The sequence below is a fragment of the Hydractinia symbiolongicarpus genome, chromosome 13, assembly GCF_029227915.1.
Source record: "Hydractinia symbiolongicarpus strain clone_291-10 chromosome 13, HSymV2.1, whole genome shotgun sequence".
Lineage (NCBI taxonomy): Eukaryota > Metazoa > Cnidaria > Hydrozoa > Anthoathecata > Hydractiniidae > Hydractinia > Hydractinia symbiolongicarpus.
Genome location: NC_079887.1, coordinates 3735582 through 3807670, shown reverse-complemented (window position 1 = coordinate 3807670; position 72089 = coordinate 3735582). Strand labels below are relative to the sequence as shown.

The window sequence follows — 72089 nt, the reverse complement described above, 5'->3', positions numbered from 1 at the left end:
TTACGGGAAATGGCGGGTTTTCGTTTGCCGGCGATTAAACTCCCTTTATTCAGCGTCTCATCAAAAATGAAAACATTTTTAAAAACTACAAGTCTCATGGGCTTTAGTGGTGAAATAATAATATAAAAAATCGTTCGGGAAATGAGTTTACTCCATGGGTACTTTCTTTGTGTACTTATGACTCTACGGGCCGAGTCCGAGATTTACGGGAAATCGCAGGTTTTCCTTTGCCGGCGATTAAACTCCTTTTATTTAGCGTCTCATCAAAAATGAAAACATTTTTAAAAACAACAAGTTTCATGGGCTTTAGTGGTGAAATAATAATTTAAAAAATCGTTCTGGAAATGAGTTTACTCACAGGGTACTTTCTTGGTTTGCATTCGACTATACGGGCCGAGTCCGGGATTTACGGGAAATCGCAGGCTTTCCTTTGCCGGCGATTAAACTTCTTTTATTCAGCGTCTCATCAAAAATGAAAACATTTGTAAAAACTACAAGTCTCATGGGCTTTAGTGGTGAAATAATAATAGAAAAAATCGTTCGGGAAATGAGTTTACTCCCTGGGTACTTTCTTTGTGTACTTATGACTATACGGGCCGAGTCCGGGATTTACGGGAAATCGCAGGTTTTCCTTTGCCGGCGATTAAACCTCTTTCATTAAGCGTCTCATCAAAAATGAAAACATTTTTGGAAACTACAAGTCTCATGCGTTTTAGTGGTGAAAAAATAATTTAAAAAATCGTTCGGGAAATGAGTTTCCTCCCTGGGTACTTTCTTTGTATACTTTTGACTATACGGGCCGAGTCCGGGATTTACGGGAAATCGCGGGTTTTCGTTTGCCGGCGATTAAACTCCTTTTATTTAGCGTCCCATCAAAAATGAAAACATTTTTAAAAACTACAAGTCTCATGGGCTTTAGTGGTGAAATAATAATATAAAAAATCGTTCGGGAAATGAGTTTACTCCCTGGGTACTTTCTTTGTGTACTTATGACTATACGGGCCGAGTCCGGGATTTACGGGAAACCGCAGGTTTTCCTATGCCGTCGATTAAACTTCTTTTATTCAGCGTCCCAACAAAAATGAAAACATTTTTGAAAACTACAAGTCTCATGCGTTTTAGTGGTGAAAAAATAATATAAAAAATCGTTCAGAAAATGAGTTTACTCCCTGGTTACTTTCTTTGTATACTTTTGACTATACGGGCCGAGTCCGGGATTTACGGGAAATTGCAGGTTTTCGTTTGCTGGCGATTAAACTTCTTTTATTCAGCGTCCCAACAAAAATGAAAACATTTTTGAAAACTACAAGTCTCATGCGTTTTAGTGGTGAAAAAATAATATAAAAAATCGTTCAGAAAATGAGTTTACTCCCTGGTTACTTTCTTTGTATACTTTTGACTATACGGGCCGAGTCCGGGATTTACGGGAAATCGCAGGTTTTCGTTTGCTGGCGATTAAACTTCTTTTATTCAGCGTCTCATCAAAAATGAAAACATTTTTGAAAACTGCCGGCGATTAAACCCCTTTCATTAAGCGTCTCATCAAAAATGAAAACATTTTTGAAAACTACAAGTCTCATGCGTTTTAGTGGTGAAGAAATAATTTAAAAAATCGTTCGGGAAATGAGTTTACTCCCTGGGTACTTTCTTTGTATACTTTTGACTATACGGACCGAGTCCGGGGTTTACGGGAAGTGGCGGGTTTTCGTTTGCCGGCGATTAAACTCCTTTTATTCAGCGTCTCATCAAAAATGAAAACATTTTTAAAAACTACAAGTCTCATGGGCTTTAGTGGTGAAATAATAATATAAAAAATCGTTCGGGAAATGAGTTTACTCCCTGGGTACTTTCTTTGTGTACTTATGACTATACGGGCCGAGTCCGGGATTTACGGGAAACCGCAGGTTTTCCTATGCCGGCGATTAAACTTCTTTTATTCAGCGTCTCATCAAAAATGAAAACATTTTTGAAAACTACAAGTCTTATGCGTTTTAGTGGTGAAAAGATAATTTAAAAAATCGTTCTGGAAATGAGTTTACTCCCTGGGTACTTTCTTTGTATACTTTTCACTATACGGACCGAGTCCGGGGTTTACGGGAAATGGCGGGTTTTCGTTTGCCCGCGATTAAACTTCTTTTATTCAGCGTCCCAGCAAAAATGAAAACATTTTTAAAAACTACAAGTCTCATGCGTTTTAGTGGTGAAAAAATAATATAAAAAATCGTTCGGGAAATGAGTTTACTCCCTGGGTACTTTCTTTGTATACTTTTGACTATACGGACCGAGTCCGGGGTTTACGGGAAATGGCGGGTTCTCGTTTGCCGGCGATTAAACTCCTTTTATTCAGCGTCTCATCAAAAATGAAAACATTTTTGGAAACTACAAGTCTCATGCGTTTTAGTGGTGAAAAAATAATTTAAAAAATCGTTCGGGAAATGAGTTTCCTCCCTGGGTACTTTCTTTGTATACTTTTGACTATACGGGCCGAGTCCGGGATTTACGGGAAATCGCGGGTTTTCGTTTGCCGGCGATTAAACTCCTTTTATTTAGCGTCCCATCAAAAATGAAAACATTTTTAAAAACTACAAGTCTCATGGGCTTTAGTGGTGAAATAATAATATAAAAAATCGTTCGGGAAATGAGTTTACTCCCTGGGTACTTTCTTTGTGTACTTATGACTATACGGGCCGAGTCCGGGATTTACGGGAAACCGCAGGTTTTCCTATGCCGTCGATTAAACTTCTTTTATTCAGCGTCCCAACAAAAATGAAAACATTTTTGAAAACTACAAGTCTCATGCGTTTTAGTGGTGAAAAAATAATATAAAAAATCGTTCAGAAAATGAGTTTACTCCCTGGTTACTTTCTTTGTATACTTTTGACTATACGGGCCGAGTCCGGGATTTACGGGAAATTGCAGGTTTTCGTTTGCTGGCGATTAAACTTCTTTTATTCAGCGTCCCAACAAAAATGAAAACATTTTTGAAAACTACAAGTCTCATGCGTTTTAGTGGTGAAAAAATAATATAAAAAATCGTTCAGAAAATGAGTTTACTCCCTGGTTACTTTCTTTGTATACTTTTGACTATACGGGCCGAGTCCGGGATTTACGGGAAATCGCAGGTTTTCGTTTGCTGGCGATTAAACTTCTTTTATTCAGCGTCTCATCAAAAATGAAAACATTTTTGAAAACTGCCGGCGATTAAACCCCTTTCATTAAGCGTCTCATCAAAAATGAAAACATTTTTGAAAACTACAAGTCTCATGCGTTTTAGTGGTGAAGAAATAATTTAAAAAATCGTTCGGGAAATGAGTTTACTCCCTGGGTACTTTCTTTGTATACTTTTGACTATACGGACCGAGTCCGGGGTTTACGGGAAGTGGCGGGTTTTCGTTTGCCGGCGATTAAACTCCTTTTATTCAGCGTCTCATCAAAAATGAAAACATTTTTAAAAACTACAAGTCTCATGGGCTTTAGTGGTGAAATAATAATATAAAAAATCGTTCGGGAAATGAGTTTACTCCCTGGGTACTTTCTTTGTGTACTTATGACTATACGGGCCGAGTCCGGGATTTACGGGAAACCGCAGGTTTTCCTATGCCGGCGATTAAACTTCTTTTATTCAGCGTCTCATCAAAAATGAAAACATTTTTGAAAACTACAAGTCTTATGCGTTTTAGTGGTGAAAAGATAATTTAAAAAATCGTTCTGGAAATGAGTTTACTCCCTGGGTACTTTCTTTGTATACTTTTCACTATACGGACCGAGTCCGGGGTTTACGGGAAATGGCGGGTTTTCGTTTGCCCGCGATTAAACTTCTTTTATTCAGCGTCCCAGCAAAAATGAAAACATTTTTAAAAACTACAAGTCTCATGCGTTTTAGTGGTGAAAAAATAATATAAAAAATCGTTCGGGAAATGAGTTTACTCCCTGGGTACTTTCTTTGTATACTTTTGACTATACGGACCGAGTCCGGGGTTTACGGGAAATGGCGGGTTCTCGTTTGCCGGCGATTAAACTCCTTTTATTCAGCGTCTCATCAAAAATGAAAACATTTTTAAAAACTACAAGTCTCATGGGCTTTAGTGGTGAAATAATAATATAAAAAATCGTTCGGGAAATGAGTTTACTCCCTGGGTACTTTCTTTGTGTACTTATGACTATACGGGCCGAGTCCGGGATTTACGGGAAATCACAGGTTTTCCTTTGCCGGCGATTAAACTTCTTTTATTCAGCGTCTCATCAAAAATGAAAACATTTTTGAAAGCTACAAGTCTCATGGGCTTTAGTGGTGAAATAATAATATAAAAAATCGTTCGGGAAATGAGTTTACTCCATGGGTACTTTCTTTGTGTACTTATGACTCTACGGGCCGAGTCCGAGATTTACGGGAAATCGCAGGTTTTCCTTTGCCGGCGATTAAACTCCTTTTATTTAGCGTCTCATCAAAAATGAAAACATTTTTAAAAACTACAAGTTTCATGGGCTTTAGTGGTGAAATAATAATTTAAAAAATCGTTCTGGAAATGAGTTTACTCACAGGGTACTTTCTTGGTTTGCATTCGACTATACGGGCCGAGTCCGGGATTTACGGGAAATCGCAGGTTTTCCTTTGCCGGCGATTAAACTTCTTTTATTCAGCGTCTCATCAAAAATGAAAACATTTGTAAAAACTACAAGTCTCATGGGCTTTAGTGGTGAAATAATAATATAAAAAATCGTTCGGGAAATGAGTTTACTCCCTGGGTACTTTCTTTGTGTACTTATGACTATACGGGCCGAGTCCGGGATTTACGGGAAATCGCAGGTTTTCCTTTGCCGGCGATTAAACCTCTTTCATTAAGCGTCTCATCAAAAATGAAAACATTTTTGGAAACTACAAGTCTCATGCGTTTTAGTGGTGAAAAAATAATTTAAAAAATCGTTCGGGAAATGAGTTTCCTCCCTGGGTACTTTCTTTGTATACTTTTGACTATACGGGCCGAGTCCGGGATTTACGGGAAATCGCGGGTTTTCGTTTGCCGGCGATTAAACTCCTTTTATTTAGCGTCCCATCAAAAATGAAAACATTTTTAAAAACTACAAGTCTCATGGGCTTTAGTGGTGAAATAATAATATAAAAAATCGTTCGGGAAATGAGTTTACTCCCTGGGTACTTTCTTTGTGTACTTATGACTATACGGGCCGAGTCCGGGATTTACGGGAAACCGCAGGTTTTCCTATGCCGTCGATTAAACTTCTTTTATTCAGCGTCCCAACAAAAATGAAAACATTTTTGAAAACTACAAGTCTCATGCGTTTTAGTGGTGAAAAAATAATATAAAAAATCGTTCAGAAAATGAGTTTACTCCCTGGTTACTTTCTTTGTATACTTTTGACTATACGGGCCGAGTCCGGGATTTACGGGAAATTGCAGGTTTTCGTTTGCTGGCGATTAAACTTCTTTTATTCAGCGTCCCAACAAAAATGAAAACATTTTTGAAAACTACAAGTCTCATGCGTTTTAGTGGTGAAAAAATAATATAAAAAATCGTTCAGAAAATGAGTTTACTCCCTGGTTACTTTCTTTGTATACTTTTGACTATACGGGCCGAGTCCGGGATTTACGGGAAATCGCAGGTTTTCGTTTGCTGGCGATTAAACTTCTTTTATTCAGCGTCTCATCAAAAATGAAAACATTTTTGAAAACTGCCGGCGATTAAACCTCTTTCATTAAGCGTCTCATCAAAAATGAAAACATTTTTGAAAACTACAAGTCTCATGCGTTTTAGTGGTGAAGAAATAATTTAAAAAATCGTTCGGGAAATGAGTTTACTCCCTGGGTACTTTCTTTGTATACTTTTGACTATACGGACCGAGTCCGGGGTTTACGGGAAGTGGCGGGTTTTCGTTTGCCGGCGATTAAACTCCTTTTATTCAGCGTCTCATCAAAAATGAAAACATTTTTAAAAACTACAAGTCTCATGGGCTTTAGTGGTGAAATAATAATATAAAAAATCGTTCGGGAAATGAGTTTACTCCCTGGGTACTTTCTTTGTATACTTTTCACTATACGGACCGAGTCCGGGGTTTACGGGAAATGGCGGGTTTTCGTTTGCCCGCGATTAAACTTCTTTTATTCAGCGTCCCAGCAAAAATGAAAACATTTTTAAAAACTACAAGTCTCATGCGTTTTAGTGGTGAAAAAATAATATAAAAAATCGTTCGGGAAATGAGTTTACTCCCTGGGTACTTTCTTTGTATACTTTTGACTATACGGACCGAGTCCGGGGTTTACGGGAAATGATGGGTTCTCGTTTGCCGGCGATTAAACTCCTTTTATTCAGCGTCTCATCAAAAATGAAAACATTTTTAAAAACTACAAGTCTCATGGGCTTTAGTGGTGAAATAATAATATAAAAAATCGTTCGGGAAATGAGTTTACTCCCTGGGTACTTTCTTTGTGTACTTATGACTATACGGGCCGAGTCCGGGATTTACGGGAAACCGCAGGTTTTCCTATGCCGGCGATTAAACTTCTTTTATTCAGCGTCTCATCAAAAATGAAAACATTTTTGAAAACTACAAGTCTTATGCGTTTTAGTGGTGAAAAGATAATTTAAAAAATCGTTCTGGAAATGAGTTTACTCCCTGGGTACTTTCTTTGTATACTTTTCACTATACGGACCGAGTCCGGGGTTTACGGGAAATGGCGGGTTTTCGTTTGCCCGCGATTAAACTTCTTTTATTCAGCGTCCCAGCAAAAATGAAAACATTTTTAAAAACTACAAGTCTCATGCGTTTTAGTGGTGAAAAAATAATATAAAAAATCGTTCGGGAAATGAGTTTACTCCCTGGGTACTTTCTTTGTATACTTTTGACTATACGGACCGAGTCCGGGGTTTACGGGAAATGGCGGGTTCTCGTTTGCCGGCGATTAAACTCCTTTTATTCAGCGTCTCATCAAAAATGAAAACATTTTTAAAAACTACAAGTCTCATGGGCTTTAGTGGTGAAATAATAATATAAAAAATCGTTCGGGAAATGAGTTTACTCCCTGGGTACTTTCTTTATGTACTTATGACTATACGGGCCGAGTCCGGGATTTACGGGAAATCACAGGTTTTCCTTTGCCGGCGATTAAACTTCTTTTATTCAGCGTCTCATCAAAAATGAAAACATTTTTGAAAGCTACAAGTCTCATGGGCTTTAGTGGTGAAATAATAATATAAAAAATCGTTCGGGAAATGAGTTTACTCCCTGGGTACTTTCTTTGTGTACTTATGACTATACGGGCCGAGTCCGGGATTTACGGGAAACCGCAGGTTTTCCTATGCCGGCGATTAAACTTCTTTTATTCAGCGTCTCATCAAAAATGAAAACATTTTTGAAAACTACAAGTCTTATGCGTTTTAGTGGTGAAAAGATAATTTAAAAAATCGTTCTGGAAATGAGTTTACTCCCTGGGTACTTTCTTTGTATACTTTTCACTATACGGACCGAGTCCGGGGTTTACGGGAAATGGCGGGTTTTCGTTTGCCCGCGATTAAACTTCTTTTATTCAGCGTCCCAGCAAAAATGAAAACATTTTTAAAAACTACAAGTCTCATGCGTTTTAGTGGTGAAAAAATAATATAAAAAATCGTTCGGGAAATGAGTTTACTCCCTGGGTACTTTCTTTGTATACTTTTGACTATACGGACCGAGTCCGGGGTTTACGGGAAATGATGGGTTCTCGTTTGCCGGCGATTAAACTCCTTTTATTCAGCGTCTCATCAAAAATGAAAACATTTTTAAAAACTACAAGTCTCATGGGCTTTAGTGGTGAAATAATAATATAAAAAATCGTTCGGGAAATGAGTTTACTCCCTGGGTACTTTCTTTGTGTACTTATGACTATACGGGCCGAGTCCGGGATTTACGGGAAACCGCAGGTTTTCCTATGCCGGCGATTAAACTTCTTTTATTCAGCGTCTCATCAAAAATGAAAACATTTTTGAAAACTACAAGTCTTATGCGTTTTAGTGGTGAAAAGATAATTTAAAAAATCGTTCTGGAAATGAGTTTACTCCCTGGGTACTTTCTTTGTATACTTTTCACTATACGGACCGAGTCCGGGGTTTACGGGAAATGGCGGGTTTTCGTTTGCCCGCGATTAAACTTCTTTTATTCAGCGTCCCAGCAAAAATGAAAACATTTTTAAAAACTACAAGTCTCATGCGTTTTAGTGGTGAAAAAATAATATAAAAAATCGTTCGGGAAATGAGTTTACTCCCTGGGTACTTTCTTTGTATACTTTTGACTATACGGACCGAGTCCGGGGTTTACGGGAAATGGCGGGTTCTCGTTTGCCGGCGATTAAACTCCTTTTATTCAGCGTCTCATCAAAAATGAAAACATTTTTAAAAACTACAAGTCTCATGGGCTTTAGTGGTGAAATAATAATATAGAAAATCGTTCGGGAAATGAGTTTACTCCCTGGGTACTTTCTTTGTGTACTTATGACTATACGGGCCGAGTCCCGGATTTACGGGAAACCGCAGGTTTTCCTATGCCGGCGATTAAACTTGTTTTATTCAGCGTCTCATCAAAAATGAAAACATTTTTGAAAACTACAAGTCTTATGCGTTTTAGTGGTGAAAAGATAATTTAAAAAATCGTTCTGGAAATGAGTTTACTCCCTGGGTACTTTCTTTGTATACTTTTCACTATACGGACCGAGTCCGGGGTTTACGGGAAATGGCGGGTTTTCGTTTGCCCGCGATTAAACTTCTTTTATTCAGCGTCTCATCAAAAATGAAAACATTTTTGAAAACTACAAGTCTCATGGGCTTTAGTGGTGAAATAATAATATAAAAAATCGTTCGGGAAATGAGTTTACTCCCTGGGTACTTTCTTTGTGTACTTATGACTATACGGGCCGAGTCCGGGATTTACGGGAAACCGCAGGTTTTCCTATGCCGGCGATTAAACTTCTTTTATTCAGCGTCCCATCAAAAATGAAAACATTTTTAAAAACTACAAGTCTCATGCGTTTTAGTGGTGAAAAAATAATATAAAAAATCGTTCGGGAAATGAGTTTACTCCCTGGGTACTTTCTTTGTATACTTTTGACTATACGGACCGAGTCCGGGGTTTACGGGAAATGGCGGGTTTTCGTTTGCCGGCGATTAAACTCCTTTTATTCAGCGTCTCATCAAAAATTAAAACATTTTTAAAAACTACAAGTCTCATGGGCTTTAGTGGTGAAATAATAATATAAAAAATCGTTCGGGAAATGAGTTTACTCCCTGGGTACCTTCTTTGTGTACTTATGACTATACGGGCCGAGTCCGGGATTTACGGGAAATCACAGGTTTTCCTTTGCCGGCGATTAAACTTCTTTTATTCAGCGTCTCATCAAAAATGAAAACATTTTTGAAAACTACAAGTCTCATGGGCTTTAGTGGTGAAATAATAATATAAAAAATCGTTCGGGAAATGAGTTTACTTCCTGGGTACTTTCTTTGTGTACTTATGACTATACGGGCCGAGTCCGGGATTTACGGGAAACCGCAGGTTTTTCTATGCCGGCGATTAAACTTCTTTTATTCAGCGTCTCATCAAAAATGAAAACATTTTTGAAAACTACAAGTCTCATGCGTGTTAGTGGTGAAAAGATAATTTAAAAAATCGTTCTGGAAATGAGTTTACTCCCTGGGTACTTTCTTTTTATACTTTTCACTATACCGACCGAGTCCGGGGTTTACGGGAAATGGCGGGTTTTCGTTTGCCGGCGATTAAACTTCTTTTATTCAGCGTCCCAACAAAAATGAAAACATTTTTGAAAACTACAAGTCTCATGCGTTTTAGTGGTGAAAAAATAATATAAAAAATCCTTTAGAAAATGAGTTTACTCCCTGGTTACTTTCTTTGTATACTTTTGACTATACGGGCCGAGTCCGGGATTTACGGGAAATCGCAGGTTTTCGTTTGCTGGCGATTAAACTTCTTTTATTCAGCGTCTCATCAAAAATGAAAACATTTTTGAAAACTGCCGGCGATTAAACCTCTTTCATTAAGCGTCTCATCAAAAATGAAAACATTTTTGGAAACTACAAGTCTCATGCGTTTTAGTGGTGAAAAGATAATTTAAAAAATCGTTCTGGAAATGAGTTTAATCCCTGGGTACTTTCTTTGTATCATTTTCACTATACGGACCGAGTCCAGGGTTTACGGGAAATGGCGGGTTTTCGTTTGCCGGCGATTAAACTTCTTTTATTCAGCGTCCCATCAAAAATGAAAACATTTTTAAAAACTACAAGTCTCATGCGTTTTAGTGGTGAAAAAATAATATAAAAAATCGTTCGGGAAATGAGTTTACTCCCTGGGTACTTTCTTTGTATACTTTTGACTATACGGACCGAGTCCGGGGTTTACGGGAAATGGCGGGTTTTCGTTTGCCGGCGATTAAACTCCTTTTATTTAGGGTCTCCTCAAAAATGAAAACATTTTTAAAAACTACAAGTCTCATGGGCTTTAGTGGTGAAATAATAATATAAAAAATCGTTCGGGAAATGAGTTTACTCCCTGGGTACTTTCTTTGTGTACTTATGACTATACGGGCCGAGTCCGGGATTTACGGGAAATCACAGGTTTTCCTTTGCCGGCGATTAAACTTCTTTTATTCAGCGTCTCATCAAAAATGAAAACATTTTTGAAAACTACAAGTCTCATGGGCTTTGGTGGTGAAATAATAATATAAAAAATCGTTCGGGAAATGAGTTTACTCCCTGGGTACTTTCTTTGTGTACTTATGACTATACGGGCCGAGTCCGGGATTTACGGGAAACCGCAGGTTTTCCTATGCCGGCGATTAAACTTCTTTTATTCAGCGTCTCATCAAAAATGAAAACATTTTTGAAAACTACAAGTCTCATGCGTTTTAGTGGTGAAAAAATAATATAAAAAATCGTTCAGAAAATGAGTTTACTTCCTGGTTACTTTCTTTGTATACTTTTGACTATACGGGCCGAGTCCGGGATTTACGGGAAATCGCAGGTTTTCGTTTGCTGGCGATTAAACTTCTATTATTCAGCGTCTCATCAAAAATGAAAACATTTTTGAAAACTGCCGGCGATTAAACCTCTTTCATTAAGCGTCTCATCAAAAATGAAAACATTTTTGGAAACTACAAGTCTCATGCGTTTTAGTGGTGAAAATATAATTTAAAAAATCGTTCGGGAAATGAGTTTACTCCCTGGGTACTTTCTTTGTATACTTTTCACTATACGGACCGAGTCCGGGGTTTACGGGAAATGGCGGGTTTTCGTTTGCCGGCGATTAAACTTCTTTTATTCAGCGTCCCAACAAAAATGAAAACATTTTTTAAAACTACAAGTCTCATGCGTTTTAGTGGTGAAAAAATAATATAAAAAATCGTTCAGAAAATGAGTTTACTCCCTGGTTACTTTCTTTGTATACTTTTGACTATACGGGCCGAGTCCGGGATTTACGGGAAATCGCAGGTTTTCGTTTGCTGGCGATTAAACTTCTATTATTCAGCGTCTCATCAAAAATGAAAACATTTTTGAAAACTGCCGGCGATTAAACCTCTTTCATTAAGCGTCTCATCAAAAATGAAAACATTTTTGGAAACTACAAGTCTCATGCGTTTTAGTGGTACAAAAATAATTTAAAAAATCGTTCGAGAAATGAGTTTACTCCCTGGGTACTTTCTTTGTATACTTTTGACTATACGGGCCGAGTCCGGGATTTACGGGAAATCGCGGGTTTTCGTTTGCCGGCGATTAAACTCCTTTTATTTAGCGTCCCATCAAAAATGAAAACATTTTTAAAAACTACAAGTCTCATGGGCTTTAGTGGTGAAATAATAATATAAAAAATCGTTCGGGAAATGAGTTTACTTCCCGGGTACTTTCTTTGTGTACTTATGACTATACGGGCCGAGTCCGGGATTTACGGGAAACCGCAGGTTTTCCTATGCCGGCGATTAAACTTCTTTTATTCAGCGTCTCATCAAAAATGAAAACATTTTTGAAAACTACAAGTCTCATGCGTTTTAGTGGTGAAAAGATAATTTAAAAAATCGTTCTGGAAATGAGTTTACTCCCTGGGTACTTTCTTTGTATACTTTTCACTATACGGACCGAGTCCGGGGTTTACGGGAAATGGCGGGTTTTCGTTTGCCGGCGATTAAATTTCTTTTATTCAGCGTCCCAACAAAAATGAAAACATTTTTGAAAACTACAAGTCTCATGCGTTTTAGTGGTGAAAAAATAATATAAAAAATCGTTCAGAAAATGAGTTTACTCCCTGGTTACTTTCTTTGTATACTTTTGACTATACGGGCCGTGTCCGGGATTTACGGGAAATCGCAGGTTTTCGTTTGCTGGCGATTAAACTTCTATTATTCAGCGTCTCATCAAAAATGAAAACATTTTTGAAAACTGCCGGCGATTAAACCTCTTTCATTAAGCGTCTCATCAAAAATGAAAACATTTTTGGAAACTACAAGTCTCATGCGTTTTAGTGGTACAAAAATAATTTAAAAAATCGTTCGGGAAATGAGTTTACTCCCTGGGTACTTTCTTTGTATACTTTTGACTATACGGGCCGAGTCCGGGATTTACGGGAAATCGCGGGTTTTCGTTTGCCGGCGATTAAACTCCTTTTATTTAGCGTCCCATCAAAAATGAAAACATTTTTAAAAACTACAAGTCTCATGGGCATTAGTGGTGAAATAATAATATAAAAAATCGTTCGGGAAATGAGTTTACTTCCCGGGTACTTTCTTTGTGTACTTATGACTATACGGGCCGAGTCCGGGATTTACGGGAAACCGCAGGTTTTCCTATGCCGGCGATTAAACTTCTTTTATTCAGCGTCTCATCAAAAATGAAAACATTTTTGAAAACTACAAGTCTCATGCGTTTTAGTGGTGAAAAGATAATTTAAAAAATCGTTCTGGAAATGAGTTTACTCCCTGGGTACTTTCTTTGTATACTTTTCACTATACGGACCGAGTCCGGGGTTTACGGGAAATGGCGGGTTTTCGTTTGCCGGCGATTAAATTTCTTTTATTCAGCGTCCCAACAAAAATGAAAACATTTTTGAAAACTACAAGTCTCATGCGTTTTAGTGGTGAAAAAATAATATAAAAAATCGTTCAGAAAATGAGTTTACTCCCTGGTTACTTTCTTTGTATACTTTTGACTATACGGGCCGTGTCCGGGATTTACGGGAAATCGCAGGTTTTCGTTTGCTGGCGATTAAACTTCTTTTATTCAGCGTCTCATCAAAAATGAAAACATTTTTGAAAACTGCCGGTGATTAAACCTCTTTCATTAAGCGTCTCATCAAAAATGAAAACATTTTTGGAAACTACAAGTCTCATGCGTTTTAGTGGTGAAAAAATAATTTAAAAAATCGTTCGGGAAATGAGTTTACTCCCTGGGTACTTTCTTTGTATACTTTTGACTATACGGGCCGAGTCCGGGATTTACGGGAAATCGCGGGTTTTCGTTTGCCGGCGATTAAACTCCTTTTATTTAGCGTCCCATCAAAAATGAAAACATTTTTAAAAACTACAAGTCTCATGGGCTTTAGTGGTGAAATAATAATATAAAAAATCGTTCGGGAAATGAGTTTACTTCCCGGGTACTTTCTTTGTGTACTTATGACTATACGGGCCGAGTCCGGGATTTACGGGAAACCGCAGGTTTTCCTATGCCGGCGATTAAACTTCTTTTATTCAGCGTCTCATCAAAAATGAAAACATTTTTGAAAACTACAAGTCTCATGCGTTTTAGTGGTGAAAAGATAATTTAAAAAATCGTTCTGGAAATGAGTTTACTCCCTGGGTACTTTCTTTGTATACTTTTCACTATACGGACCGAGTCCGGGGTTTACGGGAAATGGCGGGTTTTCGTTTGCCGGCGATTAAACTTCTTTTATTCAGCGTCCCAACAAAAATGAAAACATTTTTGAAAACTACAAGTCTCATGCGTTTTAGTGGTGAAAAAATAATATAAAAAATCGTTCAGAAAATGAGTTTACTCCCTGGTTACTTTCTTTGTATACTTTTGACTATACGGGCCGTGTCCGGGATTTACGGGAAATCGCAGGTTTTCGTTTGCTGGCGATTAAACTTCTTTTATTCAGCGTCTCATCAAAAATGAAAACATTTTTGAAAACTACAAGTCTCATGCGTTTTAGTGGTACAAAAATAATTTAAAAAATCGTTCGGGAAATGAGTTTACTCCCTGGGTACTTTCTTTGTATACTTTTGACTATACGGGCCGAGTCCGGGATTTACGGGAAATTGCGGGTTTTCGTTTGCCGGCGATTAAACTCCTTTTATTTAGCGTCCCATCAAAAATGAAAACATTTTTAAAAACTACAAGTCTCATGGGCTTTAGTGGTGAAATAATAATATAAAAAATCGTTCGGGAAATGAGTTTACTTCCCGGGTACTTTCTTTGTGTACTTATGACTATACGGGCCGAGTCCGGGATTTACGGGAAACCGCAGGTTTTCCTATGCCGGCGATTAAACTTCTTTTATTCAGCGTCTCATCAAAAATGAAAACATTTTTGAAAACTACAAGTCTCATGCGTTTTAGTGGTGAAAAGATAATTTAAAAAATCGTTCTGGAAATGAGTTTACTCCCTGGGTACTTTCTTTGTATACTTTTCACTATACGGACCGAGTCCGGGGTTTACGGGAAATGGCGGGTTTTCGTTTGCCGGCGATTAAACTTCTTTTATTCAGCGTCCCAACAAAAATGAAAACATTTTTGAAAACTACAAGTCTCATGCGTTTTAGTGGTGAAAAAATAATATAAAAAATCGTTCAGAAAATGAGTTTACTCCCTGGTTACTTTCTTTGTATACTTTTGACTATACGGGCCGTGTCCGGGATTTACGGGAAATCGCAGGTTTTCGTTTGCTGGCGATTAAACTTCTTTTATTCAGCGTCTCATCAAAAATGAAAACATTTTTGAAAACTGCCGGTGATTAAACCTCTTTCATTAAGCGTCTCATCAAAAATGAAAACATTTTTGGAAACTAAAAGTCTCATGCGTTTTAGTGGTGAAAAAATAATTTAAAAAATCGTTCGGGAAATGAGTTTACTCCCTGGGTACTTTCTTTGTATACTTTTGACTATACGGGCCGAGTCCGGGATTTACGGGAAATCGCGGGTTTTCGTTTGCCGGCGATTAAACTCCTTTTATTTAGCGTCCCATCAAAAATGAAAACATTTTTAAAAACTACAAGTCTCATGGGCTTTAGTGGTGAAATAATAATATAAAAAATCGTTCGGGAAATGAGTTTACTTCCCGGGTACTTTCTTTGTGTACTTATGACTATACGGGCCGAGTCCGGGATTTACGGGAAACCGCAGGTTTTCCTATGCCGGCGATTAAACTTCTTTTATTCAGCGTCTCATCAAAAATGAAAACATTTTTGAAAACTACAAGTCTCATGCGTTTTAGTGGTGAAAAGATAATTTAAAAAATCGTTCTGGAAATGAGTTTACTCCCTGGGTACTTTCTTTGTATACTTTTCACTATACGGACCGAGTCCGGGGTTTACGGGAAATGGCGGGTTTTCGTTTACCGGCGATTAAACTTCTTTTATTCAGCGTCCCAACAAAAATGAAAACATTTTTGAAAACTACAAGTCTCATGCGTTTTAGTGGTGAAAAAATAATATAAAAAATCGTTCAGAAAATGAGTTTACTTCCTGGTTACTTTCTTTGTATACTTTTGACTATACGGGCCGTGTCCGGGATTTACGGGAAATCGCAGGTTTTCGTTTGCTGGCGATTAAACTTCTTTTATTCAGCGTCTCATCAAAAATGAAAACATTTTTGAAAACTGCCGGTGATTAAACCTCTTTCATTAAGCGTCTCATCAAAAATGAAAACATTTTTGGAAACTACAAGTCTCATGCGTTTTAGTGGTGAAAAAATAATTTAAAAAATCGTTTGGGAAATGAGTTTACTCCCTGGGTACTTTCTTTGTATACTTTTGACTATACGGGCCGAGTCCGGGATTTACGGGAAATCGCGGGTTTTCGTTTGCCGGCGATTAAACTTTTTTTACTTAGCGTCCCATCAAAAATGAAAACATTTTTAAAAACTACAAGTCTCATAGGCTTTAGTGGTGACGTAATAATATAAAAAATCGTTCGGGAAATGAGTTTACTCCCTGGGTACTTTCTTTGTGTACTTATGACTATACGGGCCGAGTCCGGGATTTACGGGAAACCGCAGGTTTTTGTTTGCCGGCGATTAAACTTCTTTTATTCAGCGTCCCAACAAAAATGAAAACATTTTTGAAAACTACAAGTCTCATGCGTTTTAGTAGTGAAAAAATAATATAAAAAATCGTTCGGGAAAAGAGTTTACTCCCTGGGTACTTTCTTTGTATACTTTTGACTATACGGGCCGAGTCCGGGATTTACGGGAAATCGCAGATTTTCGTTTGCCGGCGATGAAACTTCTTTTATTCAGCGTCTCATCAAGAATGAAAACATTTTTGAAAACTACAAGTCTCATGCGTTTTAGTGGTGAAAAAATAACTTAAAAAATCGTTCGGGAAATGAGTTTACTCCCTGAGTACTTTCTTTGTATACTTTTGACTATACGGACCGAGTCCGGGGTTTACGGGAAATGGCGGGTTTTCGTTTGCCGGCGATTAAACTTCTTTTATTCAGCGTTCCATCAAAAATGAAAACATTTTTAAAAACTACAAGTCTCATGCGTTTTAGTGGTGAAATAATAATATAAAAAATCGTTCGGGAAATGAGTTTACTCCCTGGGTACTTTCTTTGTATACTTTTGACTATACGGGCCGAGTCCGGGATTTACGGGAAATCGCAGGTTTTCGTTTGCCGGCGATGAAACTTCTTTTATTCAGCGTCTCATCAAAAATGAAAACATTTTTGAAAACTACAAGTCTCATGCGTTTTAGTGGTGAAAAAATAATTTAAAAAATCGTTCGGGAAATGAGTTTACTCCCTGGGTACTTTCTTTGTGTACTTTTGACTATACGGACCGAGTCCGGGGTTTACGGGAAATGGCGGGTTTTCGTTTGCCGGCGATTAAACTCCTTTTATTCAGCGTCTCATCAAAAATGAAAACATTTCTGAAAACTTCAAGTCTCATGCGTTTTAGTGGTGAAAAGATACTTTAAAAAATCGTTTTGGAAATGTGTTTACTCACAGGGTACTTTCTTTGTATACATTCGACTATACGGGCCAAACCCGGGATTTACGGGAAATCGCGGGTTTTCGTTTGCCGGCGATTAAACCTCTTTCATTAGGCGTCTCATCAAAAATGAAAACATTTTTGAAAACTACAAGTCTCATGCGTTTTAGTGATGAAAAAATAATTTAAATAATCGTTCGGGAAATGAGTTTACTCCCTGGGTACTTTCTTTGTGTACTTATGACTATACGGGCCGAGTCCGGGATTTACGGGAAACCGCAGGTTTTTGTTTGCCGGCGATTAAACTTCTTTTATTCAGCGTCCCAACAAAAATGAAAACATTTTTGAAAACTACAAGTCTCATGCGTTTTAGTAGTGAAAAAATAATATAAAAAATCGTTCGGGAAAAGAGTTTACTCCCTGGGTACTTTCTTTGTATACTTTTGACTATACGGGCCGAGTCCGGGATTTACGGGAAATCGCAGATTTTCGTTTGCCGGCGATGAAACTTCTTTTATTCAGCGTCTCATCAAGAATGAAAACATTTTTGAAAACTACAAGTCTCATGCGTTTTAGTGGTGAAAAAATAACTTAAAAAATCGTTCGGGAAATGAGTTTACTCCCTGAGTACTTTCTTTGTATACTTTTGACTATACGGACCGAGTCCGGGGTTTACGGGAAATGGCGGGTTTTCGTTTGCCGGCGATTAAACTTCTTTTATTCAGCGTTCCATCAAAAATGAAAACATTTTTAAAAACTACAAGTCTCATGCGTTTTAGTGGTGAAATAATAATATAAAAAATCGTTCGGGAAATGAGTTTACTCCCTGGGTACTTTCTTTGTATACTTTTGACTATACGGGCCGAGTCCGGGATTTACGGGAAATCGCAGGTTTTCGTTTGCCGGCGATGAAACTTCTTTTATTCAGCGTCTCATCAAAAATGAAAACATTTTTGAAAACTACAAGTCTCATGCGTTTTAGTGGTGAAAAAATAATTTAAAAAATCGTTCGGGAAATGAGTTTACTCCCTGGGTACTTTCTTTGTGTACTTTTGACTATACGGACCGAGTCCGGGGTTTACGGGAAATGGCGGGTTTTCGTTTGCCGGCGATTAAACTCCTTTTATTCAGCGTCTCATCAAAAATGAAAACATTTCTGAAAACTTCAAGTCTCATGCGTTTTAGTGGTGAAAAGATACTTTAAAAAATCGTTTTGGAAATGTGTTTACTCACAGGGTACTTTCTTTGTATACATTCGACTATACGGGCCAAACCCGGGATTTACGGGAAATCGCGGGTTTTCGTTTGCCGGCGATTAAACCTCTTTCATTAGGCGTCTCATCAAAAATGAAAACATTTTTGAAAACTACAAGTCTCATGCGTTTTAGTGATGAAAAAATAATTTAAATAATCGTTCGGGAAATGAGTTTACTCCCTGGGTACTTTCTTTGTATACTTTTGACTATACGGGCCGAGTCCGGGATTTACGGGAAATGGCGGGTTTTCGTTTGCCGGCGATTAAACTCCCTTTATTCAGCGTCTCATCAAAAATGAAAAGATTTTTAAAAACTACAAGTCTCATGGGCTTAAGTGGTGAAATAATAATATAAAAAATCGTTCGGGAAATGAGTTTACTCCATGGGTACTTTCTTTGTGTACTTATGACTCTACGGGCCGAGTCCGGGATTTACGGGAAATCGCAGGTTTTCCTTTGCCGGCGATTAAACTCCTTTTATTTAGCGTCTCATCAAAAATGAAAACATTTTTAAAAACTACAAGTTTCATGGGCTTTACTGGTGAAATAATAATTTAAAAAATCGTTCTGGAAATGAGTTTACTCACAGGGTACTTTCTTGGTTTGCATTCGACTATACGGGCCGAGTCAGGGATTTACGGGAAATCGCAGGTTTTCGTTTGCCGGCGATTAAACTACTTTTATTTAGCGTCTCATCAAAAATGAAAACATTTTTAAAAACTACAAGTCTCATGGGGTTTAGTGGTGAAATAATAATATAAAAAATCGTTCGGGAAATGAGTTTACTCCCTGGGTACTTTCTTTGTGTACTTATGACTATACGGGCCGAGTCCGGGATTTACAGGAAATCGCAGGTTTTCCTTTGCCGGCGATTAAACTTCTTTTATTCAGCGTCTCAACAAAAATTAAAACATTTTTGAAAACTACAAGTCTCATGCGTTTTAGTGGTGAAAAGATAATTTAAAAAATCGTTCTGGAAATGAGTTTACTCCCTGGGTACTTTCTTTGTAAACTTTTGACTATACGGACCGAGTCCGGGGTGTACGGGAAATGGCGGGTTTTCGTTTGCCGGCGATTAAACTCCTTTCATTCAGCGTCTCATCAAAAATGAAAACATTTGTAAAAACTACAAGTCTCATGGGCTTTAGTGGTGAAATAATAATATAAAAAATCGTTCGGGAAATGAGTTTACTCCCTGGGTACTTTCTTTGTGTACTTATGACTATACGGGCCGAGTCCGGGATTTACGGGAAATCGCAGGTTTTCCTTTGCCGGCGATTAAACTTCTTTTATTCAGCGTCTCATCAAAAATGAAAACATTTTTGAAAACTACAAGTCTCATGCGTTTTAGTGGTGAAAAGATAATTTAAAAAATCGTTCTGGAAATAAGTTTACTCCCTGGGTACTTTCTTTGTATACTTTTGACTATACGGACCGAGTCCGGGGTTTACGGGAAATGACGGGTTTTCGTTTGCCGGCGATTAAACTCCTTTCATTCAGCGTCTCATCATAAAAGAAAACATTTGTAAAAACTACAAGTCTCATGGGCTTTAGTGGTGAAATAATAACATAAAAAATCGTTCGGGAAATGAGTTTACTCCCTGGGTACTTTCTTTGTATACTTTTGACTATACGGGCCGAGTCCGGGATTTACGGGAAATCGCAGGTTTTCGTTTGCCGGCGATTAAACTTCTTTTATTCAGCGTCTCATCAAAAATGAAAACATTTTTGAAAACTACAAGTCTCATGCGTTTTAGTGGTGAAAAGATAATTTAAAAAATCGTTCTGGAAAAGTGTTTACTCACAGGGTACTTTCTTTGTATACATTCGACTATACGGGACAAGCCCGGGATTTACGGGAAATCGCGAGTTTTCGTTTGCCGGCGATTAAACTCCTTTTATTCAGGGTCTCATCAAAAATGAAAACATTTTTAAAAACTACAAGTCTCATGGGCTTTAGTGGTGAAATAATAATTTAAAAAATCGTTCTGGAAATGAGTTTACTCACAGGGTACTTTCTTTGTGTACATTCGACTATACGGGACAAGCCAAGGATTTACGGAAAATCGCGAGTTTTCGTTTGCCGGCGATTAACCCTCTTTCATTAAGCGTCTCATTAAAAATGGAAAATTTTTTAAAACTACAAGTCTCATTCGTTCTAGTGGTGCAGAAATAATTTGAAAAATCGCTCGGAAAATCAGTTTACTCCCTGGGTACTTTCTTTATATACATTCAACTATACGGGCCAAGCCTAGGATTTACGGGAAATCGCGGGTTTTCGTTTGCCGGCGATTAAACTTCTTTTATTCAGCGTCTCATCAAAAATGAAAACACTTTTGAAAACTACAAGTCTCATGCGTTTTAGTGGTAAAAAAATAATTTAAAAAATCGTTCGGGAAATGAGTTTACTCCCTGGGTACTTTCTTTGTATACTTTTGACTATACGGGCCAAGCCCGGGATTTACGGGAAATCGCGGGTTTTCGTTTGCCGGCGATTAAACTTTTTTTATTTTGCGTCTCATCAAAAATAAAAACATATTTGAAAACTACAAGTCTCATGCGTTTTAGTGGTGAAAAGATACTTTAAAAAATCGTTCAGGAAATTAGTTTACTCCCTGGGTATTTTCTTTGCATACTTTCGACTATGCGGGCCAAGCCCGAGATTTACGGGAAATCGCGGGTTTTCGTTTGCCGGCGATTAAACCTCTTTCATTCAGCGTCCCAACAAAAATGAAAACATTTTTGAAAACTACAAGTCTCATGCGTTTTAGTGGTGAAAAAATAATTTAAAAAATCGTTCGGGAAATGAGTTTACTCCCTGGGTACTTTCTTTGTATACTTTTGACTATACGGGCCGAGTCCGGGATTTACGGGAAGTCGCGGGTTTTCGTTTGCCGGCGATTAAACTTCTTTTATTCAGCGTCTCATTAAAAATGAAAACATTTTTAAAAACTACAAGTCTCATGCGTTTTAGTGATGAAAAAAAAATTTAAAAAATCGTTCGGGAAATTAGTTTACTCCCTGGGTACTTTATTTGTATACATTCGACTATGCGGGCCAAGCCAGGGATTTACGGGAAATCGCGGGTTTTCGTTTGCCGGCGATTAAACCTCTTTCATTCAGCGTCCCAACAAAAATGAAAACATTTTTGAAAACTACAAGTCTCATGCGTTTTAGTGGTGAAAAAAAAATATAAAAAATCGTTCGGAAAATGAGTTTAGTCCCTGGTTACTTTCTTTGTATACTTTTGACTATACGGGCCGAGTCCGGGATTTACGGGAAATCACAGGTTTTCGTTTGCCGACGATTAAACTTCTTTTATTCAGCGTCTCATCAAAAATGAAAACATTTTTAAAAACTGCCGGCGATTAAACCTCTTGCATTAAGCGTCTCATCAAAAATGAAAACATTTTTGAAAACTACAAGTCTCATGCGTTTTAGTGGTGAAAAAATAATTTAAAAAATCGTTCGGGAAATGAGTTTACTCCCTGGGTACTTTCTTTGTATACTTTTGACTATACGGACCGAGTGCGGGGTTTACGGGAATTGGCGGGTTTTCCTTTGCCGGCGATTAAACTCCTTTTATTTAGCGTCTCATCAAAAATGAAAACATTTTTAAAAACTACAAGTCTCATGGGCTTTAGTGGTGAAATAATAATTTAAAAAATCGTTCTGTAAATGAGTTTACTCACAGGGTACTTTCTTTGTATACATTCGACTATACGGGCCGAGTCAGGGATTTACGGGAAATCGCAGGTTTTCGTTTGCCGGCGATTAAACTCCTTTTATTTAGCGTCTCATCAAAAATGAAAACATTTTTAAAAACTACAAGTCTCATGGGCTTTAGTGGTGAAATAATAATATAAAAAATCGTTCGGGAAATGAGTTTACTCCCTGGGTACTTTCTTTGTTTACTTATGACTATACGGGCCGAGTCCGGGATTTACGGGAAATCGCAGGTTTTCCTTTGCCGGCGATTAAACTTCTTTTATTCAGCGTCTCATCAAAAATGAAAACATTTTTGAAAACTACAAGTCTCATGCGTTTTAGTGGTGAAAAGATAATTTAAAAAATCGTTCTGGAAATGAGTTTACTCCCTGGGTACTTTCTTTGTATACTTTTGACTATACGGACCGAGTCCGGGGTTTACGGGAAATGGCGGGTTTTCGTTTGCCGGCGATTAAACTCCTTTCATTCAGCGTCTCATCAAAAATGAAAACATTTGTAAAAACTACAAGTCTCATGGGCTTTAGTGGTGAAATAATAACATAAAAAATCGTTCGGGAAATGAGTTTACTCCCTGGGTACTTTCTTTGTATACTTTTGACTATACGGGCCGAGTCCGGGATTTACGGGAAATCGCAGGTTTTCGTTTGCGGGCGATTAAACTTCTTTTATTCAGCGTCTCATCAAAAATGAAAACATTTTTGAAAACTACAAGTCTCATGCGTTTTAGTGGTGAAAAGTTAATTTAAAAAATCGTTCTGGAAATGTGTTTACTCACAGGGTACTTTCTTTGTATACATTCGACTATACGGGACAAGCCCGGGATTTACGGGAAATCGCGAGTTTTCGTTTGCCGGCGATTAAACTCCTTTTATTCAGCGTCTCATCAAAAATGAAAACATTTTTGAAAACTACAAGTCTCATGGGCTTTAGTGGTGAAATAATAATTTAAAAAATCGTTCGGGAAATGAGTTTACTCCCTGGGTACTTTCTTTGTATACTTTTGACTATACGGACCGAGTGCGGGGTTTACGGGAAATGGCGGGTTTTCGTTTGCCGGCGATTAAACTCCTTTTATTCAGCGTCTCATCAAAATTGAAAACATTTTTTAAAACTACAAGTCTCATGGGCTTTAGTGGTGAAATAATAATATAAAAAATCGTTCGGGAAATGAGTTTACTCCCTGGGTACTTTCTTTGTCTACTTATGACTATACGGGCCGAGTCTGGGATTTACGGGAAATGGCGGGTTTTTGTTTGCCGGCGATTAAACTTCTTTTATTCAGCGTGCCAACAAAAACGAAAACATTTTTGAAAAATACAAGTCTCATGCGTTTTAGTGGTGAAAAAATAATTTAAAAAATCGTTCGGGAAATGAGTTTACTCCCTGGGTACTTTCTTTGTATACTTTTGACTATACGGACCGAGTGCGGGTTTTACGGGAAATGGCGGGTTTTCCTTTGCCGGCGATTAAACTCCTTTTATTCAGCGTCTCATCAAAAATGAAAACATTTTTAAAAACTACAAGTCTCATGGGCTTTAGTGGTGAAATAATAATTTAAAAAATCGTTCTGGAAATGAGTTTACTCACAGGGTACTTTCTTTGTATACATTCGACTATACGGGCCGAGTCAGGGATTTACGGGAAATCGCAGGTTTTCGTTTGCCGGCGATTAAACTCCTTTTATTTAGCGTCTCATCAAAAATGAAAACATTTTTAAAAACTACAAGTCTCATGGGCTTTAGTGGTGAAATAATAATATAAAAAATCGTTCGGGAAATGAGTTTACTCCCTGGGTACTTTCTTTGTGTACTTATGACTATACGGGCCGAGTCCGGGATTTACGGGAAATCGCAGGTTTTCCTTTGCCGGCGATTAAACTTCTTTTATTCAGCGTCTCATCAAAAATGAAAACATTTTTGAAAACTACAAGTCTCATGCGTTTTAGTGGTGAAAAGATAATTTAAAAAATCGTTCTGGAAATGAGTTTACTCCCTTGGTACTTTCTTTGTATACTTTTGACTATACGGACCGAGTCCGGGGTTTACGGGAAATGGCGGGTTTTCGTTTGCCGGCGATTAAACTCTTTTCATTCAGCGTCTCATCAAAAATGAAAACATTTGTAAAAACTACAAGTCTCATGGGCTTTAGTGGTGAAATAATAACATAAAAAATCGTTCGGGAAATGATTTTACTCCCTGGGTACTTTCTTTGTATACTTTTGACTATACGGGCCGAGTCCGGGATTTACGGGAAATCGCAGGTTTTCGTTTGCGGGCGATTAAACTTCTTTTATTCAGCGTCTCATCAAAAATGAAAACATTTTTGAAAACTACAAGTCTCATGCGTTTTAGTGGTGAAAAGATAATTTAAAAAATCGTTCTGGAAATGTGTTTACTCACAGGGTACTCTCTTTGCATACATTCGACTATACGGGACAAGCCCGGGATTTACGGGAAATCGCGAGTTTTCGATTGCCGTCGATTAAACTCCTTTTATTCAGCGTCTCATCAAAAATGAAAACATTTTTAAAAACTACAAGTCTCATGGGCTTTAGTGGTGAAATAATAATATAAAAAATCGTTCGGGAAATGAGTTTACTCCCTGGGTACTTTCTTTGTGTACTTATGACTATACGGGCCGAGTCCGGGATTTACGGGAAATGGCGGGTTTTTGTTTGCCGGCGATTAAACTTCTTTTATTCAGCGTGCCAACAAAAACGAAAACATTTTTGAAAAATACAAGTCTCATGCGTTTTAGTGGTGAAAAAATAATATAAAAAATCGTTCGGAAAATGAGTTTAGTCCCTGGTTACTTTCTTTGTATACTTTTGACTATACGGGCCGAGTCCGGGATTTACGGGAAATCGCAGGTTTTCGTTTGCCGGCGATTAAACTTCTTTTATTCAGCGTCTCATCAAAAATGAAAACATTTTTAAAAACTGCCGGCGATTAAACCTCTTGCATTAAGCGTCTCATCAAAAATGAAAATATTTTTGAAAACTACAAGTCTCATGCGTTTCAGTGGTGAAAAAATAATTTAAAAAATCGTTCGGGAAATGAGTTTACTCCCTGGGTACTTTCTTTGTATACTTTTGACTATACGGACCGAGTGCGGGGTTTACGGGAAATGGCGGGTTTTCCTTTGCCGGCGATTAAACTCCTTTTATTCAGCGTCTCATCAAAAATGAAAACATTTTTAAAAACTACAAGTCTCATGGGCTTTAGTGGTGAAATAATAATTTAAAAAATCGTTTTGGAAATGAGTTTACTCACAGGGTACTTTCTTTGTATACATTCGACTATACGGGCCGAGTCAGGGATTTACGGGAAATCGCAGGTTTTTGTTTGCCGGCGATTAAACTCCTTTTATTTACCGTCTCATCAAAAATGAAAACATTTTTAAAAACTACAAGTCTCATGGGCTTTAGTGGTGAAATAATAATATAAAAAATCGTTCGGGAAATGAGTTTACTCCCTGGGTACTTTCTTTGTGTACTTATGACTATACGGGCCGAGTCCGGGATTTACGGGAAATCGCAGGTTTTCCTTTGCCGGCGATTAAACTTCTTTTATTCAGCGTCTCATCAAAAATGAAAACATTTTTGAAAACTACAAGTCTCATGCGTTTTAGTGGTGAAAAGATAATTTAAAAAATCGTTCTGGAAATGAGTTTACTCCCTGGGTACTTTCTTTGTATACTTTTGACTATACGGACCGAGTCCGGGGTTTACGGGAAATGGCGGGTTTTCGTTTGCCGGCGATTAAACTCTTTTCATTCAGCGTCTCATCAAAAATGAAAACATTTGTAAAAACTACAAGTCTCATGGGCTTTAGTGGTGAAATAATAACATAAAAAATCGTTCGGGAAATGAGTTTACTCCCTGGGTACTTTCTTTGTATACTTTTGACTATACGGGCCGAGTCCGGGATTTACGGGAAATCGCAGGTTTTCGTTTGCGGGCGATTAAACTTCTTTTATTCAGCGTCTCATCAAAAATGAAAACATTTTTGAAAACTACAAGTCTCATGCGTTTTAGTGGTGAAAAGATAATTTAAAAAATCGTTCTGGAAATGTGTTTACTCACAGGGTACTTTCTTTGTATATATTCGACTATACGGGACAAGCCCGGGATTTACGGGAAATCGCGAGTTTTCGTTTGCCGTCGATTAAACTCCTTTTATTCAGCGTCTCATCAAAAATGAAAACATTTTTAAAAACTACAAGTCTCATGGGCTTTAGTGGTGAAATAATAATTTAAAAAATCGTTCGGGAAATGAGTTTACTCCCTGGGTACTTTCTTTGTATACTTTTGACTATACGGACCGAGTGCGGGGTTTACGGGAAATGGCGGGTTTTCGTTTGCCGGCGATTAAACTCCTTTTATTCAGCGTCTCATCAAAATTGAAAACATTTTTAAAAACTACAAGTCTCATGGGCTTTAGTGGTGAAATAATAATATAAAAAATCGTTCGGGAAATGAGTTTACTCCCTGGGTACTTTCTTTGTGTACTTATGACTATACGGGCCGAGTCCGGGATTTACGGGAAATCGCATGTTTTCCTTTGCCGGCGATTAAACTCCTTTTATTTAGGGTCTCATCAAAAATGAAAACATTTTTAAAAACTACAAGTCTCATGGGCTTTAGTGGTGAAATAATAATTTAAAAAATCGTTCTGGAAATGAGTTTACTCACAGGGTACTTTCTTTGTATACATTCGAATATACGGGCCGAGTCAGGGATTTACGGGAAATGGCGGGTTTTCGTTTGCCGGCGATTAAACTCCTTTTGTTCAGCGTCTCATCAAAATTGAAAACATTTTTAGAAACTACAAGTCTCATGGGCTTTAGTGGTGAAATAATAATATAAAAAATCGTTCGGGAAATGAGTTTACTCCCTGGGTACTTTCTTTGTGTACTTATGACTATACGGGCCGAGTCCGGGATTTACGGGAAATCGCAGGTTTTCCTTTGCCGGCGATTAAACTCCTTTTATTTAGCGTCTCATCAAAAATGAAAACATTTTTAAAAACTACAAGTCTCATGGGCTTTAGTGGTGAAATACTAATTTAAAAAATCGTTCTGGAAATGAGTTTACTCACAGGGTACTTTCTTTGTATACATTCGACTATACGGGCCGAGTCAGGGATTTACGGGAAATCGCAGGTTTTCGTTTGCCGGCGATTAAACTCCTTTTATTTAGCGTCTCATCAAAAATGAAAACATTTTTGAAAACTACAAGTCTCATGCGTTTTAGTGGTGAAAAGATAATTTAAAAAATCGTTCTGGAAATGAGTTTACTCCCTGGGTACTTTCTTTGTATACTTTTGACTATACGGACCGAGTCCGGGGTTTACGGGAAATGGCGGGTTTTCGTTTGCCGGCGATTAAACTCCTTTCATTCAGCGTCTCATCAAAAATGAAAACATTTGTAAAAACTACAAGTCTCATGGGCTTTAGTGGTGAAATAATAATATAAAAAATCGTTCGGGAAATGAGTTTACTCCCTGGGTACTTTCTTTGTGTACTTATGACTATACGGGCCGAGTCCGGGATTTACGGGAAATCGCATGTTTTCCTTTGCCGGCGATTAAACTCCTTTTATTTAGGGTCTCATCAAAAATGAAAACATTTTTAAAAACTACAAGTCTCATGGGCTTTAGTGGTGAAATAATAATTTAAAAAATCGTTCTGGAAATGAGTTTACTCACAGGGTACTTTCTTTGTATACATTCGAATATACGGGCCGAGTCAGGGATTTACGGGAAATGGCGGGTTTTCGTTTGCCGGCGATTAAACTCCTTTTATTCAGCGTCTCATCAAAATTGAAAACATTTTTAAAAACTACAAGTCTCATGGGCTTTAGTGGTGAAATAATAATATAAAAAATCGTTCGGGAAATGAGTTTACTCCCTGGGTACTTTCTTTGTGTACTTATGACTATACGGGCCGAGTCCGGGATTTACGGGAAATCGCAGGTTTTCCTTTGCCGGCGATTAAACTCCTTTTATTTAGCGTCTCATCAAAAATGAAAACATTTTTAAAAACTACAAGTCTCATGGGCTTTAGTGGTGAAATAATAATTTAAAAAATCGTTCTGGAAATGAGTTTACTCACAGGGTACTTTCTTTGTATACATTCGACTATACGGGCCGAGTCAGGGATTTACGGGAAATCGCAGGTTTTCGTTTGCCGGCGATTAAACTCCTTTTATTTAGCGTCTCATCAAAAATGAAAACATTTTTAAAAACTACAAGTCTCATGGGCTTTAGTGGTGAAATAATAATATAAAAAATCGTTCGGGAAATGAGTTTACTCCCTGGGTACTTTCTTTGTGTACTTATGACTATACGGGCCGAGTCCGGGATTTACGGGAAATCGCAGGCTTTCCTTTGCCGGCGATTAAACTTCTTTTATTCAGCGTCTCATCAAAAATGAAAACATTTTTGAAAACTACAAGTCTCATGGGCTTTAGTGGTGAAATAATAATATAAAAAATCGTTCGGGAAATGAGTTTACTCCCTGGGTACTTTCTTTGTGTACTTATGACTATACGGGCCGAGTCCGGGATTTACGAGAAATCGCAGGTTTTCCTTTGCCGGCGATTAAACTTCTTTTATTCAGCGTCTCATCAAAAATGAAAACATTTTTGAAAACTACAAGTCTCATGCGTTTTAGTGGTGAAAAGATAATTTAAAAAATCGTTCTGGAAATGAGTTTACTCCCTGGGTACTTTCTTTGTATACTTTTGACTATACGGACCGAGTCCGGGGTTTACGGGAAATGGCGGGTTTTCGTTTGCCGGCGATTAAACTCCTTTCATTCAGCGTCTCATCAAAAATGAAAACATTTGTAAAAACTACATGTCTCATGGGCTTTAGTGGTGAAATAATAACATAAAAAATCGTTCGGGAAATGAGTTTACTCCCTGGGTACTTTCTTTGTATACTTTTGACTACACGGGCCGAGTCCGGGATTTACGGGAAATCGCAGGTTTTCGTTTGCGGGCGATTAAACTTCTTTTATTCAGCGTCTCATCAAAAATGAAAACATTTTTGAAAACTACAAGTCTTATGCGTTTTAGTGGTGAAAAGATAATTTAAAAATTCGTTCTGGAAATGTGTTTACTCACAGGGTACTTTCTTTGTATACATTCGACTATACGGGACAAGCCCGAGATTTACGGGAAATCGCGAGTTTTCGTTTGCCGGCGATTAAACTCCTTTTATTCAGCGTCTCATCAAAAATGAAAACATTTTTAAAAACTACAAGTCTCATGGGCTTTAGTGGTGAAATAATAATTTAAAAAATCGTTCTAGAAATGAGTTTACTCACAGGGTACTTTCTTTGTATACATTCGACTATACGGGACAAGCCCGGGATTTACGGGAAATCGCGAGTTTTCGTTTGCCGGCGATTAACCCTCTTTCATTAAGCGTCTCATTAAAAATGAAAACACTTTTGAAAACTACAAGTCTCATGCGTTTTAGTGGTGAAAAAATAATTTAAAAAATCGTTCGGGAAATGAGTTTACTCCCTGGGTACTTTCTTTGTATACTTTTGAATATACGGGCCAAGCCCGGGATTTACGGGAAATCGCGGGTTTTCGTTTGCCGGCGATTAAACTTCTTTTATTCTGCGTCTCATCAAAAATAAAAACATTTTTGAAAACTACAAGTCTTATGTGTTTTAGTGGTTAAAAAATAATTTAAAAAATCGTTCTGGAAATGAGTTTACTCCCTGGGTACTTTCTTTGTATACTTTTGACTATACGGGCCAAGCCCGGGATTTACGGGAAATCGCGGGTTTTCGTTTGCCGGCGATTAAACTTCTTTTATTCTGCGTCTCATCAAAAATGAAAACATTTTTGAAAACTACAAGTCTCATGCGTTTTAGTGGTGAAAAAAAAATTGAAAAAATCGTTCGGGAAATGAGTTTACTTCCTGGGTACTTTCTTTGTATACATTCAACTATACGGGCCGAGTCCTGGGTTTACGGGAAATGGCGGGTTTTCGTTTGCCGGCGATTAAACTCCTTTTATTCAGCGTCTCATCAAAAATGAGAACATTTTTAAAAACTACAAGTCTTATGGGCTTTAGTGGTGAAATAATAATTTAAAAAATCGTTCGGGAAATGAGTTTACTCCCTGGTTACTTTCTTTGTATACTTTTGACTTTACTGGCCGAGTCCGGGATTTACGGGAAATCGCAGGTTTTCGTTTGCCGGCGATTACACTTCTTTTATTCAGCGTCTCATCAAAAATGAAAACATTTTTGAAAACTACAAGTCTCATGCGTTTTAGTGGTGAAAAGATAATTTAAAAAATCGTTCTGGAAATGAGTTTACTCCCTATGTAGTTTCTTTGTATACTTTTGACTATACGGGCCGAGTCCGGGATTTACGGGAAATCGCAGGTTTTTGTTTGCCGGCGATTAAACTTCTTTTATTCAGCGTCTCATCAAAAATGAAAACATTTTTAAAAACTACAAGGCTCATGGGCTTTAGTGGTGAAATAATAATTTAAAAAATCGTTCTGGAAATGAGATTACTCACAGGGTACTTTCTTTGTATACATTCGACTATACGGGCCCAGTCAGGGATTTACGGGAAATCGCAGGTTTTCGTTTGCCGGCGATTAAACTCCTTTTATTTAGCGTTTCATCAAAAATGAAAACATTTTTAAAAACTACAAGTCTCATGGGCTTTAGTGGTGAAATAATAATATAAAAAATCGTTCGGGAAATGAGCTTACTCCCTGGGTACTTTCTTTGTGTACTTATGACTATACGGGCCGAGTCCGGGATTTACGGGAAATCGCAGGTTTTCCTTTGCCGGCGATTAAACTTCTTTTATTTGGCGTCTCATCAAAAATGAAAACATTTTTAAAAACTACAAGTCTCATGCGTTTTAGTGATGAAAAAAAAATTAAAAAATCGTTCGACAAATTAGTTTACTCCCTGGGTACTTTCTTTGTATACATTAGACTATACGTGCCAAGCCAAGGATTTACGGGAAATCGCGGGTTTTCGTTTGCCGTCGATTAAACCTCTTTTATTAAGCGTCTCATCAAAAATGAAAACATTTTTGAAAACTACAAGTCTCATGCGTTTTAGTGGTGAAAAAAAAATTGAAAAAATCGTTCGGGAAATGAGTTTACTCCCTGGGTACTTTCTTTGTATACATTCAACTATACGGGCCGAGTCCTGGGTTTACGGGAAATGGCGGGTTTTCGTTTGCCGGCGATTAAACTCCTTTTATTCAGCGTCTCATCAAAAATGAGAACATTTTTAAAAACTACAAGTCTCATGGGCTTTAGTGGTGAAATAATAATTTGAAAAATCGTTCGGGAAATGAGTTTACTCCCTGGTTACTTTCTTTGTATACTTTTGACTTTACTGGCCGAGTCCGGGATTTACGGGAAATCGCAGGTTTTCGTTTGCCGGCGATTACACTTCTTTTATTCAGCGTCTCATCAAAAATGAAAACATTTTTGAAAACTACAAGTCTCATGCGTTTTAGTGGTGAAAAGATAATTTAAAAAATCGTTCTGGAAATGAGTTTACTCCCTATGTAGTTTCTTTGTATACTTTTGACTATACGGGCCGAGTCCGGAATTTACGGGAAATCGCAGGTTTTTGTTTGCCGGCGATTAAACTTCTTTTATTCAGCGTCTCATCAAAAATGAAAACATTTTTAAAAACTACAAGGCTCATGGGCTTTAGTGGTGAAATAATAATTTAAAAAATCGTTCTGGAAATGAGATTACTCACAGGGTACTTTCTTTGTATACATTCGACTATACGGGCCCAGTCAGGGATTTACGGGAAATCGCAGGTTTTCGTTTGCCGGCGATTAAACTCCTTTTATTTAGCGTTTCATCAAAAATGAAAACATTTTTAAAAACTACAAGTCTCATGGGCTTTAGTGGTGAAATAATAATATAAAAAATCGTTCGGGAAATGAGCTTACTCCCTGGGTACTTTCTTTGTGTACTTATGACTATACGGGCCGAGTCCGGGATTTACGGGAAATCGCAGGTTTTCCTTTGCCGGCGATTAAACTTCTTTTATTTGGCGTCTCATCAAAAATGAAAACATTTTTAAAAACTACAAGTCTCATGCGTTTTAGTGATGAAAAAAAAATTAAAAAATCGTTCGACAAATTAGTTTACTCCCTGGGTACTTTCTTTGTATACATTAGACTATGCGGGCCAAGCCCGGGATTTACGGGAAATCGCGGGTTTTCGTTTGCCGGCGATTAAACCTCTTTCATTAAGCGTCTCATCAAAAATGAAAACATTTTTGAAAACTACAAATCTCATGCGTTTTAGTGGTAAAAAAATAATTTAAAAAATCGTTCGGGAAATGAGTTTACTCCCTGGGTACTTTCTTTGTATACATTCGACTATGCGGGCCAAGCCCGGGATTTACGGGAAATCGCGGGTTTTCGTTTGCCGGCGATTAAACCTCCTTCATTAAGCGTCTCATCAAAAATGAAAACATTTTTGAAAACTACAAGTCTCATGCGTTTTAGTGATGAAAAAAAAATTAAAAAATCGTTCGACAAATTAGTTTACTCCCTGGGTACTTTCTTTGTATACATTAGACTATGCGGGCCAAGCCCGGGATTTACGGGAAATCGCGGGTTTTCGTTTGCCGGCGATTAAACCTCTTTCATTAAGCGTCTCATCAAAAATGAAAACATTTTTGAAAACTACAAATCTCATGCGTTTTAGTGGTGAAAAGATAATTTAAAAAATCGTTCTGGAAATGAGTTTACTCCCTGGGTACTTTCTTTGTATACTTTTGACTATACGGACCGAGTCCGGGGTTTACGGGAAATGGCGGGTTTTTTGTTTGCCGGCGATTAAACTCCTTTCATTCAGCGTCTCATCAAAAATGAAAACATTTGTAAAAACTACAAGTCTCATGGGCTTTAGTGGTGAAATAATAATATAAAAAATCGTTCGGGAAATGAGTTTACTCCCTGGGTACTTTCTTTGTGTACTTATGACTATACGGGCCGAGTCCGGGATTTACGGGAAATCGCATGTTTTCCTTTGCCGGCGATTAAACTCCTTTTATTCAGCGTCTCATCAAAATTGAAAACAATTTTAAAAACTACAAGTCTCATGGGCTTTAGTGGTGAAATAATAATATAAAAAATCGTTCGGGAAATGAGTTTACTCCCTGGGTACTTTCTTTGTGTACTTATGACTATACGGGCCGAGTCCGGGATTTACGGGAAATCGCAGGTTTTCCTTTGCCGGCGATTAAACTCCTTTTATTTAGCGTCTCATCAAAAATGAAAACATTTTTAAAAACTACAAGTCTCATGGGCTTTAGTGGTGAAATAATAATTTAAAAAATCGTTCTGGAAAAGAGTTTACTCACAGGGTACTTTCTTTGTATACATTCGACTATACGGGCCGAGTCAGGGATTTACGGGAAATCGCAGGTTTTCGTTTGCCGGCGATTAAACTCCTTTTATTTAGCGTCTCATCAAAAATGAAAACATTTTTAAAAACTACAAGTCTCATGGGCTTTAGTGGTGAAATAATAATATAAAAAATCGTTCGGGAAATGAGTTTACTCCCTGGGTACTTTCTTTGTGTACTTATGACTATACGGGCCGAGTCCGGGATTTACGGGAAATCGCAGGTTTTCCTTTGCCGGCGATTAAACTCCTTTTATTTAGCGTCTCATCAAAAATGAAAACATTTTTAAAAACTACAAGTCTCATGGGCTTTAGTGGTGAAATAATAATTTAAAAAATCGTTCTGGAAAAGAGTTTACTCACAGGGTACTTTCTTTGTATACATTCGACTATACGGGCCGAGTCAGGGATTTACGGGAAATCGCAGGTTTTCGTTTGCCGGCGATTAAACTCCTTTTATTTAGCGTCTCATCAAAAATGAAAACATTTTTAAAAACTACAAGTCTCATGGGCTTTAGTGGTGAAATAATAATATAAAAAATCGTTCGGGAAATGAGTTTACTCCCTGGGTACTTTCTTTGTGTACTTATGACTATACGGGCCGAGTCCGGGATTTACGAGAAATCGCAGGCTTTCCTTTGCCGGCGATTAAACTTCTTTTATTCAGCGTCTCATCAAAAATGAAAACATTTTTGAAAACTACAAGTCTCATGCGTTTTAGTGGTGAAAAGATAATTTAAAAAATCGTTCTGGAAATGAGTTTACTCACAGGGTACTTTCTTTGTATACATTCGACTATACGGGCCGAGTCAGGGATTTACGGGAAATCGCAGGTTTTCGTTTGCCGGCGATTAAACTCCTTTTATTTAGCGTCTCATCAAAAATGAAAACATTTTTAAAAACTACAAGTCTCATGGGCTTTAGTGGTGAAATAATAATATAAAAAATCGTTCGGGAAATGAGTTTACTCCCTGGGTACTTTCTTTGTGTACTTATGACTATACGGGCCGAGTCCGGGATTTACGGGAAATCGCAGGTTTTCCTTTGCCGGCGATTAAACTTCTTTTATTCAGCGTCTCATCAAAAATGAAAACATTTTTGAAAACTACAAGTCTCATGCGTTTTAGTGGTGAAAAGATAATTTAAAAAATCGTTCTGGAAATGAGTTTACTCCCTGGGTACTTTCTTTGTATACTTTTGACTATACGGACCGAGTCCGGGGTTTACGGGAAATGGCGGGTTTTCGTTTGCCGGCGATTAAACTCCTTTCATTCAGCGTCTCATCAAAAACGAAAACATTTGTAAAAACTACATGTCTCATGGGCTTTAGTGGTGAAATAATAACATAAAAAATCGTTCGGGAAATGAGTTTACTCCCTGGGTACTTTCTTTGTATACTTTTGACTATACGGGCCGAGTCCGGGATTTACGGGAAATCGCAGGTTTTCGTTTGCGGGCGATTAAACTTCTTTTATTCAGCGTCTCATCAAAAATGAAAACATTTTTGAAAACTACAAGTCTTATGCGTTTTAGTGGTGAAAAGATAATTTAAAAATTCGTTCTGGAAATGTGTTTACTCACAGGGTACTTTCTTTGTATACATTCGACTATACGGGACAAGCCCGAGATTTACGGGAAATCGCGAGTTTTCGTTTGCCGGCGATTAAACTCCTTTTATTCAGCGTCTCATCAAAAATGAAAACATTTTTAAAAACTACAAGTCTCATGGGCTTTAGTGGTGAAATAATAATTTAAAAAATCGTTCTAGAAATGAGTTTACTCACAGGGTACTTTCTTTGTATACATTCGACTATACGGGACAAGCCCGGGATTTACGGGAAATCGCGAGTTTTCGTTTGCCGGCGATTAACCCTCTTTCATTAAGCGTCTCATTAAAAATGAAAACACTTTTGAAAACTACAAGTCTCATGCGTTTTAGTGGTGAAAAAATAATTTAAAAAATCGTTCGGGAAATGAGTTTACTCCCTGGGTACTTTCTTTGTATACTTTTGACTATACGGGCCAAGCCCGGGATTTACGGGAAATCGCGGGTTTTCGTTTGCCGGCGATTAAACTTCTTTTATTCTGCGTCTCATCAAAAATAAAAACATTTTTGAAAACTACAAGTCTTATGTGTTTTAGTGGTTAAAAAATAATTTAAAAAATCGTTCTGGAAATGAGTTTACTCCCTGGGTACTTTCTTTGTATACTTTTGACTATACGGGCCAAGCCCGGGATTTACGGGAAATCGCGGGTTTTCGTTTGCCGGCGATTAAACTTCTTTTATTCTGCGTCTCATCAAAAATGAAAACATTTTTGAAAACTACAAGTCTCATGCGTTTTAGTGGTGAAAAAATAATTTAAAAAATCGTTCTGGAAATGATTTTACTCACAGGGTACTTTCTTTGTATACATTCGACTATACGGGCCAAGCCAAGGATTTACGGGAAATCGCGGGTTTTCGTTTGCCGTCGATTAAACCTCTTTTATTAAGCGTCTCATCAAAAATGAAAACATTTTTGAAAACTACAAGTCTCATGCGTTTTAGTGGTGAAAAAAAAATGAAAAAATCGTTCGGGAAATGAGTTTACTCCCTGGGTACTTTCTTTGTATACATTCAACTATACGGGCCGAGTCCTGGGTTTACGGGAAATGGCGGGTTTTCGTTTGCCGGCGATTAAACTCCTTTTATTCAGCGTCTCATCAAAAATGAGAACATTTTTAAAAACTACAAGTCTTATGGGCTTTAGTGGTGAAATAATAATTTAAAAAATCGTTCGGGAAATGAGTTTACTCCCTGGTTACTTTCTTTGTATACTTTTGACTTTACTGGCCGAGTCCGGGATTTACGGGAAATCGCAGGTTTTCGTTTGCCGGCGATTACACTTCTTTTATTCAGCGTCTCATCAAAAATGAAAACATTTTTGAAAACTACAAGTCTCATGCGTTTTAGTGGTGAAAAGATAATTTAAAAAATCGTTCTGGAAATGAGTTTACTCCCTATGTAGTTTCTTTGTATACTTTTGACTATACGGGCCGAGTCCGGGATTTACGGGAAATCGCAGGTTTTTGTTTGCCGGCGATTAAACTTCTTTTATTCAGCGTCTCATCAAAAATGAAAACATTTTTAAAAACTACAAGGCTCATGGGCTTTAGTGGTGAAATAATAATTTAAAAAATCGTTCTGGAAATGAGATTACTCACAGGGTACTTTCTTTGTATACATTCGACTATACGGGCCCAGTCAGGGATTTACAGGAAATCGCAGGTTTTCGTTTGCCGGCGATTAAACTCCTTTTATTTAGCGTTTCATCAAAAATGAAAACATTTTTAAAAACTACAAGTCTCATGCGTTTTAGTGGTGAAAAAAAAATTGAAAAAATCGTTCGGGAAATGAGTTTACTCCCTGGGTACTTTCTTTGTATACTTTTGACTTTACTGGCCGAGTCCGGGATTTACGGGAAATGGCGGGTTTTCGTTTGCCGGCGATTACACTTCTTTTATTCAGCGTCTCATCAAAAATGAAAACATTTTTGAAAACTACAAGTCTCATGCGTTTTAGTGGTGAAAAGATAATTTAAAAAATCGTTCTGGAAATGAGTTTACTCCCTGGGTACTTTCTTTGTATACTTTTGACTATACGGACCGAGTGCGGGGTTTACGGGAAATGGCGGGTTTTCCTTTGCCGGCGATTAAACTCCTTTTATTCAGCGTCTCATCAAAAATGAAAACATTTTTAAAAACTACAAGTCTCATGGGCTTTAGTGGTGAAATAATAATTTAAAAAATCGTTCTGGAAATGAGTTTACTCACAGGGTACTTTCTTTGTATACATTCGACTATACGGGCCGAGTCAGGGATTTACGGGAAATCGCAGGTTTTCGTTTGCCGGCGATTAAACTCCTTTTATTTAGCGTCTCATCAAAAATGAAAACATTTTTAAAAACTACAAGTCTCATGGGCTTTAGTGGTGAAATAATAATATAAAAAATCGTTCGGGAAATGAGTTTACTCCCTGGGTACTTTCTTTGTGTACTTATGACTATACGGGCCGAGTCCGGGATTTACGGGAAATCGCAGGTTTTCCTTTGCCGGCGATTAAACTTCTTTTATTCAGCGTCTCATCAAAAATGAAAACATTTTTGAAAACTACAAGTCTCATGCGTTTTAGTGGTGAAAAGATAATTTAAAAAATCGTTCTGGAAATGAGTTTACTCCCTTGGTACTTTCTTTGTATACTTTTGACTATACGGACCGAGTCCGGGGTTTACGGGAAATGGCGGGTTTTCGTTTGCCGGCGATTAAACTCTTTTCATTCAGCGTCTCATCAAAAATGAAAACATTTGTAAAAACTACAAGTCTCATGGGCTTTAGTGGTGAAATAATAACATAAAAAATCGTTCGGGAAATGAGTTTACTCCCTGGGTACTTTCTTTGTATACTTTTGACTATACGGGCCGAGTCCGGGATTTACGGGAAATCGCAGGTTTTCGTTTGCGGGCGATTAAACTTCTTTTATTCAGCGTCTCATCAAAAATGAAAACATTTTTGAAAACTACAAGTCTCATGCGTTTTAGTGGTGAAAAGATAATTTAAAAAATCGTTCTGGAAATGTGTTTACTCACAGGGTACTCTCTTTGCATACATTCGACTATACGGGACAAGCCCGGGATTTACGGGAAATCGCGAGTTTTCGATTGCCGTCGATTAAACTCCTTTTATTCAGCGTCTCATCAAAAATGAAAACATTTTTAAAAACTACAAGTCTCATGGGCTTTAGTGGTGAAATAATAATATAAAAAATCGTTCGGGAAATGAGTTTACTCCCTGGGTACTTTCTTTGTGTACTTATGACTATACGGGCCGAGTCCGGGATTTACGGGAAATGGCGGGTTTTTGTTTGCCGGCGATTAAACTTCTTTTATTCAGCGTGCCAACAAAAACGAAAACATTTTTGAAAAATACAAGTCTCATGCGTTTTAGTGGTGAAAAAATAATATAAAAAATCGTTCGGAAAATGAGTTTAGTCCCTGGTTACTTTCTTTGTATACTTTTGACTATACGGGCCGAGTCCGGGATTTACGGGAAATCGCAGGTTTTCGTTTGCCGGCGATTAAACTTCTTTTATTCAGCGTCTCATCAAAAATGAAAACATTTTTAAAAACTGCCGGCGATTAAACCTCTTGCATTAAGCGTCTCATCAAAAATGAAAATATTTTTGAAAACTACAAGTCTCATGCGTTTTAGTGGTGAAAAAATAATTTAAAAAATCGTTCGGGAAATGAGTTTACTCCCTGGGTACTTTCTTTGTATACTTTTGACTATACGGACCGAGTGCGGGGTTTACGGGAAATGGCGGGTTTTCCTTTGCCGGCGATTAAACTCCTTTTATTCAGCGTCTCATCAAAAATGAAAACATTTTTAAAAACTACAAGTCTCATGGGCTTTAGTGGTGAAATAATAATTTAAAAAATCGTTTTGGAAATGAGTTTACTCACAGGGTACTTTCTTTGTATACTTTTGACTATACGGACCGAGTCCGGGGTTTACGGGAAATGGCGGGTTTTCGTTTGCCGGCGATTAAACTCTTTTCATTCAGCGTCTCATCAAAAATGAAAACATTTGTAAAAACTACAAGTCTCATGGGCTTTAGTGGTGAAATAATAACATAAAAAATCGTTCGGGAAATGAGTTTACTCCCTGGGTACTTTCTTTGTATACTTTTGACTATACGGGCCGAGTCCGGGATTTACGGGAAATCGCAGGTTTTCGTTTGCGGGCGATTAAACTTCTTTTATTCAGCGTCTCATCAAAAATGAAAACATTTTTGAAAACTACAAGTCTCATGCGTTTTAGTGGTGAAAAGATAATTTAAAAAATCGTTCTGGAAATGTGTTTACTCACAGGGTACTTTCTTTGTATACATTCGACTATACGGGACAAGCCCGGGATTTACGGGAAATCGCGAGTTTTCGTTTGCCGTCGATTAAACTCCTTTTATTCAGCGTCTCATCAAAAATGAAAACATTTTTAAAAACTACAAGTCTCATGGGCTTTAGTGGTGAAATAATAATTTAAAAAATCGTTCGGGAAATGAGTTTACTCCCTGGGTACTTTCTTTGTATACTTTTGACTATACGGACCGAGTGCGGGGTTTACGGGAAATGGCGGGTTTTCGTTTGCCGGCGATTAAACTCCTTTTATTCAGCGTCTCATCAAAATTGAAAACATTTTTAAAAACTACAAGTCTCATGGGCTTTAGTGGTGAAATAATAATATAAAAAATCGTTCGGGAAATGAGTTTACTCCCTGGGTACTTTCTTTGTGTACTTATGACTATACGGGCCGAGTCCGGGATTTACGGGAAATCGCATGTTTTCCTTTGCCGGCGATTAAACTCCTTTTATTTAGGGTCTCATCAAAAATGAAAACATTTTTAAAAACTACAAGTCTCATGGGCTTTAGTGGTGAAATAATAATTTAAAAAATCGTTCTGGAAATGAGTTTACTCACAGGGTACTTTCTTTGTATACATTCGAATATACGGGCCGAGTCAGGGATTTACGGGAAATGGCGGGTTTTCGTTTGCCGGCGATTAAACTCCTTTTGTTCAGCGTCTCATCAAAATTGAAAACATTTTTAGAAACTACAAGTCTCATGGGCTTTAGTGGTGAAATAATAATATAAAAAATCGTTCGGGAAATGAGTTTACTCCCTGGGTACTTTCTTTGTGTACTTATGACTATACGGGCCGAGTCCGGGATTTACGGGAAATCGCAGGTTTTCCTTTGCCGGCGATTAAACTCCTTTTATTTAGCGTCTCATCAAAAATGAAAACATTTTTAAAAACTACAAGTCTCATGGGCTTTAGTGGTGAAATACTAATTTAAAAAATCGTTCTGGAAATGAGTTTACTCACAGGGTACTTTCTTTGTATACATTCGACTATACGGGCCGAGTCAGGGATTTACGGGAAATCGCAGGTTTTCGTTTGCCGGCGATTAAACTCCTTTTATTTAGCGTCTCATCAAAAATGAAAACATTTTTGAAAACTACAAGTCTCATGCGTTTTAGTGGTGAAAAGATAATTTAAAAAATCGTTCTGGAAATGAGTTTACTCCCTGGGTACTTTCTTTGTATACTTTTGACTATACGGACCGAGTCCGGGGTTTACGGGAAATGGCGGGTTTTCGTTTGCCGGCGATTAAACTCCTTTCATTCAGCGTCTCATCAAAAATGAAAACATTTGTAAAATCTACAAGTCTCATGGGCTTTAGTGGTGAAATAATAATATAAAAAATCGTTCGGGAAATGAGTTTACTCCCTGGGTACTTTCTTTGTGTACTTATGACTATACGGGCCGAGTCCGGGATTTACGGGAAATCGCATGTTTTCCTTTGCCGGCGATTAAACTCCTTTTATTTAGGGTCTCATCAAAAATGAAAACATTTTTAAAAACTACAAGTCTCATGGGCTTTAGTGGTGAAATAATAATTTAAAAAATCGTTCTGGAAATGAGTTTACTCACAGGGTACTTTCTTTGTATACATTCGAATATACGGGCCGAGTCAGGGATTTACGGGAAATGGCGGGTTTTCGTTTGCCGGCGATTAAACTCCTTTTATTCAGCGTCTCATCAAAATTGAAAACATTTTTAAAAACTACAAGTCTCATGGGCTTTAGTGGTGAAATAATAATATAAAAAATCGTTCGGGAAATGAGTTTACTCCCTGGGTACTTTCTTTGTGTACTTATGACTATACGGGCCGAGTCCGGGATTTACGGGAAATCGCAGGTTTTCCTTTGCCGGCGATTAAACTCCTTTTATTTAGCGTCTCATCAAAAATGAAAACATTTTTAAAAACTACAAGTCTCATGGGCTTTAGTGGTGAAATAATAATTTAAAAAATCGTTCTGGAAATGAGTTTACTCACAGGGTACTTTCTTTGTATACATTCGACTATACGGGCCGAGTCAGGGATTTACGGGAAATCGCAGGTTTTCGTTTGCCGGCGATTAAACTCCTTTTATTTAGCGTCTCATCAAAAATGAAAACATTTTTAAAAACTACAAGTCTCATGGGCTTTAGTGGTGAAATAATAATATAAAAAATCGTTCGGGAAATGAGTTTACTCCCTGGGTACTTTCTTTGTGTACTTATGACTATACGGGCCGAGTCCGGGATTTACGGGAAATCGCAGGCTTTCCTTTGCCGGCGATTAAACTTCTTTTATTCAGCGTCTCATCAAAAATGAAAACATTTTTGAAAACTACAAGTCTCATGGGCTTTAGTGGTGAAATAATAATATAAAAAATCGTTCGGGAAATGAGTTTACTCCCTGGGTACTTTCTTTGTGTACTTATGACTATACGGGCCGAGTCCGGGATTTACGAGAAATCGCAGGTTTTCCTTTGCCGGCGATTAAACTTCTTTTATTCAGCGTCTCATCAAAAATGAAAACATTTTTGAAAACTACAAGTCTCATGCGTTTTAGTGGTGAAAAGATAATTTAAAAAATCGTTCTGGAAATGAGTTTACTCCCTGGGTACTTTCTTTGTATACTTTTGACTATACGGACCGAGTCCGGGGTTTACGGGAAATGGCGGGTTTTCGTTTGCCGGCGATTAAACTCCTTTCATTCAGCGTCTCATCAAAAATGAAAACATTTGTAAAAACTACATGTCTCATGGGCTTTAGTGGTGAAATAATAACATAAAAAATCGTTCGGGAAATGAGTTTACTCCCTGGGTACTTTCTTTGTATACTTTTGACTATACGGGCCGAGTCCGGGATTTACGGGAAATCGCAGGTTTTCGTTTGCGGGCGATTAAACTTCTTTTATTCAGCGTCTCATCAAAAATGAAAACATTTTTGAAAACTACAAGTCTTATGCGTTTTAGTGGTGAAAAGATAATTTAAAAATTCGTTCTGGAAATGTGTTTACTCACAGGGTACTTTCTTTGTATACATTCGACTATACGGGACAAGCCCGAGATTTACGGGAAATCGCGAGTTTTCGTTTGCCGGCGATTAAACTCCTTTTATTCAGCGTCTCATCAAAAATGAAAACATTTTTAAAAACTACAAGTCTCATGGGCTTTAGTGGTGAAATAATAATTTAAAAAATCGTTCTAGAAATGAGTTTACTCACAGGGTACTTTCTTTGTATACATTCGACTATACGGGACAAGCCCGGGATTTACGGGAAATCGCGAGTTTTCGTTTGCCGGCGATTAACCCTCTTTCATTAAGCGTCTCATTAAAAATGAAAACACTTTTGAAAACTACAAGTCTCATGCGTTTTAGTGGTGAAAAAATAATTTAAAAAATCGTTCGGGAAATGAGTTTACTCCCTGGGTACTTTCTTTGTATACTTTTGAATATACGGGCCAAGCCCAGGATTTACGGGAAATCGCGGGTTTTCGTTTGCCGGCGATTAAACTTCTTTTATTCTGCGTCTCATCAAAAATAAAAACATTTTTGAAAACTACAAGTCTTATGTGTTTTAGTGGTTAAAAAATAATTTAAAAAATCGTTCTGGAAATGAGTTTACTCCCTGGGTACTTTCTTTGTATACTTTTGACTATACGGGCCAAGCCCGGGATTTACGGGAAATCGCGGGTTTTCGTTTGCCGGCGATTAAACTTCTTTTATTCTGCGTCTCATCAAAAATGAAAACATTTTTGAAAACTACAAGTCTCATGCGTTTTAGTGGTGAAAAAAAAATTGAAAAAATCGTTCGGGAAATGAGTTTACTTCCTGGGTACTTTCTTTGTATACATTCAACTATACGGGCCGAGTCCTGGGTTTACGGGAAATGGCGGGTTTTCGTTTGCCGGCGATTAAACTCCTTTTATTCAGCGTCTCATCAAAAATGAGAACATTTTTAAAAACTACAAGTCTTATGGGCTTTAGTGGTGAAATAATAATTTAAAAAATCGTTCGGGAAATGAGTTTACTCCCTGGTTACTTTCTTTGTATACTTTTGACTTTACTGGCCGAGTCCGGGATTTACGGGAAATCGCAGGTTTTCGTTTGCCGGCGATTACACTTCTTTTATTCAGCGTCTCATCAAAAATGAAAACATTTTTGAAAACTACAAGTCTCATGCGTTTTAGTGGTGAAAAGATAATTTAAAAAATCGTTCTGGAAATGAGTTTACTCCCTATGTAGTTTCTTTGTATACTTTTGACTATACGGGCCGAGTCCGGGATTTACGGGAAATCGCAGGTTTTTGTTTGCCGGCGATTAAACTTCTTTTATTCAGCGTCTCATCAAAAATGAAAACATTTTTAAAAACTACAAGGCTCATGGGCTTTAGTGGTGAAATAATAATTTAAAAAATCGTTCTGGAAATGAGATTACTCACAGGGTACTTTCTTTGTATACATTCGACTATACGGGCCCAGTCAGGGATTTACGGGAAATCGCAGGTTTTCGTTTGCCGGCGATTAAACTCCTTTTATTTAGCGTTTCATCAAAAATGAAAACATTTTTAAAAACTACAAGTCTCATGGGCTTTAGTGGTGAAATAATAATATAAAAAATCGTTCGGGAAATGAGCTTACTCCCTGGGTACTTTCTTTGTGTACTTATGACTATACGGGCCGAGTCCGGGATTTACGGGAAATCGCAGGTTTTCCTTTGCCGGCGATTAAACTTCTTTTATTTGGCGTCTCATCAAAAATGAAAACATTTTTAAAAACTACAAGTCTCATGCGTTTTAGTGATGAAAAAAAAATTAAAAAATCGTTCGACAAATTAGTTTACTCCCTGGGTACTTTCTTTGTATACATTAGACTATACGTGCCAAGCCAAGGATTTACGGGAAATCGCGGGTTTTCGTTTGCCGTCGATTAAACCTCTTTTATTAAGCGTCTCATCAAAAATGAAAACATTTTTGAAAACTACAAGTCTCATGCGTTTTAGTGGTGAAAAAAAAATTGAAAAAATCGTTCGGGAAATGAGTTTACTCCCTGGGTACTTTCTTTGTATACATTCAACTATACGGGCCGAGTCCTGGGTTTACGGGAAATGGCGGGTTTTCGTTTGCCGGCGATTAAACTCCTTTTATTCAGCGTCTCATCAAAAATGAGAACATTTTTAAAAACTACAAGTCTCATGGGCTTTAGTGGTGAAATAATAATTTGAAAAATCGTTCGGGAAATGAGTTTACTCCCTGGTTACTTTCTTTGTATACTTTTGACTTTACTGGCCGAGTCCGGGATTTACGGGAAATCGCAGGTTTTCGTTTGCCGGCGATTACACTTCTTTTATTCAGCGTCTCATCAAAAATGAAAACATTTTTGAAAACTACAAGTCTCATGCGTTTTAGTGGTGAAAAGATAATTTAAAAAATCGTTCTGGAAATGAGTTTACTCCCTATGTAGTTTCTTTGTATACTTTTGACTATACGGGCCGAGTCCGGAATTTACGGGAAATCGCAGGTTTTTGTTTGCCGGCGATTAAACTTCTTTTATTCAGCGTCTCATCAAAAATGAAAACATTTTTAAAAACTACAAGGCTCATGGGCTTTAGTGGTGAAATAATAATTTAAAAAATCGTTCTGGAAATGAGATTACTCACAGGGTACTTTCTTTGTATACATTCGACTATACGGGCCCAGTCAGGGATTTACGGGAAATCGCAGGTTTTCGTTTGCCGGCGATTAAACTCCTTTTATTTAGCGTTTCATCAAAAATGAAAACATTTTTAAAAACTACAAGTCTCATGGGCTTTAGTGGTGAAATAATAATATAAAAAATCGTTCGGGAAATGAGCTTACTCCCTGGGTACTTTCTTTGTGTACTTATGACTATACGGGCCGAGTCCGGGATTTACGGGAAATCGCAGGTTTTCCTTTGCCGGCGATTAAACTTCTTTTATTTGGCGTCTCATCAAAAATGAAAACATTTTTAAAAACTACAAGTCTCATGCGTTTTAGTGATGAAAAAAAAATTAAAAAATCGTTCGACAAATTAGTTTACTCCCTGGGTACTTTCTTTGTATACATTAGACTATGCGGGCCAAGCCCGGGATTTACGGGAAATCGCGGGTTTTCGTTTGCCGGCGATTAAACCTCTTTCATTAAGCGTCTCATCAAAAATGAAAACATTTTTGAAAACTACAAATCTCATGCGTTTTAGTGGTAAAAAAATAATTTAAAAAATCGTTCGGGAAATGAGTTTACTCCCTGGGTACTTTCTTTGTATACATTCGACTATGCGGGCCAAGCCCGGGATTTACGGGAAATCGCGGGTTTTCGTTTGCCGGCGATTAAACCTCCTTCATTAAGCGTCTCATCAAAAATGAAAACATTTTTGAAAACTACAAGTCTCATGCGTTTTAGTGATGAAAAAAAAATTAAAAAATCGTTCGACAAATTAGTTTACTCCCTGGGTACTTTCTTTGTATACATTAGACTATGCGGGCCAAGCCCGGGATTTACGGGAAATCGCGGGTTTTCGTTTGCCGGCGATTAAACCTCTTTCATTAAGCGACTCATCAAAAATGAAAACATTTTTGAAAACTACAAATCTCATGCGTTTTAGTGGTGAAAAGATAATTTAAAAAATCGTTCTGGAAATGAGTTTACTCCCTGGGTACTTTCTTTGTATACTTTTGACTATACGGACCGAGTCCGGGGTTTACGGGAAATGGCGGGTTTTCGTTTGCCGGCGATTAAACTCCTTTCATTCAGCGTCTCATCAAAAATGAAAACATTTGTAAAAACTACAAGTCTCATGGGCTTTAGTGGTGAAATAATAATATAAAAAATCGTTCGGGAAATGAGTTTACTCCCTGGGTACTTTCTTTGTGTACTTATGACTATACGGGCCGAGTCCGGGATTTACGGGAAATCGCATGTTTTCCTTTGCCGGCGATTAAACTCCTTTTATTCAGCGTCTCATCAAAATTGAAAACAATTTTAAAAACTACAAGTCTCATGGGCTTTAGTGGTGAAATAATAATATAAAAAATCGTTCGGGAAATGAGTTTACTCCCTGGGTACTTTCTTTGTGTACTTATGACTATACGGGCCGAGTCCGGGATTTACGGGAAATCGCAGGTTTTCCTTTGCCGGCGATTAAACTCCTTTTATTTAGCGTCTCATCAAAAATGAAAACATTTTTAAAAACTACAAGTCTCATGGGCTTTAGTGGTGAAATAATAATTTAAAAAATCGTTCTGGAAAAGAGTTTACTCACAGGGTACTTTCTTTGTATACATTCGACTATACGGGCCGAGTCAGGGATTTACGGGAAATCGCAGGTTTTCGTTTGCCGGCGATTAAACTCCTTTTATTTAGCGTCTCATCAAAAATGAAAACATTTTTAAAAACTACAAGTCTCATGGGCTTTAGTGGTGAAATAATAATATAAAAAATCGTTCGGGAAATGAGTTTACTCCCTGGGTACTTTCTTTGTGTACTTATGACTATACGGGCCGAGTCCGGGATTTACGAGAAATCGCAGGCTTTCCTTTGCCGGCGATTAAACTTCTTTTATTCAGCGTCTCATCAAAAATGAAAACATTTTTGAAAACTACAAGTCTCATGCGTTTTAGTGGTGAAAAGATAATTTAAAAAATCGTTCTGGAAATGAGTTTACTCACAGGGTACTTTCTTTGTATACATTCGACTATACGGGCCGAGTCAGGGATTTACGGGAAATCGCAGGTTTTCGTTTGCCGGCGATTAAACTCCTTTTATTTAGCGTCTCATCAAAAATGAAAACATTTTTAAAAACTACAAGTCTCATGGGCTTTAGTGGTGAAATAATAATATAAAAAATCGTTCGGGAAATGAGTTTACTCCCTGGGTACTTTCTTTGTGTACTTATGACTATACGGGCCGAGTCCGGGATTTACGGGAAATCGCAGGTTTTCCTTTGCCGGCGATTAAACTTCTTTTATTCAGCGTCTCATCAAAAATGAAAACATTTTTGAAAACTACAAGTCTCATGCGTTTTAGTGGTGAAAAGATAATTTAAAAAATCGTTCTGGAAATGAGTTTACTCCCTGGGTACTTTCTTTGTATACTTTTGACTATACGGACCGAGTCCGGGGTTTACGGGAAATGGCGGGTTTTCGTTTGCCGGCGATTAAACTCCTTTCATTCAGCGTCTCATCAAAAACGAAAACATTTGTAAAAACTACATGTCTCATGGGCTTTAGTGGTGAAATAATAACATAAAAAATCGTTCGGGAAATGAGTTTACTCCCTGGGTACTTTCTTTGTATACTTTTGACTATACGGGCCGAGTCCGGGATTTACGGGAAATCGCAGGTTTTCGTTTGCGGGCGATTAAACTTCTTTTATTCAGCGTCTCATCAAAAATGAAAACATTTTTGAAAACTACAAGTCTTATGCGTTTTAGTGGTGAAAAGATAATTTAAAAATTCGTTCTGGAAATGTGTTTACTCACAGGGTACTTTCTTTGTATACATTCGACTATACGGGACAAGCCCGAGATTTACGGGAAATCGCGAGTTTTCGTTTGCCGGCGATTAAACTCCTTTTATTCAGCGTCTCATCAAAAATGAAAACATTTTTAAAAACTACAAGTCTCATGGGCTTTAGTGGTGAAATAATAATTTAAAAAATCGTTCTAGAAATGAGTTTACTCACAGGGTACTTTCTTTGTATACATTCGACTATACGGGACAAGCCCGGGATTTACGGGAAATCGCGAGTTTTCGTTTGCCGGCGATTAACCCTCTTTCATTAAGCGTCTCATTAAAAATGAAAACACTTTTGAAAACTACAAGTCTCATGCGTTTTAGTGGTGAAATAATAATATAAAAAATCGTTCGGGAAATGAGTTTACTCCCTGGGTACTTTCTTTGTGTACTTATGACTATACGGGCCGAGTCCGGGATTTACAGGAAATCGCAGGTTTTCCTTTGCCGGCGATTAAACTTCTTTTATTCAGCGTCTCAACAAAAATTAAAACATTTTTGAAAACTACAAGTCTCATGCGTTTTAGTGGTGAATAGATAATTTAAAAAATCGTTCTGGAAATGAGTTTACTCCCTGGGTACTTTCTTTGTAAACTTTTGACTATACGGACCGAGTCCGGGGTGTACGGGAAATGGCGGGTTTTCGTTTGCCGGCGATTAAACTCCTTTCATTCAGCGTCTCATCAAAAATGAAAACATTTGTAAAAACTACAAGTCTCTTGGGCTTTAGTGGTGAAATAATAATATAAAAAATCGTTCGGGAAATGAGTTTACTCCCTGGGTACTTTCTTTGTGTACTTATGACTATACGGGCCGAGTCCGGGATTTACGGGAAATCGCAGGTTTTCCTTTGCCGGCGATTAAACTTCTTTTATTCAGCGTCTCATCAAAAATGAAAACATTTTTGAAAACTACAAGTCTCATGCGTTTTAGTGGTGAAAAGATAATTTAAAAAATCGTTCTGGAAATAAGTTTACTCCCTGGGTACTTTCTTTGTATACTTTTGACTATACGGACCGAGTCCGGGGTTTACGGGAAATGACGGGTTTTCGTTTGCCGGCGATTAAACTCCTTTCATTCAGCGTCTCATCATAAAAGAAAACATTTGTAAAAACTACAAGTCTCATGGGCTTTAGTGGTGAAATAATAACATAAAAAATCGTTCGGGAAATGAGTTTACTCCCTGGGTACTTTCTTTGTATACTTTTGACTATACGGGCCGAGTCCGGGATTTACGGGAAATCGCAGGTTTTCGTTTGCCGGCGATTAAACTTCTTTTATTCAGCGTCTCATCAAAAATGAAAACATTTTTGAAAACTACAAGTCTCATGCGTTTTAGTGGTGAAAAGATAATTTAAAAAATCGTTCTGGAAAAGTGTTTACTCACAGGGTACTTTCTTTGTATACATTCGACTATACGGGACAAGCCCGGGATTTACGGGAAATCGCGAGTTTTCGTTTGCCGGCGATTAAACTCCTTTTATTCAGGGTCTCATCAAAAATGAAAACATTTTTAAAAACTACAAGTCTCATGGGCTTTAGTGGTGAAATAATAATTTAAAAAATCGTTCTGGAAATGAGTTTACTCACAGGGTACTTTCTTTGTGTACATTCGACTATACGGGACAAGCCAAGGATTTACGGAAAATCGCGAGTTTTCGTTTGCCGGCGATTAACCCTCTTTCATTAAGCGTCTCATTAAAAATGGAAAATTTTTTAAAACTACAAGTCTCATTCGTTCTAGTGGTGCAGAAATAATTTGAAAAATCGCTCGGAAAATCAGTTTACTCCCTGGGTACTTTCTTTATATACATTCAACTATACGGGCCAAGCCTAGGATTTACGGGAAATCGCGGGTTTTCGTTTGCCGGCGATTAAACTTCTTTTATTCAGCGTCTCATCAAAAATGAAAACACTTTTGAAAACTACAAGTCTCATGCGTTTTAGTGGTAAAAAAATAATTTAAAAAATCGTTCGGGAAATGAGTTTACTCCCTGGGTACTTTCTTTGTATACTTTTGACTATACGGGCCAAGCCCGGGATTTACGGGAAATCGCGGGTTTTCGTTTGCCGGCGATTAAACTTTTTTTATTTTGCGTCTCATCAAAAATAAAAACATATTTGAAAACTACAAGTCTCATGCGTTTTAGTGGTGAAAAGATACTTTAAAAAATCGTTCAGGAAATTAGTTTACTCCCTGGGTATTTTCTTTGCATACTTTCGACTATGCGGGCCAAGCCCGAGATTTACGGGAAATCGCGGGTTTTCGTTTGCCGGCGATTAAACCTCTTTCATTCAGCGTCCCAACAAAAATGAAAACATTTTTGAAAACTACAAGTCTCATGCGTTTTAGTGGTGAAAAAATAATTTAAAAAATCGTTCGGGAAATGAGTTTACTCCCTGGGTACTTTCTTTGTATACTTTTGACTATACGGGCCGAGTCCGGGATTTACGGGAAGTCGCGGGTTTTCGTTTGCCGGCGATTAAACTTCTTTTATTCAGCGTCTCATTAAAAATGAAAACATTTTTAAAAACTACAAGTCTCATGCGTTTTAGTGATGAAAAAAAAATTTAAAAAATCGTTCGGGAAATTAGTTTACTCCCTGGGTACTTTATTTGTATACATTCGACTATGCGGGCCAAGCCAGGGATTTACGGGAAATCGCGGGTTTTCGTTTGCCGGCGATTAAACCTCTTTCATTCAGCGTCCCAACAAAAATGAAAACATTTTTGAAAACTACAAGTCTCATGCGTTTTAGTGGTGAAAAAAAAATATAAAAAATCGTTCGGAAAATGAGTTTAGTCCCTGGTTACTTTCTTTGTATACTTTTGACTATACGGGCCGAGTCCGGGATTTACGGGAAATCACAGGTTTTCGTTTGCCGACGATTAAACTTCTTTTATTCAGCGTCTCATCAAAAATGAAAACATTTTTAAAAACTGCCGGCGATTAAACCTCTTGCATTAAGCGTCTCATCAAAAATGAAAACATTTTTGAAAACTACAAGTCTCATGCGTTTTAGTGGTGAAAAAATAATTTAAAAAATCGTTCGGGAAATGAGTTTACTCCCTGGGTACTTTCTTTGTATACTTTTGACTATACGGACCGAGTGCGGGGTTTACGGGAATTGGCGGGTTTTCCTTTGCCGGCGATTAAACACCTTTTATTTAGCGTCTCATCAAAAATGAAAACATTTTTAAAAACTACAAGTCTCATGGGCTTTAGTGGTGAAATAATAATTTAAAAAATCGTTCTGTAAATGAGTTTACTCACAGGGTACTTTCTTTGTATACATTCGACTATACGGGCCGAGTCAGGGATTTACGGGAAATCGCAGGTTTTCGTTTGCCGGCGATTAAACTCCTTTTATTTAGCGTCTCATCAAAAATGAAAACATTTTTAAAAACTACAAGTCTCATGGGCTTTAGTGGTGAAATAATAATATAAAAAATCGTTCGGGAAATGAGTTTACTCCCTGGGTACTTTCTTTGTTTACTTATGACTATACGGGCCGAGTCCGGGATTTACGGGAAATCGCAGGTTTTCCTTTGCCGGCGATTAAACTTCTTTTATTCAGCGTCTCATCAAAAATGAAAACATTTTTGAAAACTACAAGTCTCATGCGTTTTAGTGGTGAAAAGATAATTTAAAAAATCGTTCTGGAAATGAGTTTACTCCCTGGGTACTTTCTTTGTATACTTTTGACTATACGGACCGAGTCCGGGGTTTACGGGAAATGGCGGGTTTTCGTTTGCCGGCGATTAAACTCCTTTCATTCAGCGTCTCATCAAAAATGAAAACATTTGTAAAAACTACAAGTCTCATGGGCTTTAGTGGTGAAATAATAACATAAAAAATCGTTCGGGAAATGAGTTTACTCCCTGGGTACTTTCTTTGTATACTTTTGACTATACGGGCCGAGTCCGGGATTTACGGGAAATCGCAGGTTTTCGTTTGCGGGCGATTAAACTTCTTTTATTCAGCGTCTCATCAAAAATGAAAACATTTTTGAAAACTACAAGTCTCATGCGTTTTAGTGGTGAAAAGTTAATTTAAAAAATCGTTCTGGAAATGTGTTTACTCACAGGGTACTTTCTTTGTATACATTCGACTATACGGGACAAGCCCGGGATTTACGGGAAATCGCGAGTTTTCGTTTGCCGGCGATTAAACTCCTTTTATTCAGCGTCTCATCAAAAATGAAAACATTTTTGAAAACTACAAGTCTCATGGGCTTTAGTGGTGAAATAATAATTTAAAAAATCGTTCGGGAAATGAGTTTACTCCCTGGGTACTTTCTTTGTATACTTTTGACTATACGGACCGAGTGCGGGGTTTACGGGAAATGGCGGGTTTTCGTTTGCCGGCGATTAAACTCCTTTTATTCAGCGTCTCATCAAAATTGAAAACATTTTTTAAAACTACAAGTCTCATGGGCTTTAGTGGTGAAATAATAATATAAAAAATCGTTCGGGAAATGAGTTTACTCCCTGGGTACTTTCTTTGTCTACTTATGACTATACGGGCCGAGTCTGGGATTTACGGGAAATGGCGGGTTTTTGTTTGCCGGCGATTAAACTTCTTTTATTCAGCGTGCCAACAAAAACGAAAACATTTTTGAAAAATACAAGTCTCATGCGTTTTAGTGGTGAAAAAATAATATAAAAAATCGTTCGGAAAATGAGTTTAGTCCCTGGTTACTTTCTTTGTATACTTTTGACTATACGGGCCGAGTCCGGGATTTACGGGAAATCGCAGGTTTTCGTTTGCCGGCGATTAAACTTCTTTTATTCAGCGTCTCATCAAAAATGAAAACATTTTTAAAAACTGCCGGCGATTAAACCTCTTGCATTAAGCGTCTCATCAAAAATGAAAATATTTTTGAAAACTACAAGTCTCATGCGTTTTAGTGGTGAAAAAATAATTTAAAAAATCGTTCGGGAAATGAGTTTACTCCCTGGGTACTTTCTTTGTATACTTTTGACTATACGGACCGAGTGCGGGGTTTACGGGAAATGGCGGGTTTTCCTTTGCCGGCGATTAAACTCCTTTTATTCAGCGTCTCATCAAAAATGAAAACATTTTTAAAAACTACAAGTCTCATGGGCTTTAGTGGTGAAATAATAATTTAAAAAATCGTTCTGGAAATGAGTTTACTCACAGGGTACTTTCTTTGTATACATTCGACTATACGGGCCGAGTCAGGGATTTACGGGAAATCGCAGGTTTTCGTTTGCCGGCGATTAAACTCCTTTTATTTAGCGTCTCATCAAAAATGAAAACATTTTTAAAAACTACAAGTCTCATGGGCTTTAGTGGTGAAATAATAATATAAAAAATCGTTCGGGAAATGAGTTTACTCCCTGGGTACTTTCTTTGTGTACTTATGACTATACGGGCCGAGTCCGGGATTTACGGGAAATCGCAGGTTTTCCTTTGCCGGCGATTAAACTTCTTTTATTCAGCGTCTCATCAAAAATGAAAACATTTTTGAAAACTACAAGTCTCATGCGTTTTAGTGGTGAAAAGATAATTTAAAAAATCGTTCTGGAAATGAGTTTACTCCCTTGGTACTTTCTTTGTATACTTTTGACTATACGGACCGAGTCCGGGGTTTACGGGAAATGGCGGGTTTTCGTTTGCCGGCGATTAAACTCTTTTCATTCAGCGTCTCATCAAAAATGAAAACATTTGTAAAAACTACAAGTCTCATGGGCTTTAGTGGTGAAATAATAACATAAAAAATCGTTCGGGAAATGAGTTTACTCCCTGGGTACTTTCTTTGTATACTTTTGACTATACGGGCCGAGTCCGGGATTTACGGGAAATCGCAGGTTTTCGTTTGCGGGCGATTAAACTTCTTTTATTCAGCGTCTCATCAAAAATGAAAACATTTTTGAAAACTACAAGTCTCATGCGTTTTAGTGGTGAAAAGATAATTTAAAAAATCGTTCTGGAAATGTGTTTACTCACAGGGTACTCTCTTTGCATACATTCGACTATACGGGACAAGCCCGGGATTTACGGGAAATCGCGAGTTTTCGATTGCCGTCGATTAAACTCCTTTTATTCAGCGTCTCATCAAAAATGAAAACATTTTTAAAAACTACAAGTCTCATGGGCTTTAGTGGTGAAATAATAATATAAAAAATCGTTCGGGAAATGAGTTTACTCCCTGGGTACTTTCTTTGTGTACTTATGACTATACGGGCCGAGTCCGGGATTTACGGGAAATGGCGGATTTTTGTTTGCCGGCGATTAAACTTCTTTTATTCAGCGTGCCAACAAAAACGAAAACATTTTTGAAAAATACAAGTCTCATGCGTTTTAGTGGTGAAAAAATAATATAAAAAATCGTTCGGAAAATGAGTTTAGTCCCTGGTTACTTTCTTTGTATACTTTTGACTATACGGGCCGAGTCCGGGATTTACGGGAAATCGCAGGTTTTCGTTTGCCGGCGATTAAACTTCTTTTATTCAGCGTCTCATCAAAAATGAAAACATTTTTAAAAACTGCCGGCGATTAAACCTCTTGCATTAAGCGTCTCATCAAAAATGAAAATATTTTTGAAAACTACAAGTCTCATGCGTTTTAGTGGTGAAAAAATAATTTAAAAAATCGTTCGGGAAATGAGTTTACTCCCTGGGTACTTTCTTTGTATACTTTTGACTATACGGACCGAGTGCGGGGTTTACGGGAAATGGCGGGTTTTCCTTTGCCGGCGATTAAACTCCTTTTATTCAGCGTCTCATCAAAAATGAAAACATTTTTAAAAACTACAAGTCTCATGGGCTTTAGTGGTGAAATAATAATTTAAAAAATCGTTTTGGAAATGAGTTTACTCACAGGGTACTTTCTTTGTATACATTCGACTATACGGGCCGAGTCAGGGATTTACGGGAAATCGCAGGTTTTTGTTTGCCGGCGATTAAACTCCTTTTATTTACCGTCTCATCAAAAATGAAAACATTTTTAAAAACTACAAGTCTCATGGGCTTTAGTGGTGAAATAATAATATAAAAAATCGTTCGGGAAATGAGTTTACTCCCTGGGTACTTTCTTTGTGTACTTATGACTATACGGGCCGAGTCCGGGATTTACGGGAAATCGCAGGTTTTCCTTTGCCGGCGATTAAACTTCTTTTATTCAGCGTCTCATCAAAAATGAAAACATTTTTGAAAACTACAAGTCTCATGCGTTTTAGTGGTGAAAAGATAATTTAAAAAATCGTTCTGGAAATGAGTTTACTCCCTGGGTACTTTCTTTGTATACTTTTGACTATACGGACCGAGTCCGGGGTTTACGGGAAATGGCGGGTTTTCGTTTGCCGGCGATTAAACTCTTTTCATTCAGCGTCTCATCAAAAATGAAAACATTTGTAAAAACTACAAGTCTCATGGGCTTTAGTGGTGAAATAATAACATAAAAAATCGTTCGGGAAATGAGTTTACTCCCTGGGTACTTTCTTTGTATACTTTTGACTATACGGGCCGAGTCCGGGATTTACGGGAAATCGCAGGTTTTCGTTTGCGGGCGATTAAACTTCTTTTATTCAGCGTCTCATCAAAAATGAAAACATTTTTGAAAACTACAAGTCTCATGCGTTTTAGTGGTGAAAAGATAATTTAAAAAATCGTTCTGGAAATGTGTTTACTCACAGGGTACTTTCTTTGTATACATTCGACTATACGGGACAAGCCCGGGATTTACGGGAAATCGCGAGTTTTCGTTTGCCGTCGATTAAACTCCTTTTATTCAGCGTCTCATCAAAAATGAAAACATTTTTAAAAACTACAAGTCTCATGGGCTTTAGTGGTGAAATAATAATTTAAAAAATCGTTCGGGAAATGAGTTTACTCCCTGGGTACTTTCTTTGTATACTTTTGACTATACGGACCGAGTGCGGGGTTTACGGGAAATGGCGGGTTTTCGTTTGCCGGCGATTAAACTCCTTTTATTCAGCGTCTCATCAAAATTGAAAACATTTTTAAAAACTACAAGTCTCATGGGCTTTAGTGGTGAAATAATAATATAAAAAATCGTTCGGGAAATGAGTTTACTCCCTGGGTACTTTCTTTGTGTACTTATGACTATACGGGCCGAGTCCGGGATTTACGGGAAATCGCATGTTTTCCTTTGCCGGCGATTAAACTCCTTTTATTTAGGGTCTCATCAAAAATGAAAACATTTTTAAAAACTACAAGTCTCATGGGCTTTAGTGGTGAAATAATAATTTAAAAAATCGTTCTGGAAATGAGTTTACTCACAGGGTACTTTCTTTGTATACATTCGAATATACGGGCCGAGTCAGGGATTTACGGGAAATGGCGGGTTTTCGTTTGCCGGCGATTAAACTCCTTTTGTTCAGCGTCTCATCAAAATTGAAAACATTTTTAGAAACTACAAGTCTCATGGGCTTTAGTGGTGAAATAATAATATAAAAAATCGTTCGGGAAATGAGTTTACTCCCTGGGTACTTTCTTTGTGTACTTATGACTATACGGGCCGAGTCCGGGATTTACGGGAAATCGCAGGTTTTCCTTTGCCGGCGATTAAACTCCTTTTATTTAGCGTCTCATCAAAAATGAAAACATTTTTAAAAACTACAAGTCTCATGGGCTTTAGTGGTGAAATACTAATTTAAAAAATCGTTCTGGAAATGAGTTTACTCACAGGGTACTTTCTTTGTATACATTCGACTATACGGGCCGAGTCAGGGATTTACGGGAAATCGCAGGTTTTCGTTTGCCGGCGATTAAACTCCTTTTATTTAGCGTCTCATCAAAAATGAAAACATTTTTGAAAACTACAAGTCTCATGCGTTTTAGTGGTGAAAAGATAATTTAAAAAATCGTTCTGGAAATGAGTTTACTCCCTGGGTACTTTCTTTGTATACTTTTGACTATACGGACCGAGTCCGGGGTTTACGGGAAATGGCGGGTTTTCGTTTGCCGGCGATTAAACTCCTTTCATTCAGCGTCTCATCAAAAATGAAAACATTTGTAAAAACTACAAGTCTCATGGGCTTTAGTGGTGAAATAATAATATAAAAAATCGTTCGGGAAATGAGTTTACTCCCTGGGTACTTTCTTTGTGTACTTATGACTATACGGGCCGAGTCCGGGATTTACGGGAAATCGCATGTTTTCCTTTGCCGGCGATTAAACTCCTTTTATTTAGGGTCTCATCAAAAATGAAAACATTTTTAAAAACTACAAGTCTCATGGGCTTTAGTGGTGAAATAATAATTTAAAAAATCGTTCTGGAAATGAGTTTACTCACAGGGTACTTTCTTTGTATACATTCGAATATACGGGCCGAGTCAGGGATTTACGGGAAATGGCGGGTTTTCGTTTGCCGGCGATTAAACTCCTTTTATTCAGCGTCTCATCAAAATTGAAAACATTTTTAAAAACTACAAGTCTCATGGGCTTTAGTGGTGAAATAATAATATAAAAAATCGTTCGGGAAATGAGTTTACTCCCTGGGTACTTTCTTTGTGTACTTATGACTATACGGGCCGAGTCCGGGATTTACGGGAAATCGCAGGTTTTCCTTTGCCGGCGATTAAACTCCTTTTATTTAGCGTCTCATCAAAAATGAAAACATTTTTAAAAACTACAAGTCTCATGGGCTTTAGTGGTGAAATAATAATTTAAAAAATCGTTCTGGAAATGAGTTTACTCACAGGGTACTTTCTTTGTATACATTCGACTATACGGGCCGAGTCAGGGATTTACGGGAAATCGCAGGTTTTCGTTTGCCGGCGATTAAACTCCTTTTATTTAGCGTCTCATCAAAAATGAAAACATTTTTAAAAACTACAAGTCTCATGGGCTTTAGTGGTGAAATAATAATATAAAAAATCGTTCGGGAAATGAGTTTACTCCCTGGGTACTTTCTTTGTGTACTTATGACTATACGGGCCGAGTCCGGGATTTACGGGAAATCGCAGGCTTTCCTTTGCCGGCGATTAAACTTCTTTTATTCAGCGTCTCATCAAAAATGAAAACATTTTTGAAAACTACAAGTCTCATGGGCTTTAGTGGTGAAATAATAATATAAAAAATCGTTCGGGAAATGAGTTTACTCCCTGGGTACTTTCTTTGTGTACTTATGACTATACGGGCCGAGTCCGGGATTTACGAGAAATCGCAGGTTTTCCTTTGCCGGCGATTAAACTTCTTTTATTCAGCGTCTCATCAAAAATGAAAACATTTTTGAAAACTACAAGTCTCATGCGTTTTAGTGGTGAAAAGATAATTTAAAAAATCGTTCTGGAAATGAGTTTACTCCCTGGGTACTTTCTTTGTATACTTTTGACTATACGGACCGAGTCCGGGGTTTACGGGAAATGGCGGGTTTTCGTTTGCCGGCGATTAAACTCCTTTCATTCAGCGTCTCATCAAAAATGAAAACATTTGTAAAAACTACATGTCTCATGGGCTTTAGTGGTGAAATAATAACATAAAAAATCGTTCGGGAAATGAGTTTACTCCCTGGGTACTTTCTTTGTATACTTTTGACTATACGGGCCGAGTCCGGGATTTACGGGAAATCGCAGGTTTTCGTTTGCGGGCGATTAAACTTCTTTTATTCAGCGTCTCATCAAAAATGAAAACATTTTTGAAAACTACAAGTCTCATGGGCTTTAGTGGTGAAATAATAATATAAAAAATCGTTCGGGAAATGAGTTTACTCCCTGGGTACTTTCTTTGTGTACTTATGACTATACGGGCCGAGTCCGGGATTTACGGGAAATCGCAGGCTTTCCTTTGCCGGCGATTAAACTTCTTTTATTCAGCGTCTCATCAAAAATGAAAACATTTTTGAAAACTACAAGTCTCATGGGCTTTAGTGGTGAAATAATAATATAAAAAATCGTTCGGGAAATGAGTTTACTCCCTGGGTACTTTCTTTGTGTACTTATGACTATACGGGCCGAGTCCGGGATTTACGAGAAATCGCAGGTTTTCCTTTGCCGGCGATTAAACTTCTTTTATTCAGCGTCTCATCAAAAATGAAAACATTTTTGAAAACTACAAGTCTCATGCGTTTTAGTGGTGAAAAGATAATTTAAAAAATCGTTCTGGAAATGAGTTTACTCCCTGGGTACTTTCTTTGTATACTTTTGACTATACGGACCGAGTCCGGGGTTTACGGGAAATGGCGGGTTTTCGTTTGCCGGCGATTAAACTCCTTTCATTCAGCGTCTCATCAAAAATGAAAACATTTGTAAAAACTACATGTCTCATGGGCTTTAGTGGTGAAATAATAACATAAAAAATCGTTCGGGAAATGAGTTTACTCCCTGGGTACTTTCTTTGTATACTTTTGACTATACGGGCCGAGTCCGGGATTTACGGGAAATCGCAGGTTTTCGTTTGCGGGCGATTAAACTTCTTTTATTCAGCGTCTCATCAAAAATGAAAACATTTTTGAAAACTACAAGTCTTATGCGTTTTAGTGGTGAAAAGATAATTTAAAAATTCGTTCTGGAAATGTGTTTACTCACAGGGTACTTTCTTTGTATACATTCGACTATACGGGACAAGCCCGAGATTTACGGGAAATCGCGAGTTTTCGTTTGCCGGCGATTAAACTCCTTTTATTCAGCGTCTCATCAAAAATGAAAACATTTTTAAAAACTACAAGTCTCATGGGCTTTAGTGGTGAAATAATAATTTAAAAAATCGTTCTAGAAATGAGTTTACTCACAGGGTACTTTCTTTGTATACATTCGACTGTACGGGACAAGCCCGGGATTTACGGGAAATCGCGAGTTTTCGTTTGCCGGCGATTAACCCTCTTTCATTAAGCGTCTCATTAAAAATGAAAACACTTTTGAAAACTACAAGTCTCATGCGTTTTAGTGGTGAAAAAATAATTTAAAAAATCGTTCGGGAAATGAGTTTACTCCCTGGGTACTTTCTTTGTATACTTTTGAATATACGGGCCAAGCCCGGGATTTACGGGAAATCGCGGGTTTTCGTTTGCCGGCGATTAAACTTCTTTTATTCTGCGTCTCATCAAAAATAAAAACATTTTTGAAAACTACAAGTCTTATGTGTTTTAGTGGTTAAAAAATAATTTAAAAAATCGTTCTGGAAATGAGTTTACTCCCTGGGTACTTTCTTTGTATACTTTTGACTATACGGGCCAAGCCCGGGATTTACGGGAAATCGCGGGTTTTCGTTTGCCGGCGATTAAACTTCTTTTATTCTGCGTCTCATCAAAAATGAAAACATTTTTGAAAACTACAAGTCTCATGCGTTTTAGTGGTGAAAAAAAAATTGAAAAAATCGTTCGGGAAATGAGTTTACTTCCTGGGTACTTTCTTTGTATACATTCAACTATACGGGCCGAGTCCTGGGTTTACGGGAAATGGCGGGTTTTCGTTTGCCGGCGATTAAACTCCTTTTATTCAGCGTCTCATCAAAAATGAGAACATTTTTAAAAACTACAAGTCTTATGGGCTTTAGTGGTGAAATAATAATTTAAAAAATCGTTCGGGAAATGAGTTTACTCCCTGGTTACTTTCTTTGTATACTTTTGACTTTACTGGCCGAGTCCGGGATTTACGGGAAATCGCAGGTTTTCGTTTGCCGGCGATTACACTTCTTTTATTCAGCGTCTCATCAAAAATGAAAACATTTTTGAAAACTACAAGTCTCATGCGTTTTAGTGGTGAAAAGATAATTTAAAAAATCGTTCTGGAAATGAGTTTACTCCCTATGTAGTTTCTTTGTATACTTTTGACTATACGGGCCGAGTCCGGGATTTACGGGAAATCGCAGGTTTTTGTTTGCCGGCGATTAAACTTCTTTTATTCAGCGTCTCATCAAAAATGAAAACATTTTTAAAAACTACAAGGCTCATGGGCTTTAGTGGTGAAATAATAATTTAAAAAATCGTTCTGGAAATGAGATTACTCACAGGGTACTTTCTTTGTATACATTCGACTATACGGGCCCAGTCAGGGATTTACGGGAAATCGCAGGTTTTCGTTTGCCGGCGATTAAACTCCTTTTATTTAGCGTTTCATCAAAAATGAAAACATTTTTAAAAACTACAAGTCTCATGGGCTTTAGTGGTGAAATAATAATATAAAAAATCGTTCGGGAAATGAGCTTACTCCCTGGGTACTTTCTTTGTGTACTTATGACTATACGGGCCGAGTCCGGGATTTACGGGAAATCGCAGGTTTTCCTTTGCCGGCGATTAAACTTCTTTTATTTGGCGTCTCATCAAAAATGAAAACATTTTTAAAAACTACAAGTCTCATGCGTTTTAGTGATGAAAAAAAAATTAAAAAATCGTTCGACAAATTAGTTTACTCCCTGGGTACTTTCTTTGTATACATTAGACTATACGTGCCAAGCCAAGGATTTACGGGAAATCGCGGGTTTTCGTTTGCCGTCGATTAAACCTCTTTTATTAAGCGTCTCATCAAAAATGAAAACATTTTTGAAAACTACAAGTCTCATGCGTTTTAGTGGTGAAAAAAAAATTGAAAAAATCGTTCGGGAAATGAGTTTACTCCCTGGGTACTTTCTTTGTATACATTCAACTATACGGGCCGAGTCCTGGGTTTACGGGAAATGGCGGGTTTTCGTTTGCCGGCGATTAAACTCCTTTTATTCAGCGTCTCATCAAAAATGAGAACATTTTTAAAAACTACAAGTCTCATGGGCTTTAGTGGTGAAATAATAATTTGAAAAATCGTTCGGGAAATGAGTTTACTCCCTGGTTACTTTCTTTGTATACTTTTGACTTTACTGGCCGAGTCCGGGATTTACGGGAAATCGCAGGTTTTCGTTTGCCGGCGATTACACTTCTTTTATTCAGCGTCTCATCAAAAATGAAAACATTTTTGAAAACTACAAGTCTCATGCGTTTTAGTGGTGAAAAGATAATTTAAAAAATCGTTCTGGAAATGAGTTTACTCCCTATGTAGTTTCTTTGTATACTTTTGACTATACGGGCCGAGTCCGGAATTTACGGGAAATCGCAGGTTTTTGTTTGCCGGCGATTAAACTTCTTTTATTCAGCGTCTCATCAAAAATGAAAACATTTTTAAAAACTACAAGGCTCATGGGCTTTAGTGGTGAAATAATAATTTAAAAAATCGTTCTGGAAATGAGATTACTCACAGGGTACTTTCTTTGTATACATTCGACTATACGGGCCCAGTCAGGGATTTACGGGAAATCGCAGGTTTTCGTTTGCCGGCGATTAAACTCCTTTTATTTAGCGTTTCATCAAAAATGAAAACATTTTTAAAAACTACAAGTCTCATGGGCTTTAGTGGTGAAATAATAATATAAAAAATCGTTCGGGAAATGAGCTTACTCCCTGGGTACTTTCTTTGTGTACTTATGACTATACGGGCCGAGTCCGGGATTTACGGGAAATCGCAGGTTTTCCTTTGCCGGCGATTAAACTTCTTTTATTTGGCGTCTCATCAAAAATGAAAACATTTTTAAAAACTACAAGTCTCATGCGTTTTAGTGATGAAAAAAAAATTAAAAAATCGTTCGACAAATTAGTTTACTCCCTGGGTACTTTCTTTGTATACATTAGACTATGCGGGCCAAGCCCGGGATTTACGGGAAATCGCGGGTTTTCGTTTGCCGGCGATTAAACCTCTTTCATTAAGCGTCTCATCAAAAATGAAAACATTTTTGAAAACTACAAATCTCATGCGTTTTAGTGGTAAAAAAATAATTTAAAAAATCGTTCGGGAAATGAGTTTACTCCCTGGGTACTTTCTTTGTATACATTCGACTATGCGGGCCAAGCCCGGGATTTACGGGAAATCGCGGGTTTTCGTTTGCCGGCGATTAAACCTCCTTCATTAAGCGTCTCATCAAAAATGAAAACATTTTTGAAAACTACAAGTCTCATGCGTTTTAGTGATGAAAAAAAAATTAAAAAATCGTTCGACAAATTAGTTTACTCCCTGGGTACTTTCTTTGTATACATTAGACTATGCGGGCCAAGCCCGGGATTTACGGGAAATCGCGGGTTTTCGTTTGCCGGCGATTAAACCTCTTTCATTAAGCGTCTCATCAAAAATGAAAACATTTTTGAAAACTACAAATCTCATGCGTTTTAGTGGTGAAAAGATGATTTAAAAAATCGTTCTGGAAATGAGTTTACTCCCTGGGTACTTTCTTTGTATACTTTTGACTATACGGACCGAGTCCGGGGTTTACGGGAAATGGCGGGTTTTCGTTTGCCGGCGATTAAACTCCTTTCATTCAGCGTCTCATCAAAAATGAAAACATTTGTAAAAACTACAAGTCTCATGGGCTTTAGTGGTGAAATAATAATATAAAAAATCGTTCGGGAAATGAGTTTACTCCCTGGGTACTTTCTTTGTGTACTTATGACTATACGGGCCGAGTCCGGGATTTACGGGAAATCGCATGTTTTCCTTTGCCGGCGATTAAACTCCTTTTATTCAGCGTCTCATCAAAATTGAAAACAATTTTAAAAACTACAAGTCTCATGGGCTTTAGTGGTGAAATAATAATATAAAAAATCGTTCGGGAAATGAGTTTACTCCCTGGGTACTTTCTTTGTGTACTTATGACTATACGGGCCGAGTCCGGGATTTACGGGAAATCGCAGGTTTTCCTTTGCCGGCGATTAAACTCCTTTTATTTAGCGTCTCATCAAAAATGAAAACATTTTTAAAAACTACAAGTCTCATGGGCTTTAGTGGTGAAATAATAATTTAAAAAATCGTTCTGGAAAAGAGTTTACTCACAGGGTACTTTCTTTGTAAACATTCGACTATACGGGCCGAGTCAGGGATTTACGGGAAATCGCAGGTTTTCGTTTGCCGGCGATTAAACTCCTTTTATTTAGCGTCTCATCAAAAATGAAAACATTTTTAAAAACTACAAGTCTCATGGGCTTTAGTGGTGAAATAATAATATAAAAAATCGTTCGGGAAATGAGTTTACTCCCTGGGTACTTTCTTTGTGTACTTATGACTATACGGGCCGAGTCCGGGATTTACGAGAAATCGCAGGCTTTCCTTTGCCGGCGATTAAACTTCTTTTATTCAGCGTCTCATCAAAAATGAAAACATTTTTGAAAACTACAAGTCTCATGCGTTTTAGTGGTGAAAAGATAATTTAAAAAATCGTTCTGGAAATGAGTTTACTCACAGGGTACTTTCTTTGTATACATTCGACTATACGGGCCGAGTCAGGGATTTACGGGAAATCGCAGGTTTTCGTTTGCCGGCGATTAAACTCCTTTTATTTAGCGTCTCATCAAAAATGAAAACATTTTTAAAAACTACAAGTCTCATGGGCTTTAGTGGTGAAATAATAATATAAAAAATCGTTCGGGAAATGAGTTTACTCCCTGGGTACTTTCTTTGTGTACTTATGACTATACGGGCCGAGTCCGGGATTTACGGGAAATCGCAGGTTTTCCTTTGCCGGCGATTAAACTTCTTTTATTCAGCGTCTCATCAAAAATGAAAACATTTTTGAAAACTACAAGTCTCATGCGTTTTAGTGGTGAAAAGATAATTTAAAAAATCGTTCTGGAAATGAGTTTACTCCCTGGGTACTTTCTTTGTATACTTTTGACTATACGGACCGAGTCCGGGGTTTACGGGAAATGGCGGGTTTTCGTTTGCCGGCGATTAAACTCCTTTCATTCAGCGTCTCATCAAAAACGAAAACATTTGTAAAAACTACATGTCTCATGGGCTTTAGTGGTGAAATAATAACATAAAAAATCGTTCGGGAAATGAGTTTACTCCCTGGGTACTTTCTTTGTATACTTTTGACTATACGGGCCGAGTCCGGGATTTACGGGAAATCGCAGGTTTTCGTTTGCGGGCGATTAAACTTCTTTTATTCAGCGTCTCATCAAAAATGAAAACATTTTTGAAAACTACAAGTCTTATGCGTTTTAGTGGTGAAAAGATAATTTAAAAATTCGTTCTGGAAATGTGTTTACTCACAGGGTACTTTCTTTGTATACATTCGACTATACGGGACAAGCCCGAGATTTACGGGAAATCGCGAGTTTTCGTTTGCCGGCGATTAAACTCCTTTTATTCAGCGTCTCATCAAAAATGAAAACATTTTTAAAAACTACAAGTCTCATGGGCTTTAGTGGTGAAATAATAATTTAAAAAATCGTTCTAGAAATGAGTTTACTCACAGGGTACTTTCTTTGTATACATTCGACTATACGGGACAAGCCCGGGATTTACGGGAAATCGCGAGTTTTCGTTTGCCGGCGATTAACCCTCTTTCATTAAGCGTCTCATTAAAAATGAAAACACTTTTGAAAACTACAAGTCTCATGCGTTTTAGTGGTGAAAAAATAATTTAAAAAATCGTTCGGGAAATGAGTTTACTCCCTGGGTACTTTCTTTGTATACTTTTGACTATACGGGCCAAGCCCGGGATTTACGGGAAATCGCGGGTTTTCGTTTGCCGGCGATTAAACTTCTTTTATTCTGCGTCTCATCAAAAATAAAAACATTTTTGAAAACTACAAGTCTTATGTGTTTTAGTGGTTAAAAAATAATTTAAAAAATCGTTCTGGAAATGAGTTTACTCCCTGGGTACTTTCTTTGTATACTTTTGACTATACGGGCCAAGCCCGGGATTTACGGGAAATCGCGGGTTTTCGTTTGCCGGCGATTAAACTTCTTTTATTCTGCGTCTCATCAAAAATGAAAACATTTTTGAAAACTACAAGTCTCATGCGTTTTAGTGGTGAAAAAATAATTTAAAAAATCGTTCTGGAAATGATTTTACTCACAGGGTACTTTCTTTGTATACATTCGACTATACGGGCCAAGCCAAGGATTTACGGGAAATCGCGGGTTTTCGTTTGCCGTCGATTAAACCTCTTTTATTAAGCGTCTCATCAAAAATGAAAACATTTTTGAAAACTACAAGTCTCATGCGTTTTAGTGGTGAAAAAAAAATGAAAAAATCGTTCGGGAAATGAGTTTACTCCCTGGGTACTTTCTTTGTATACATTCAACTATACGGGCCGAGTCCTGGGTTTACGGGAAATGGCGGGTTTTCGTTTGCCGGCGATTAAACTCCTTTTATTCAGCGTCTCATCAAAAATGAGAACATTTTTAAAAACTACAAGTCTTATGGGCTTTAGTGGTGAAATAATAATTTAAAAAATCGTTCGGGAAATGAGTTTACTCCCTGGTTACTTTCTTTGTATACTTTTGACTTTACTGGCCGAGTCCGGGATTTACGGGAAATCGCAGGTTTTCGTTTGCCGGCGATTACACTTCTTTTATTCAGCGTCTCATCAAAAATGAAAACATTTTTGAAAACTACAAGTCTCATGCGTTTTAGTGGTGAAAAGATAATTTAAAAAATCGTTCTGGAAATGAGTTTACTCCCTATGTAGTTTCTTTGTATACTTTTGACTATACGGGCCGAGTCCGGGATTTACGGGAAATCGCAGGTTTTTGTTTGCCGGCGATTAAACTTCTTTTATTCAGCGTCTCATCAAAAATGAAAACATTTTTAAAAACTACAAGGCTCATGGGCTTTAGTGGTGAAATAATAATTTAAAAAATCGTTCTGGAAATGAGATTACTCACAGGGTACTTTCTTTGTATACATTCGACTATACGGGCCCAGTCAGGGATTTACAGGAAATCGCAGGTTTTCGTTTGCCGGCGATTAAACTCCTTTTATTTAGCGTTTCATCAAAAATGAAAACATTTTTAAAAACTACAAGTCTCATGCGTTTTAGTGGTGAAAAAAAAATTGAAAAAATCGTTCGGGAAATGAGTTTACTCCCTGGGTACTTTCTTTGTATACTTTTGACTTTACTGGCCGAGTCCGGGATTTACGGGAAATGGCGGGTTTTCGTTTGCCGGCGATTACACTTCTTTTATTCAGCGTCTCATCAAAAATGAAAACATTTTTGAAAACTACAAGTCTCATGCGTTTTAGTGGTGAAAAGATAATTTAAAAAATCGTTCTGGAAATGAGTTTACTCCCTATGTAGTTTCTTTGTATACTTTTGACTATACGGGCCGAGTCCGGGATTTACGGGAAATCGCAGGTTTTTGTTTGCCGGCGATTAAACTTCTTTTATTCAGCGTCTCATCAAAAATGAAAACATTTTTAAAAACTACAAGGCTCATGGGCTTTAGTGGTGAAATAATAATTTAAAAAATCGTTCTGGAAATGAGATTACTCACAGGGTACTTTCTTTGTATACATTCGACTATACGGGCCCAGTCAGGGATTTACGGGAAATCGCAGGTTTTCGTTTGCCGGCGATTAAACTCCTTTTATTTAGCGTTTCATCAAAAATGAAAACATTTTTAAAAACTACAAGTCTCATGGGCTTTAGTGGTGAAATAATAATATAAAAAATCGTTCGGGAAATGAGCTTACTCCCTGGGTACTTTCTTTGTGTACTTATGACTATACGGGCCGAGTCCGGGATTTACGGGAAATCGCAGGTTTTCCTTTGCCGGCGATTAAACTTCTTTTATTTGGCGTGTCATCAAAAATGAAAACATTTTTAAAAACTACAAGTCTCATGCGTTTTAGTGATGAAAAAAAAATTAAAAAATCGTTCGACAAATTAGTTTACTCCCTGGGTACTTTCTTTGTATACATTAGACTATGCGGGCCAAGCCCGGGATTTACGGGAAATCGCAGGTTTTTGTTTGCCGGCGATTAAACTTCTTTTATTCAGCGTCTCATCAAAAATGAAAACATTTTTAAAAACTACAAGGCTCATGGGCTTTAGTGGTGAAATAATAATTTAAAAAATCGTTCTGGAAATGAGATTACTCACAGGGTACTTTCTTTGTATACATTCGACTATACGGGCCCAGTCAGGGATTTACAGGAAATCGCAGGTTTTCGTTTGCCGGCGATTAAACTCCTTTTATTTAGCGTTTCATCAAAAATGAAAACATTTTTAAAAACTACAAGTCTCATGCGTTTTAGTGGTGAAAAAAAAATTGAAAAAATCGTTCGGGAAATGAGTTTACTCCCTGGGTACTTTCTTTGTATACTTTTGACTTTACTGGCCGAGTCCGGGATTTACGGGAAATGGCGGGTTTTCGTTTGCCGGCGATTACACTTCTTTTATTCAGCGTCTCATCAAAAATGAAAACATTTTTGAAAACTACAAGTCTCATGCGTTTTAGTGGTGAAAAGATAATTTAAAAAATCGTTCTGGAAATGAGTTTACTCCCTATGTAGTTTCTTTGTATACTTTTGACTATACGGGCCGAGTCCGGGATTTACGGGAAATCGCAGGTTTTTGTTTGCCGGCGATTAAACTTCTTTTATTCAGCGTCTCATCAAAAATGAAAACATTTTTAAAAACTACAAGGCTCATGGGCTTTAGTGGTGAAATAATAATTTAAAAAATCGTTCTGGAAATGAGATTACTCACAGGGTACTTTCTTTGTATACATTCGACTATACGGGCCCAGTCAGGGATTTACGGGAAATCGCAGGTTTTCGTTTGCCGGCGATTAAACTCCTTTTATTTAGCGTTTCATCAAAAATGAAAACATTTTTAAAAACTACAAGTCTCATGGGCTTTAGTGGTGAAATAATAATATAAAAAATCGTTCGGGAAATGAGCTTACTCCCTGGGTACTTTCTTTGTGTACTTATGACTATACGGGCCGAGTCCGGGATTTACGGGAAATCGCAGGTTTTCCTTTGCCGGCGATTAAACTTCTTTTATTTGGCGTGTCATCAAAAATGAAAACATTTTTAAAAACTACAAGTCTCATGCGTTTTAGTGATGAAAAAAAAATTAAAAAATCGTTCGACAAATTAGTTTACTCCCTGGGTACTTTCTTTGTATACATTAGACTATGCGGGCCAAGCCCGGGATTTACGGGAAATCGCGGGTTTTCGTTTGCCGGCGATTAAACCTCTTTCATTAAGCGTCTCATCAAAAATGAAAACATTTTTGAAAACTACAAATCTCATGCGTTTTAGTGGTAAAAAAATAATTTAAAAAATCGTTCGGGAAATGAGTTTACTCCCTGGGTACTTTCTTTGTATACATTCGACTATGCGGGCCAAGCCCGGGATTTACGGGAAATCGCGGGTTTTCGTTTGCCGGCGATTAAACCTCCTTCATTAAGCGTCTCATCAAAAATGAAAACATTTTTGAAAACTACAAGTCTCATGCGTTTTAGTGATGAAAAAAAAATTAAAAAATCGTTCGACAAATTAGTTTACTCCCTGGGTACTTTCTTTGTATACATTAGACTATGCGGGCCAAGCCCGGGATTTACGGGAAATCGCGGGTTTTCGTTTGCCGGCGATTAAACCTCTTTCATTAAGCGTCTCATCAAAAATGAAAACATTTTTGAAAACTACAAATCTCATGCGTTTTAGTGGTGAAAAAATAATTTAAAAAATCCTTCGGGAAATGAGTTTACTCCCTGGGTACTTTCTTTGTATACTTTTGACTATACGGGCCGAGTCCGGGATTTGCGGGAAATCGCGGGATTTCGTTTGCCGGCGATTAAACCTCTTTCATTAAGCGTCTCATCAAAAATGAAAACATTTTTAAAAACTACAAGTCTCATGCGTTTTAGTGATGAAAAAAAAATTTGAAAATCGTTCGGGAAATTAGTTTACTCCATGGGTACTTTCTTTGTATACATTCGACTATGCGGGCCAAGCCCGGGATTTACGGGAAATCGCGGGTTTTCGTTTGCCGGCGATTAAACTCCTTTTATTCAGCGTCTCATCAAAAATGAGAACATTTTTAAAAACTACAAGTCTCATGGGCTTTAGTGGTGAAATAATAATTTGAAAAATCGTTCGGGAAATGAGTTTACTCCCTGGTTACTTTCTTTGTATACTTTTGACTTTACTGGCCGAGTCCGGGATTTACGGGAAATCGCAGGTTTTCGTTTGCCGGCGATTACACTTCTTTTATTCAGCGTCTCATCAAAAATGAAAACATTTTTGAAAACTACAAGTCTCATGCGTTTTAGTGGTGAAAAGATAATTTAAAAAATCGTTCTGGAAATGAGTTTACTCCCTATGTAGTTTCTTTGTATACTTTTGACTATACGGGCCGAGTCCGGGATTTACGGGAAATCGCAGGTTTTTGTTTGCCGGCGATTAAACTTCTTTTATTCAGCGTCTCATCAAAAATGAAAACATTTTTAAAAACTACAAGGCTCATGGGCTTTAGTGGTGAAATAATAATTTAAAAAATCGTTCTGGAAATGAGATTACTCACAGGGTACTTTCTTTGTATACATTCGACTATACGGGCCCAGTCAGGGATTTACGGGAAATCGCAGGTTTTCGTTTGCCGGCGATTAAACTCCTTTTATTTAGCGTTTCATCAAAAATGAAAACATTTTTAAAAACTACAAGTCTCATGGGCTTTAGTGGTGAAATAATAATATAAAAAATCGTTCGGGAAATGAGCTTACTCCCTGGGTACTTTCTTTGTGTACTTATGACTATACGGGCCGAGTCCGGGATTTACGGGAAATCGCAGGTTTTCCTTTGCCGGCGATTAAACTTCTTTTATTTGGCGTCTCATCAAAAATGAAAACATTTTTAAAAACTACAAGTCTCATGCGTTTTAGTGATGAAAAAAAAATTAAAAAATCGTTCGACAAATTAGTTTACTCCCTGGGTACTTTCTTTGTATACATTAGACTATGCGGGCCAAGCCCGGGATTTACGGGAAATCGCGGGTTTTCGTTTGCCGGCGATTAAACCTCTTTCATTAAGCGTCTCATCAAAAATGAAAACATTTTTGAAAACTACAAATCTCATGCGTTTTAGTGGTGAAAAAATAATTTAAAAAATCGTTCGGGAAATGAGTTTACTCCCTGGGTACTTTCTTTGTATACATTCGACTATGCGGGCCAAGCCCGGGATTTACGGGAAATCGCGGGTTTTCGTTTGCCGGCGATTAAACCTCCTTCATTAAGCGTCTCATCAAAAATGAAAACATTTTTGAAAACTACAAGTCTCATGCGTTTTAGTGGTGAAAAAATAATTTAAAAAATCGTTCGGGAAATGAGTTTACTCCCTGGGTACTTTCTTTGTATACTTTTGACTATACGGGCCGAGTCCGGGATTTGCGGGAAATCGCGGGTTTTCGTTTGCCGGCGATTAAACCTCCTTCATTAAGCGTCTCATCAAAAATGAAAACATTTTTGAAAACTACAAGTCTCATGCGTTTTAGTGATGAAAAAAAAATTAAAAAATCGTTCGACAAATTAGTTTACTCCCTGGGTACTTTCTTTGTATACATTAGACTATGCGGGCCAAGCCCGGGATTTACGGGAAATCGCGGGTTTTCGTTTGCCGGCGATTAAACCTCTTTCATTAAGCGTCTCATCAAAAATGAAAACATTTTTGAAAACTACAAATCTCATGCGTTTTAGTGGTGAAAAAATAATTTAAAAAATCGTTCGGGAAATGAGTTTACTCCCTGGGTACTTTCTTTGTATACATTCGACTATGCGGGCCAAGTCCGGGATTTACGGGAAATCGCGGGTTTTCGTTTGCCGGCGATTAAACCTCCTTCATTAAGCGTCTCATCAAAAATGAAAACATTTTTGAAAACTACAAGTCTCATGCGTTTTAGTGGTGAAAAAATAATTTAAAAAATCGTTCGGGAAATGAGTTTACTCCCTGGGTACTTTCTTTGTATACTTTTGACTATACGGGCCGAGTCCGGGATTTGCGGGAAATCGCGGGTTTTCGTTTGCCGGCGATTAAACCTCTTCCATTAAGCGTCTCATCAAAAATGAAAACATTTTTAAAAACTACAAGTCTCATGCGTTTTAGTGATGAAAAAAAAATTAGAAAATCGTTCGGGAAATTAGTTTACTCCATGGGTACTTTCTTTGTATACATTCGACTATGCGGGCCAAGCCCGGGATTTACGGGAAATCGCGTGTTTTCGTTTGCCGGCGATTAAACCTCTTTCATTAAGCGTCTTATCAAAAATGAAAACATTTTTGA

The 72089-nt window shown here is 37.6% G+C and overlaps 1 long non-coding RNA gene across 1 annotated transcript; it reads right to left on the bottom strand.

Moving 5' to 3' along the window:
- Positions 1-31010: 31010 nt before the first annotated feature.
- LOC130623617 (uncharacterized) lies at positions 31011-63188 on the bottom strand. The gene is made up of 3 exons (XR_008981150.1): positions 61097-63188; positions 44069-46095; positions 31011-32842 (listed from the first exon to the last, which is right to left on the bottom strand). It is a non-coding gene; the product is annotated as an uncharacterized LOC130623617 (long non-coding RNA).
- Between the last annotated feature and the right edge of the window lie 8901 nt (positions 63189-72089).